Raw genomic sequence first — 56,596 nt, forward strand, 5'->3', positions numbered from 1 at the left:
GAGGCTGATTGATGCCCGGGTGCGGTCAAGGGATGGCTCCCTATTGCTCAACCACGTTATGTATGCTCACTCAGAAGAGGAATTGGACGCACTGCTGCTGAACCTAGAGCTTGCCACTAAGACGTGGGGCCTTACCAGCAGCCCCACCAAAACTAAGCACCTGCCTGGGTATTTTGTACCATCGGAAAATCCACCCCCACAACTCACAATTGCTGATGGCCAAGTTGTGGAGAGAGTGCAGAGTTTCTCATACCTGCCCAGTGTGCTCATGACCGGCTCCAGTTTAACACCAGAGGTCTCACTCCGAATCAGTCGAGCGGCATAATCTTTTCATCCGCTGCGTAACACTGTGTGTAAGCTACCTGGTCTCTCGCTCAGCACGAAGCTCCACGTCTTCTCGCCCACGATCATTCCCTCCCTTCTCTACGCTTGCGAAACTTGAATCCCCCTAATGCAACATATTTACCGGTTAGAAACATTTAGGCTGGCCTGCTAACAATCCATCTTGGGTTTAACCATATCTGTGTGTGTGCGTCTAAGTCCATGTGTTTCTATGTGTGTGGGTCGATGTCTGTGTGTAAGTCCATGTGTGTGTTTGCTTTTTTCACCCGGGCAATGCCGGGTACTAACCGCTGGTATTTTATATATATGCGCGCTCCATACACACACACTGATTGGAGTCACCCACACGCCGCAGTGTGCGCTAACCGCTGTCCCACCGCCCTTGCCACTCTTCACACACACACACGCTTACCACGCGTCAACCAACAAGCTGGCACCGAGGTTTTTACGGTCGATGACGTCACGTCGCGGGAGTTTTGAAAATGACGTCACGCGTGTAAATTATGTGAGATGACGTCACCGCGTTTTGTGTGTAGGGAGGGGACGGGTCTCGTGATTGGGGGAGGGGCAGTCACGTGCCCACGGGTGAGGTGGGGGAGGGGCAGTCACGTGCCCACGGGTGGGGGAGGGGGAGTTTGGTGGTGGTGAGGAGCAGAGAAGCAGCGAGTTGAGGTGCGGAGTGAGGAGAGCGAGAAGAGGTGAGGAGAGAAGAGGTGAGGAGAGGCGAGAAGAGGTGAGGAGAGAAGAGGTGAGGAGAGGCGAGAAGAGGTGAGGAGAGAAGAGGTGAGGAGAGCAGAGAAGAGGTGAGGAGAGCAGAGAAGAGGTGAGGAGGAGGAAGACGACACGCGAGGTGAGGAGTGAGGGAGTTGCTGAGGGAGTTGTTGTTATTATTGTTGTATTGTTATTGTTGTATTGTTATTGTTGTTCTTGTTGTTTTGTTGTTATTGTTGTTTTGTTGTTGTTATTGTTGTTTTGGTGTTGTTATTGTTGTTATTATTGTTGTTATTATTGTTATTGTTGTTGTATTGTTGTATTGTTATTGTTGTATTGTTATTGTTGTTTTGTTGTTATTGTTGTTTTGTTGTTATTGTTGTTTTGGTGTTGTTATTGTTGTTATTATTGTTGTTATTGTTGTTATTGTTGTATTGTTATTGTTGTATTGTTATTGTTGTTTTGTTGTTATTGTTGTTTTGTTGTTATTGTTGTTTTGGTGTTGTTATTGTTGTTATTATTGTTGTTATTGTTGTTGTTGTATTGTTATTGTTGTATTGTTATTGTTGTTTTGTTGTTGTTATTGTTGTTTTGGTGTTGTTATTGTTGTTATTATTGTTGTTATTATTGTTGTATTGTTGTATTGTTATTGTTGTATTGTTATTGTTGTTTTGTTGTTATTGTTGTTTTGTTGTTGTTATTGTTGTTTTGGTGTTGTTATTGTTGTTATTGTTGTTGTTATTATTGTTGTTGTATTGTTGTTATTGTTATTGTTGTTGTATTGTTGTTATTGTTGTTGTATTGTTATTGTTGTTATTGTTGTTGTTTTGTTGTTATTGTTGTTGTTATTGTTGTTGTTATTGTTATTATTGTTGTTGTATTGTTGTTATTGTTGTGTTGTTATTGTTGTTTTGTTGTTATTGTTGTTTTGGTGTTGTTATTGTTGTTGTTATTATTGTTGTTATTGTTATTATTGTTGTTGTATTGTTGTTGTATTGTTGTTATTGTTGTTGTATTGTTGTTATTGTTGTATTGTTATTGTTGTTGTTTTGTTGTTGTTATTGTTGTTATTGTTCTTGTTATTATTGTTGTTGTATTGTTGTTATTATTGTTGTTGTATTGTTGTATTGTTATTGTTGTATTGTTATTGTTGTTTTGTTGTTATTGTTGTTTTGTTGTTATTGTTGTTTTGGTGTTGTTATTGTTGTTGTATTGTTGTATTGTTATTGTTTTATTGTTATTGTTGTTTTGTTGTTATTGTTGTTTTGGTGTTGTTATTGTTGTTATTATTGTTGTTATTGTTGTTATTATTATTGTTGTATTGTTGTATTGTTATTGTTGTGTTGTTATTGTTGTTATTGTTGTTTTGTTGTTATTGTTGTTTTGTTTTGTTGTTGTTATTGTTGTTTTGGTGTTGTTATTGTTGTTATTATTGTTGTTATTGTTGTTATTATTGTTGTTGTATTGTTGTATTGTTATTGTTGTATTGTTATTGTTGTTTTGTTTTGTTGTTGTTTTGGTGTTATTGTTATTGTTGTTGTTGTTATTATTGTTGTTGTATTGTTATTGTTGTATTGTTATTGTTGTTATTGTTGTTTTGTTGTTATTGTTGTTTTGTTGTTGTTATTGTTGTTTTGGTGTTGTTATTGTTGTTATTATTGTTGTTATTGTTGTTATTATTGTTGTTGTATTGTTGTTATTGTTATTGTTGTATTGTTGTTGTTATTGTTGTTGTATTGTTATTGTTGTTGTTTTGTTGTTATTGTTGTTATTGTTGTTGTTATTGTTATTATTGTTGTTGTTATTGTTGTGTTGTTATTGTTGTTTTGTTGTTGTTTTGTTGTTGTTATTGTTGTTTTGGTGTTGTTATTGTTGTTGTTATTATTGTTGTTATTGTTATTATTGTTGTATTGTTGTTGTTGTATTGTTGTTATTGTTGTTGTATTGTTGTTATTGTTGTTGTATTGTTATTGTTTTGTTGTTGTTATTGTTGTTGTTTTGTTGTATTGTTATTGTTGTTGTATTGTTATTGTTGTTGTATTGTTATTGTTGTTATTGTTGTTGTTTTGTTGTTATTGTTGTTGTTTTGTTGTTGTTGTTATTGTTGTTATTGTTGTTGTTTTGTTGTTGTTATTGCTGTTGTTATTATTGTTGTTGTTGTTATTGTTGTTGTATTGTTATTGTTGTTGTTATTGTTGTTATTATTGTTGTTATTGTTGTTATTATTGTTGTATTGTTGTTGCTGTTTGTTGTTATTGTTGTTGTTATTGTTGTTGTTGTTTTGTTGTTGTTATTGTTGTTTTGTTGTTGTTATTGTTGTTGTTTGTTGTTATTGTTGTTATTGTTGTTGTTTTGTTGTTGTTATTGTGTGTTGTTATTGTTGTTATTGTTGTTGTTGTTTCCCCCCCGCCGCGTGTGACTGAGCGACGTCTTCACGTTGAGGTGAAGCCGCTCCACGCCGCCACGGCCGCAATGACGCAGAGAGGAGGCGACCTCCTCCTCCTCCTCATCCTCCTCATCCTCATCCTCCTCATCATCCTCATCCTCCTGCTCCTCCTCCTCCATGCGTCTGCTGGCAAACACCACGGCGACATCGTTTGACGATCACGACGACGACGATGACGACACCATCAGCCATGATCAACCCACTGCTGGATGAAAGTCTCCCCCCACCCCACCCCAACCCCACCCCAAGCAGCCGCCACCTCGCACCACCACGACACAGCAGCAGCAGCCACGGTTAACATCGCTTACGTCGCCTAGGTAAAATAATTAATAAATGAATGAAAACTTTAAATTAAATAACGACATATTCTTAGCTCTTTCGGTAAAGTCACGTTGAAGGGAAACAATAAAATATATAACAATTAAATATTTTATTGTTTCCCTTCAACGTGGTGACTTTACCAAAAGAGCTAAGAATATGAATTACTGCAGTAACGAAAGCTTTAAATCAAAATTTAAATAACGACGTTTCGGGCGCAACCCCAAGCGTCCTCCTTCAGGTGGCGGGGGGGGGAGGGACACAACCACAGCAAGAGGCAGCTTACCGCCCACTTCAGCGACTGTTTCCTGCTGCGGTTGACCCCCTACCTGATGGCGATTGGCCGCTTGTTTGCGTGCATGCCCGGAACGTTGTGGACTTATTTTCTGCCTCCCAGGGAGTTTCTCGCCGACGACGAAGATCTGCGCAGAGCGGCGTGGAGAGCGCTCGGAATTAGAGACGAGGGGGGGAATCGGGGAGCACGCGCAAGTTCAGAGCCATCGTATTGATCGATAAGCAATAGACAAGTAATCGATATGATTATAGATTTGAAAGATTTCGTGTCGGCAGGGATTAACACTCTTTAGTTTGTTTTTTCTTCCGGTGAAGTCACGTAGGTAACAAAAATAAAGAAAATAAAAGAAAACTAAAATTAAATCACGACGTTTCGGGCGCAACCCAAAGCGACCTTCAGGTGGGGGAGGGGGGGGGACAACGTGAAGGACCCTTGTTGTGGTTGTGCCCGAAACGTCGTGGTAGAATTTAGTTTTAATTTACTCTTTGGTTCTATTGGGTAAAGTCACCACGTAGGTGAAAATAAAATAACAAAAAAATCACGACGTTTCGCCCACAACACAAGCGGCCTTCATCAGGTGAAGGGACGAGACTGTCTGGAGGACAGTGCTGGAGTGAAAAAGCCACGCTCAGATCACGACTTTTAAGCTGTGTGAGAAGAAACAAAGCGCCTTGACAAAGGAATTAGCATAGAATTTAGTATTTAAATGGCTCATTGAAATAGCTAAGTTAAAGTATACACATCCGCAGATGCTAAATTATATGCTAATTCCTTTGTCAAGGCGCTTTGTTTTCTAATAGAACCAAAGAGTATGGATCCTTGCAGTCACGAAAGCTTTAAATCTAGAATTTAGTTTTAATTTATTTAATTTATTTTATTTTAAACCTACTACCTGACTTTAGCGGAAAAAAACACAGCCTGCGAATCCCTGCAGTCACGTTGGCTTCAGATCTAGACTGAAGTGATCTTATAACCGACGTGACCTGAACCTTTGGGGGGCCAAGTGCCGTCGGCGAGCTGCTGCTGCTGCTGTGAAGGTCGCCCCGGGGCACGTGAGAGGCAGGCGGTGGGTGGCCAGCACCACGCTCAGCTGCTACATCTCTCTCCTCTCTCCTCTCTCTCTCTCTCGCCCCGCGTCGATGTCTACACACCGCACCAGGTACTCGTTTTAAGGCTGAGTCGACCTAGGGGAGGCGCTCGTATTCGTCGTGAGTCAGGTTCGTAGCGCCGTGCGATAACCACTCGCGACAGCAGTTGACGCCCAACAATTGTTTAAATGTTATACGGTGGGGCGGGTGGTGGTGGTTGGTGGTGCTCTTTACGTGCACACGATGGCAACGATATATTCCGTAGAGCATTAACGGACTGTCGGGGCAAGTGCTGTTAGCGAGCACCTGTGAAGGCCGGCACGGAAGACGAGGGGGGTGGGTGTCAATGTTTACGCATTGCAACAGGTAACTCATTTGAGGCTGAGTCGATCTAGGGGGAGGCCAAGGATCGGTTCAGATAATCGTCACTGATGTTGGCCAGGAGCGGGAGTCGAACACGGGTCGACAGGTTGTTGGTAGCGCAGCGCGCTAGGAGGACCATCCGTTGAGTACGTACGCAAAAACCTGTCAAATAAGTATTATAAAAAAACGCGCTTTAATGAAATGCACCGTACTAATGTGGCCCCAGAAGCTCGCCACGACGTAAGGGGACCGTGGTCATTTACAGCCAACGTCAGTTGAGCGTGGACAATTAGAGCCGAGCCGAAACATAACATATAAAAAATTATGTTTAAAAAAATGTTTTTATTTTATTTTTAATGATAGAATATGGTATTGTCATCAGTATGACATAAGTTTACCAAGTTTGATACCACATTGGGAAGTGGGTTTAAATTGAGTTGTCTTGCTTCTGGCTTCAATTTGCTTCATTTTGCTGTACTCTTACGTTATTCTTTTTGTCATTGCCATGACCCAGGTCACTCTTGCAAATCAGTTATCCTGGTCTGTTGAGGTCTCACCCCGGTCACACAAAATCAACTTGACACTTGAACTCTGTACACCCGTTTGCATCCACACGCTGCCACCCAAAACGCCCCATCAACCCCTACACCCCATTACGCCCCAGCGCACACCCCAACATCCCTACAGACAGACGTTTGAGCGTCTACTTACCCACCTGTGTTGCCACGCTGGCTTCGACTTCGTGACCCTTCCCACGGCGGGCGGCGCAGCACCCCGCGGCGGTCAAGGAGGGGCTGCGTCTCCTCAATGATCCTCCTCACATTCACCGTTCTCCCACGGGCCCAGCGCAGGTCACTTCATGGAGAGTTCCGACTTCACCCCCGACGAGGCCCTGGGCCCGTGCCGCCGCTCGCGCGCCGTCGGAACTCGGACCGCGGGCCCAAGACTCCGAGGCCCTCACAGCTCGACGCCACTGAGCACAGCCTCTTGGAGGACGATGGCTTCCTCCTTGACGATCGTGGGCACTCACCCCCCAGGCCCTGGTTCGGGGTTGAGGACCCGTGGCAGCAGCAGCAGCAGTTGGGATTAAGTCCCATGCAGTGGGGGCCTGGCAGGCCTCCGCACGGGCCCCCCCAGGAGTATGGCCCAGCGGACACGGAGCCGGCCCCGGGCTTCGCCTCGCGACATCGGAGCCCCAGGAGCGGCCCCGGCTCGGCGCTTGACGGCAAAACGGCGCCGTCCGCTCGCGGCATCGGCGATTCGCCCTGCTTTCGGACGAGCACGGTCCCGGCGCCTGTGGAGCGAGAAGGAGGTGATTACTGGGAAATGGCGGGCGGTGCATTTTAATTGCGGCTCGATCGGCGCCACCGTAACGACAGCGGCCATCCGGCTTCCCCGTCGTTGCCGGCTCCGCTCAAAACGAGCGGCGTGCTCGCGAAACCGTGTTGGGGGGGGGTGGGGGTCTCTCTCTCTCTCTCTCCCTCCCGTCTCCTTCTCTCTCCCTCGCAGCAGCAGCACGAGGGAGGAGTCACAGCCAGGGGGGGCGCTCCAATAGTGCCCGGGGGGCATCCCCGTGCCGCGAAGGGAACCCGCCGTGCCAACGAAAGCTGCTGTGTAAGCGACACCACCGCCCCCCTCCCGGCACACCAACCCTCCCCACTACCCCCAAACTTATCCACCGTGGCCCCATTGCTCAGGATCCAGCGCACGGCGCGTGCCTCCATGTTGCGTGGGGAGCGTTCGCGCGGTGGTTCGCACGAACGCTCACGGCCAACGTCGGTAGCGCAAATCTGCGCTGGTCCGGGGCCGCCCCTCCCTTTAGGTCGGCACAGCCTCAAACGAGCATCCGGCGCAACGTCCGCGCGTCGCCGCTACGGAGACAAAGGCGGCCGGACGCGGCGTTGGCCGCCCGCCTCCTCACGAGCGCCGTCGCTGCCTTCTTAGGCCGTCGTTAACGGCACATGCCCCAGCGGCCCGTTGAGGCTACACGGTGGGGGGGGCCTTTGTCTCGTGTGCATCGTCTCTGTGTCTGCGCTGTACAGGGACGGTGCCTGGGTGCAGTTCGCCCTCCACGGAGTCCGGGAGCGGCCGAGCCTCGTCAGGAACGGTGAGACGCGATGATTCATATTCGCCGTCTCCTGCCGGTTACGGATCTCGCCTCTGTTGTCTCTTCGCGCTCGGGGACACGGGGACATCGCGAGACGCGGGGCAGTGGCCTCACCCGGGATTAACCCCCCCACGCAGCGTACACGCAAAGCGCCAGGAGGTCACGGGTTCGATCCTGACCTGGACGCCCACATATTTGGAGTTTGCGTGTTCTCTCTCTCTCCCTGTGGGCATGGATGTTCTTCTACGGGTCCTCCGGGTTTTTTTCCCCTCCGCATTTATGAACACGCGTTCAGAGTATTTGGCCGCTGTACATTTCCACTTGAAAAGCCACTTCACCGGGCTATCGTTTGTGGCCAGGTCGCGTCTGAAATAAGAGCCGTATGGCTCGGTGGCCCTTACCTGGTAAAATAATAAATAGCACAAAGTAAATCACAGCAGCCCACACACACACTCACACACAGTGCACGGCAAGTGAGCGGTGATGTCGCATCCGTGATGTCACCGGCATGCGGCAGCGTCACGCAGAGTGCCTGCTGACGTCACGCATCCCCCTCCTCCCCCCAACCCTCCGCGTAGGCCATGCATCCCGAGCAAAAGCTGTCTCGATGTTCTAAGTCGACGCGACTATTTTCAGCTCGCGCTTAAATATAAAGCGGAAGATCCATCCGTTTGTGTGAAGCGGCAAAACCTCTCCAACGCTGACTCTCTGACGTCGTGAAATTTGCACGGCTTACGCCGTCTGGAATTTCTAAGGGAACGCGACGATTTTCAGCTCGCCACCTCACAGTCCCTTCCCGAGTCGCCTGGTTAAGGTTGAACTTCCTCGAGTGAAAGACGTCCGATTTATCTTGTTGGTTCTTTCGGTAAAGTCACCACGTAGAATGGAAATAAAGTAATAAAAATAAAACAAAATGAAATTCTCACGACGTTTCGGCCACAACACAAGTAGCCTTCTTCTACTTGTGTTGTGGCCGAAACGTCGTGAGAATTCTATTTTATTATGTTTTATTTTTATTATTTTATTTCCATTCCAAGTGGTGACTTTACCGAAAGAACCAATAAGATGAATCCCTGCAGTTACGAAAGCTTTAAATCGAAATTTTTATTCCGATTTAGTTAAATTTATTTGTCTCGGCTTTTTTTATTTCTTGCGAGCATCAAATTTTTTGTCAGGTTTTGTCAGTGAAATAAAAGGGAATATTAAATTAATCCCAAGGCAAGACTCCACAACTCCCGGGTGAAGCCTGTAGTAGTAAAGCTCGTGCCATTTTAAAATACTCTGTGTGAGGCCTACATTGGGTGGCCCATAAGTCTGGAATCGTAGGGAAAACTAACTTATTCATATTTGTTTGTTGTTGTTGCTGCTGCTGCTTGTATAATAGGCGGACACAGACGGGGACCCTGAAACCTCCGCACCGTCGGGGGTGTCAGCCGATCGGCCGAGCGGCCAGCTGGTCCCCACGTGCGCGTCAGGTGGTCCCCGCGTCCAGCGCACGAGACCCCGGAATAAAAAAAAAGAGCAGCGGGTGGAAGAAGAAGAAGAAGAGCAGGGAGATGAACATGAGATGGAGGAGGAGCATGAGGAGGAGGAGCGCAAAGCAGAGGAAGATGCGGAAGCGGCGGCCGATCCTTTCGCGTCATTCGAGGACCCCGCGAGTCACCAGACGCCCGAGTCGCAGGCCACGGTGTACCGGCGGCTCCTGCAGGTCACGTACCGGCTCCAGAAACTCCAGCAGGAGCAGCAGCAGGAGCAGCAGGAGCAGCAGCAGCAGGAGGAGCAGCAGCAGCAGGAGGAGCAGCAGCAGCAGGAGGGGTTAGCAGAGGCAGAGCCGTTGTTCAGCGCAGGGCTCGTTGGTGTGGCGGATCGATCCCGTGTGGCCCGCGATGGATCCCGGGTGGCAAGCGATGGATGATGAGGATGAGGCCTGGGGCTACCCAAGCGCGGCCACCTCAGGCGCGGCTCCTAGAGGGCTGGGCGCCCTGAATCACCGCCTCTCTGCTTCCCTCCCTCCGCTCCCCCTGGCCCTGCTCTACTGACCCCCCACCACCACCACCACCCCTCCTAACTTTACTCACCGCGACTTCCTGAAGACTTAAAACTTCCGCGGCCGCGGGAAGTTCCTGCTGTTTGGTTCTTTCGGTTAAACTCACGCGGATAGAGAAATAACAAATGGAGCGAATAAAAATAATGAGAACAAGAACGACGACGTTCCGAACGCAACGCGATCGGTCGATGTCACCCCCCCCCCCTCCCCCTTCCTGATGACAACCGCTCGTGTTGCGATGGGTACATCGCGGTTTTTATTCTCATTATATTTGTATTCACTTTATTTTGATTTCTCTATCTACGTTACTTTACCGATGGAACCAAAGAATATGAACTTCCTGAAGCTTCTGTGGGGGGCCCCCCACCCCCCCCAACCACCGCTCAAGACGTCTCTCTCACGAGATCTCGGCTGGCTGCGTCAGAACTGCCGCACGATGGGAAACGCCGCAAACGGCTCGAGGAAACCGAAACGCAAGGCACGGTCGGAGCGATTTGCTTCTCGAGCGAGCGTTGAGGCGTGTGTTGTTCGTAGCCCTGCAGAGCCACGGAGCGTCGGAATTCCACGTTACCGCTACGAGGACGAGTCCGTCCACAGGGCAAGCACTGTCGATCTTCCCCGCAGAGTGGCGCTCATTTTGTCAACCCCCGGAGGGATATCGGGCTCGGTCGACCGCCGAAACGAGGATTCGAACTTAAGACCTTTACCACCTTTGCCGAATCCGGCACGCAAACGTCCGGTAAACTTCTCGCGTTGTCCACGACCTTTAACAAGTCGCGCAGGGCATTCCACCTCTTCCAGTCTTAGCGCAGCATCCAGGAACACACAGCGTGAGCGACGACGCCCCGACGTCGGGTCGGCTCTACCCAGGCCCACGACGACGAGGGGGGCTCCCGAGGAGAAGCGGTCCGGGGGGGGGGGAGAGGCTTGCGGCCCACGAAGAAGGGGGATCGGACGGAGCGGAGAGGATCGGGTTTCCTCGCCGGTCGCGTTTTCGTTTCCTGCCTTTTGAGCGGAGACCCGCGCGGTGCCCACGACGCGTGGGCGGCCGCTTGATGCGCGACGATCGTCTCCGCTTGGTGGTCCTTGTGCCGCCTTCGAGGCGGAGTGGACACGCGGCGGCCATCGTTTGACACGTGACTCTCAAGACGCCGAGTTAATTCGTCGAAGTCGCGCGAATCCGTTGAGAAGGTTTCCACCTCGCCGCCCGATCGCCGCCACGTGTCTCTGCCCTATCCAGGGGCCCGGGAACCCCAATCCCCATTGCCCCCCCACTCGGTCCCGGTGCCGCTTTGTAAAGAGTTGTTTGTGTAAACGTCGCCGCCGTGATGTAAACAAACACTCGGGGTGTAGGCAACTTGGCGGTGCAAATAAATATACCCTGGGGGGGGGGGGGTGTACATCCCCATCGCGCGTGGCACGGGGCGGGAAAGGATCCGGTGGGCGCGGTGAACATTGAGCTGAGCTGAAGGGGGTCGCTCTCTCACCTCTTCCACCTCTTCCACCTCAACCCAAGGCACTCACCCCCCCCCCCCGTAAATAGAGGTAATAATGATGTGGACTTGTTACTCAACGCCTCCGCTCAGCGTCCGCGCGCTCTCTCGTCGTGGAGAGAGGCAAGGAGGGAGGAGGGAGCTCAACGATACCGACAATTGCCCAAGCTCTCCAGGCCTCTATACATTGAGGTGTTATCGGGCAGCCAACGCGTGTTTGCAGGTGGGAGGAACCCGGAGCACCCGGTAGAAGTCTCTTCCAATCATATGGAACAAGTTTTCAAGTTTAAAGTTTCATTTATTTAGGTATAGCCCTGTGAGCCATGCGGCTCTTAAGTCGGGTGCAACCGCAACAAACAATTTGAACACAGAACATCTTAAAGCGACGACGCGCAACAGAAACATCCTGGAATAAACCAGGAAATATTCCACACACAAAAAAAACTTATTAAAACGCTGTGTGCAAAAATCACAATGTGGTGCAAGCCAACAACAACAACAACTATAAGACAATTTAGATTAACCATATGTTTTTGAATCACCAAAATAAAGCTATAAAAAACAATGTAACAACAGTAATCATAGGAACTGTAATTTTAAATTTAACAATAAACGATATACATAACACGTACGACAAAAACCTGCAGCCATAGCTGGCAGCACGAACAGACGGGAGTCCGCATTTGGCCGTCCTGAACTTCTGCCGAGGCGAGCCCAAAGGCACGGCGCGCCTCGACGTCCACGTGAAGGGAGTTTCACGACACGTGCACGGCGATCCAACAAGCCCTCGTCGCTGCCTCCACACGGTGCTGGATGATGTCCGGGCCACGTGCGTATAGCCCCCGCTCGGCCGAGGGCGAGCATTCAAATGCGGCTAGTCGGCGGCGTACGCGACGGCAACGGACGGCCGCGTTCGCAAACCATCGTCAGCCGGCGAGCACCAATCCCCACGCTGGCCCCCTAACCTTAATCAACCGGCCAAGCAGCCACGACGGCTGTCCCTTCGCTAACCCCGTCTTGATTAACGAGCCGAGCAACGGGCGGCGCCGTATCAACGTTCGTCTCGCAAGTGTTCGCGCCCGGGCTGATTGTGCGCGGCGCGGCTCCTCTCGCGCGGTCGCGTCGTCGTCGCCGCGCTCGGCGGTCTGCGACGTGTAGCGACGGAGGCGCCCCGCCGCCGCGACAACGCCGAGGGGCGAGCCGCGCGACGTGCAGATCTGCCGCGAATCCCCGAACGCCACGGCTCTCGGCTTAACGCGAATGAGAAAAACGCGTAACGCAAGTGAAGGTGTTGTGGCCGAAACGTCGTGATTTTATTTTATTTTTTTACCTACGTGACTTTTACCGAACGGAACCAAAGAGTACAATTTATAACATTTTTGACATGCGTTTTTCTGGATTCTGTCTCTCACTGTTCAAATAAACCTACCATTCAAATTTTAGACTGATCATTTCTTTGTCAGTGGGCAAACGTACAAAGTCAGCAGGGGATCAAATACTTTTTTCCCTCGCTGTTTAACTACGTAGAGTTGTGGCTCAGTGGTTAACGCACTTCGATATGAACCCAGCAGCAACCTGAATTCAGTTCCAAGCCATGCCCAACATGAGCGGTGAGTGATGTATCAAATCAAGAGTGAGATATCTTTAACTGCCCCGTCCACCCCTTCCCCCGCCTAACCAACCGTGCACTGGCTAGCGTGGTGAAGTATGCTCATATAACCCTCACGGTGTGGGGAGGCCCTCTTCCAGCAGTGGATTGACAAGATGGCCTGTACAATATGCGATCTGGTAACTACCTTACCTGGTATGCAGGAGGTCGTGGGTGCGACCCTGACCCTGACACACGTGTATTTGGAGTTTGCGTGATCTCCCCGTGGTCGCGTGGATTATTCTACGGGTCCTCCCGTTTTGACCCTCGATATCCGAACGCTCGGACATTCAGGAAGTCCAATTAGCTGATCGAATGGACGAGTGCAGAATTCCCGACAGTGTCCATGTGTGTTTCGCCTGTTGTGGAATTGTTTTAGTCACCCCCTGCCACCCACCACACACACACACACGGTACTTGGCTGCTGACCGGTAGGGCAAATCTCATTGCCTTGTAATCCACCACCCCCCAGCGAACAGATTCACAGAGTTACTGACCGAGCGCATTGCTCAATCCACACGCTCGTCCCGCCCGGCCCGCCTGGCTTCCACCCAACACAAATGAGCACACACACACACGCACACACACACATACACACGCACACACACACACGCGCGCACACACGCACACGCGCGCACACACGCGCACGCACACACGCGCACACACGCACACACGCGCGCACACACGCACGCGCGCACACACACACGCACGCACACACATGCCCCGACAATAAACGTAATCCAATTATGAACAGGATTGTGGATTTTTGTTTTCGGGTCCCGATTGCGCACGCAAAAGGGGTCGTTCAGTCGGAAACATTTCAAGATTTATTGCAGGCATAAAATACTGCTTGGTGCTGTAAGTCAATTTTTATATATATAAACAGTACTGTATACACAAACCCACACAGAGAGCCATAGACTCACCACACAGAGACCCATAGACTCACCACACAGAGACCCACAGACTCATCACACAGTGACCCATAGACTCACCACACAGAGACCCATAGACTCATCACACAGAAACAGACTCACCACACAGAGACCCATAGACTCACCACACAGAAACCCATAGACTCACCACACAGAGACCCATAGACTCACCACACAGGGACCCATAGACTCACCACACAGACACCCATAGACTCACTCACACAGAGACCCATAGACTCACCACACAGAAACAGACTCACCACACAGAGACCCACAGACTCACCACACAGAGACCCCTAGACTCACCACACAGAAACCCATAGACTCACCCCACAGAGACCCATAGACTCACCACACAGGGACCCATAGACTCACCACACAGAGACCCCTAGACTCACCACACAGGGACCCATAGACTCACCACACATACACTCATAGACTCACTCACACAGAGACCCATAGACTCACCACACAGAAACAGACTCACCACACAGAGACCTATAGACTCACCACGCAGAGACACAGACTCACCACACAGAGACCCATAGACTCACCACACAGAGACCCATAGACTCACCACACAGGGACCCATAGACTCACCACACAGACACCAATAGACTCACTCAAACAGAGACCCATAGACTCACCACACAGAGACAGACTCACCACACAGAGACCTATAGACTCACCACGCAGAGACACAAAGACTCACCACACAGAGACCCATAGACTCACCACACAGGAACCCATAGAATAACCACACAGAGACCCATAGACTCACCACACAGAGACCCATAGACTCACCACACAGGGATCCATAGACTCATCACACAGAGACCCATAGACTCATCACACAGAGACCCACAGACTCATCACACAGAGACCCATAGACTCACCACACAGAGACCCATAGACTCACCACACAGAGACCCATAGACTCACCACACAGGGACCCATAGACTTACCACACAGAGACCCATAGACTCATCACACAGAGACCCATAGACTCACCACACAGAGACACATAGACTCACCACACAGAGACCCATAGACTCACCACAAAGACAGACACCCATAGACTCACCACACAGAGACCCATAGACTCACCACACAGGGACCCATAGACTCACCACACAGAGACCCATAGACTCACCACACAGAGACAGACTCACCACACAGACTCATAGACTCACCACACAGAGACCCATAGACTCACCACACAGGGACCCACAGACTCACCACACAGAGACCCATAGAGTCACCACACAGGGACCCATAGGCTCACCACACAGAGACAGACTCACCACACAGACTCATAGACTCACCACACAGAGACCCATAGACTCACCACACAGGGACCCACAGACTCACCACACAGAGACCCATAGACTCACCACACAGGGACCCATAGACTCACCACACAGAGACCCATAGACTCACCACACAGAGACCCATAGACTCACCACACAGAGACCCATAGACTCACCACACAGAGACCCATAGACTCACCACACAGAGACAGACTCACCACACAGAGACTCATAGACTCACCACACAGAGACCCATAGACTCACCACACAGGGACCCACAGACTCACCACACAGAGACCCATAGAGTCACCACACAGGGACCCATAGGCTCACCACACAGAGACAGACTCACCACACAGACTCATAGACTCACCACACAGAGACCCATAGACTCACCACACAGGGACCCACAGACTCACCACACAGAGACCCATAGACTCACCACACAGGGACCCATAGACTCACCACACAGAGACCCATAGACTCACCACACAGAGACCCATAGACTCACCACACAGAGACCCATAGACTCACCACACAGAGACCCATAGACTCACCACACAGAGACAGACTCACCACACAGAGGCTCATAGACTCACCACACAGAGACCCATAGACTCACCACACAGGGACCCACAGACTCACCACACAGAGACCCACAGACTCATCACACAGTGACCCATAGACTCACCACACAGAGACCCATAGACTCACCACACAGAAACCCATAGACTCACCACACAGAGACCCATAGACTCACCACACAGGGACCCATAGACTCACCACACAGACACCCATAGACTCACTCACACAGAGACCCATAGACTCACCACACAGAAACAGACTCACCACACAGAGACCCATAGACTCATCACACAGAGACCCACAGACTCACCACACAGAGACCCCTAGACTCACCACACAGAAACCCATAGACTCACCCCACAGAGACCCATAGACTCACCACACAGGGACCCATAGACTCACCACACAGAGACCCCTAGACTCACCACACAGGGACCCATAGACTCACCATACAGACACTCATAGACTCACTCACACAGAGACCCATAGACTCACCACACAGAAACAGACTCACCACACAGAGACCTATAGACTCACCACGCAGAGACACAGACTCACCACACAGAGACCCATAGACTCACCACACAGAGACCCATAGACTCACCACACAGGGACCCATAGACTCACCACACAGACACCCATAGACTCACTCAAACAGAGACCCATAGACTCACCACACAGAGACAGACTCACCACACAGAGCCCTATAGACTCACCACGCAGAGACACAAAGACTCACCACACAGAGACCCATAGACTCACCACACAGGAACCCATAGAATAACCACACAGAGACCCATAGACTCACCACACAGAGACCCATAGACTCACCACACAGGGATCCATAGACTCATCACACAGAGACCCATAGACTCATCACACAGAGACCCACAGACTCATCACACAGAGACCCATAGACTCACCACACAGAGACCCATAGACTCACCACACAGAGACCCATAGACTCACCACACAGGGACCCATAGACTTACCACACAGAGACCCATAGACTCATCACACAGAGACCCATAGACTCACCACACAGAGACCCATAGACTCACCACACAGGGACCCATAGACTCACCACACAGAGACCCATAGACTCACCACACAGAGACCCATAGACTCACCACACAAGAGACCCACAGACTCATCACACAGAGACCCATAGAGTCACCACACAGGGACCCATAGACTCACCACACAGAGACCCATAGACTCACCACACAGAGACCCATAGACTCACCACACAGAGACCCATAGACTCACCACACAGGGACCCATAGACTTACCACACAGAGACCCATAGACTCATCACACAGAGACCCATAGACTCACCACACAGAGACCCATAGACTCACCACACAGGGACCCACAGACTCACCACACAGAGACCCATAGACTCACCACACAGGGACCCATAGACTCACCACACAGAGACCCATAGACTCACCACACAGAGACCCATATACCCACCACACAGGGACCCATAGACTCACCACACAGAGACCCATAGACTCACCACACAGAGACCCATAGACTCACCACACAGAGACCCATAGACTCACCACACAGGGACCCATAGACTCACCACACAGAGACCCATAAACTCACCACACAGGGACCCACAGACTCACCACACAGAGACCCATAGACTCACCACACAGAGACCCATAGACTCACCACACAGAGACCCATAGACTCACCACACAGGGACCCATAGACTCACCACACAGAGACCCATAGACTCACCACACAGAGACCCATAGACTCACCACACAGAAACCCATAGACTCACCACACAGAGACCCATAGACTCACCACACACAGAGACCCACAGACTCTGAGTGCTTGTGGGAATGTTAAACAAAAATGCGACAACTTGTAACGTGTTTCTGCCTACGAGTTTTTGTGCATCGCTTTGAACACAACGCACACAAACACAGCGTGTCGCAGACACCCCGTGTCACTGGCATGCTCCTGAAGGGACGTCAAACCTCACACGTGACAACTGTAATCACCGACTGGCAATAAACGATAAACAACAACAACCAACAACAACAAACGAGCAGCTGACTGCCGCCCCCTCTCTACAATTCGGGATCCCCGCCCACGTGAACGGGGAACTTCCGGCTCTCGCGGCCGCCAGCGGGGGCGCTCGCCGCTCGCTCCAGCAGGACACGGCGACGACGAGACTCCTCATCGGCCCGAGCGGGGGCCGCCCGGGGGACGGGCGACGTCCCTCCGGCCCGTGGCCGGCGACGGCGGCGGCGGCGGCGCGTCGACCGCCCCCGCCCTCCCGCGCTCTCCGCCACCGAAGGGAATCGCCAGGCCCACGTCGCCTACGCCCCTCCTGACCCGCCGCAGACTCTCCCTGAGCCGGGCCCACCACGCCGACCGCTCTCTCGCCCCCCCCCCTCCCGTCTCCGCCCCCCCCGATCCTCCCCCCGCGCCCCCCCCCCTCTCTCCCTCCCCTCCCGTCTCAGACCGCCATGTTGGCGCGGCCTCTCCGCCTGGAGGTTCCCGGCGTTCTCGCTCCGGCGCCTGCCCCCGGCCTCGAACCTCCCGCCTCTCCCACGGCGCTCGCTCTCCCGCGTCCCACCGCTGCCGCCCCAAGTCCGCCGCTCTCCCTCTCCCGCCCTCCGCCCATCTCCCCGCCGCTCCCCCCCCAACTCGCGCCGCTGAGCCCTCTCCGCCGCGTCCGCCGCTCTGCGGGGGGGCTCCCGCGGGCGACCTCGCGTGACCCCCTACGCCCGCGGGCTGTGCGAGCGCGCCGCTGTTCCTCCGTTCCTCCGCCCTCCTCCCTCCGCTGCCGCCGCCGCCGCCGGCACCGCCGGCTCTCTCCATGGCAGCTCGCTGCTGATTCTTGTCGCTGTTGTTGTTGTTGTCGCTGTTGTTGTTGTTGCTGTTGTTGTCGCTGTTGTTGTTGTTGCTGTTGTTGCTGTTGTTGTTGTCGCTGTTGTTGTTGTTGTTGCTGTTGTTGTTGCTGTTGTCGCTGTTGTTGTTGTTGCTGTTGTTGTTGTTGTCGCTGTTGCTGTTGTTGTTGTCGCTGTTGTTGTTGTTGTCGCTGTTGTTGTTGCTGCTGTTGTTGTTGTTGTCGCTGTTGTTGTTGCTGTTGTTGTTGTTGCTGTTGTTGTCGCTGTTGTTGTTGTTGTCGCTGTTGTTGTCGCTGTTGTTGCTGCTGTTGTTGTTGTTGTCGCTGTTGTTGTTGCTGTTGTTGTTGTTGCTGTTGTTGTTGCTGTTGTTGTTGTCGCTGTTCTTGTTGTTGTCGCTGTTGTTGTTGTTGCTGTTGTTGTTGTTGTTTTGTTGCTGTTGTTGTTGTCGCTGTTGTTGTTGTCGCTGTTGTTGTTGCTGTTGTTGTCGCTGTTGTTGTTGCTGTTGTTGTTGTCGCTGTTGCTGTTGTTGTTGTTGTCGCTGTTGTTGTTGTTGTCGCTGTTGTTTTTGCTGCTGTTGTTGTTTTTGTCGCTGTTGTTGTTGCTGTTGTTGCTGTTGTTGTTGCTGTTGTTGTCGCTGTTGTTGTTGTCGCTGTTGTTGTTGTCGCTGTTGTTGCTGTTGTTGTTGTTGCTGTTGTTGTTGTCGCTGTTGTTGTTGCTGTTGTTGTCGCTGTTGTTGTCGCTGTTGTCGCTGTTGTTGTTGCTGTTGTTGTTGTCGCTGTTGTTGTCGCTGTTGTTGTTGTTGCTGCTGTTGTTGTTGTCGCTGTTGTTGTTGTTGCTGTTGTTGTTGCTGTTGTTGTTGTCACTGTTATTGTCGCTGTTGTTGCTGTTGTTGTTGTTGTCGCTGTTGTTGTTGTTGCTGTTGTCGCTGTTGTTGTCGCTGTTGTTGTCGCTGCTGTTGTTGTTGTTGTCGCTGTTGTTGTTTCTGTTGTTGTTGTCGCTGTTGTTGTTGTCGCTGTTGTTTTTGCTGCTGTTGTTGTTTACGCTGTTGTTGTTGCTGTTGTTGTTGCTGTTGTTGTTGTCGCTGTTGTTGTTGTCGCTGTTGTTGTTGTCGCTGTTGTCGCTGTTGTTGTTGTTGTTGTCGCTGTTGTTGTTGCTGTTGTTGTTGTTGCTGTTGTTGTTGCTGTTGTTGTTGTCGCTGTTCTTGTTGTTGTCGCTGTTGTTGTTGTTGCTGTTGTTGTTGTTGTTTTGTTGCTGTTGTTGTTGTCGCTGTTGTTGTTGTCGCTGTTGTTGTTGCTGTTGTTGTCGCTGTTGTTGTTGCTGTTGTTGTTGTCGCTGTTGCTGTTGTTGTTGTTGTCGCTGTTGTTGTTGTTGTCGCTGTTGTTTTTGCTGCTGTTGTTGTTTTTGTTGTCGCTGTTGTTGTTGTTGCTGTTGTTGTCGCTGTTGTTGCTGTTGTTGTTGTCGCTGTTGTTGTCGCTGTTGTTGTCGCTGTTGTTGTTGCTGTTGTTGTTGTCGCTGTTGTTGTTGTTGTTGTCGCTGTTGTTGCTGTTGTTGTTGCTGTTGCTGTTGTTGTTGTTGTCGCTGTTGTTGTTGTTGCTGTTGTTGTCGCTGTTGTTGTTGTTGTTGCTGTTGTTGTTGTCGCTGCTGTTGTTGCTGTTGTTGTTGTCGCTGTTGTTGTTGTCGCTGTTGTTGTTGTTGCTGTTGTTGTCGCTGTTGTTGTTGATGTTGTTGTTGTCGCTGTTGTTGTTGTCGCTGTTGTCGCTGTTGTTGTTGTTGCTGTTGTTGTTGTCGCTGTTGTTGTCGCTGTTGTTGTTGCTGCTGTTGTTGTTGTCGCTGTTGTTGTTGTTGCTGTTGTTGTTGTCACTGTTATTGTCGCTGTTGTTGCTGTTGTTGCCGCTGTTGTTGTTGTTGTTGCTGTTGTCGCTGTTGTTGTCGCTGTTGTTGTCGCTGTTGTTGTTGCTGCTGTTGTTGTTGTTGTCGCTGTTGTTGTTGTTGCTGTTGTTGTTGTTGTCACTATTATTGTCGCTGTTGTTGCTGTTGTTGTTGTCGCTGTTGTTGTCGCTGTTGTTGTTGTCGCTGTTGTTGTTGCTGTTGTTGTCGCTGTTGTTGTTGTCGCTGTTGTTGTTGCTGTTGTTGTTGCTGTTGTTGTCGCTGTTGTTGTTGCTGTTGTTGTCGCTGTTGTTGTTGCTGTTGTTGTTGTCGCTGTTGCTGTTGTTGTTGTCGCTGTTGTTGTTGTTGTTGTCGCTGTTGTTTTTGCTGCTGTTGTTGTTTACGCTGTTGTTGTTGCTGTTGTTGTTGCTGTTGTTGTTGCTGTTGTTGTTGTCGCTGTTGTTGTTGTCGCTGTTGTTGTTGTTGTTGCTGTTGTTGTTGCTGTTGTTATTGTTGTCGCTGTTGTTGTTGTTGTTGCTGTTGTTGTCGCTGTTGTTGTTGCTGTTGTTGTTGTCGCTGTTGTTGTTGTCGCTGTTGTTGTCGCTGTTGTTGTTGCTGTTGTTGTTGTCGCTGTTGTTGTTGTCGCTGTTGTTGCTGTTGTTGTTACTGTTGCTGTTGTTGTCGCTGTTGTTGTTGTTGCTGTTGTTGTTGTCGCTGTTGTTGTTGCTGTTGTTGTTGCTGTTCTTGTTGTTGTCGCTGCTGTTGTTGCTGTTGTTGTTGTCGCTGTTGTTGTTGTCGCTGTTGTTGTTGCTGTTGTTGTTGCTGTTGTTGTCGCTGTTGTTGTTGCTGTTGTTGTTGTCGCTGTTGTTGTTGTCGCTGTTGTCGCTGTTGTTGTTGTCGCTGTTGTTGTCGCTGTTGTTGTTGCTGCTGTTGTTGTTGTTGTCGCTGTTGTTGTTGTTGCTGTTGTTGTTGTCACTGTTATTGTCGCTGTTGTTGCTGTTGTTGTTGTTGTCGCTGTTGTTTTTGCTGCTGTTGTTGTTTACGCTGTTGTTGTTGCTGTTGTTGTTGTCGCTGTTGCTGTTGTTGTTGTAGCTGTTGTTGTTGTTGTCGCTGTTGTTTTTGCTGCTGTTGTTGTTTTTGTCGCTGTTGTTGTTGCTGTTGTTGTTGTTGCTGTTGTTGTTGCTGTTGTTGTTGCTGTTGTTGTTGTTGCTGTTGTTGTTGCTGTTGTTGTTGTCGCTGTTGTTGTTGCTGTTGTTGTTGCTGTTGTTGTTGTCGCTGTTGTTGTTGCTGTTGTTGTTGTCGCTGTTGTTGTCGCTGTTGTCGCTGTTGTTGTTGTTGCTGTTGTTGTTGTCGCTGTTGTTGTCGCTGTTGTTGTTGTTGTTGTTGCTGCTGTTGTTGTTGTTGTCGCTGTTGTTGTTGTTGTTGTTGCTGTTGTTGTTGCTGTTGTTGTTGTCACTGTTATTGTCGCTGTTGTTGCTGTTGTTGTTGTCGCTGTTGTTGTTGCTGTTGTCGCTGTTGTTGTCGCTGTTGTTGTTGTTTCTGTTGTTGTTGTTGCTGTTGTTGTTGTCGCTGTTGTTTTTGCTGCTGTTGTTGTTTACGCTGTTGTTGTTGCTGTTGTTGTTGCTGTTGTTGTTGCTGTTGTTGTCGCTGTTGTTGTTGTCGCTGTTGTTGTTGTCGCTGTTGTTGTCGCTGTTGTTGTTGTTGCTGTTGTTGTTGTCGCTGTTGTTGTTGTCGCTGTTGTTGTTGCTGTTGTTGTTGTTGCTGTTGTTGTTGTCGCTGTTGTTGTTGCTGTTGTTGTCGCTGTTGTTGTTGCTGTTGTTGTTGTCGCTGTTGCTGTTGCTGTTGTTGTTGTTGTCGCTGTTGTTGTTGTTGTCGATGTTGTTTTTGCTGCTGTTGTTGTTTACGCTGTTGTTGTTGCTGTTGTTGTTGCTGTTGTTGTTGCTGTTGTTGTTGTCGCTGTTGTTGTTGTCGCTGTTGTTGTTGTTGCTGTTGTTGTTGTTGTTGTTGCTGTTGTTGTCGCTGTTGTTGTTGCTGTTGTTGTTGTCGCTGTTGTTGTCGCTGTTGTTGTCGCTGTTGTTGTTGCTGTTGTTGTTGTCGCTGTTGTTGTTGTTGTCGCTGTTGTTGCTGTTGTTGTTGCTGTTGCTGTTGTTGTTGTCGCTGTTGTTGTTGTTGCTGTTGTTGTCGCTGTTGTTGTTGTTGTTGCTGTTGTTGTTGTCGCTGCTGTTGTTGCTGTTGTTGTTGTCGCTGTTGTTGTTGTTGTCGTCGCTGTTGTTGTTGCTGTTGTTGTTGTTGCTGTTGTTGTCGCTGTTGTTGTTGCTGTTGTTGTTGTCGCTGTTGTTGTTGTCGCTGTTGGCGCTGTTGTTGTTGCTGCTGTTGTTGTTGTTGTCGCTGTTGTTGTTGTTGCTGTTGTTGTTGTTGTCACTGTTATTGTCGCTGTTGTTGCTGTTGTTGTTGCCGCTGTTGTTGTTGTTGCTGTTGTCGCTGTTGTTGTCGCTGTTGTTGTCGCTGTTGTTGTTGCTGCTGTTGTTGTTGTTGTCGCTGTTGTTGTTGTTGTTGCTGTTGTTGTTGTTGTCACTGTTATTGTCGCTGTTGTTGCTGTTGTTGTTGTCGCTGTTGTTGTTGCTGTTGTTGTTGTCGCTGTTGTTGTCGCTGTTGTTGTTGTTGTTGCTGTTGTTGTTGTCGCTGTTGTTGTTGTTGTTGTCGCTGTTGTTGTTGCTGTTGTTGCTGTTGTTGTTGTCGCTGTTGTTGTTGCTGTTGTTGTCGCTGTTGTTGCTGTTGTTGTTGTCGCTGTTGCTGTTGCTGTTGTTGTTGTCGCTGTTGTTGTTGTTGTTGTCGCTGTTGTTTTTGCTGCTGTTGTTGTTTACGCTGTTGTTGTTGCTGTTGTTGTTGCTGTTGTTGTTGCTGTTGTTGTTGTCGCTGTTGTTGTTGTCGCTGTTGTTGTTGTTGCTGTTGTTGTTGCTGTTGTTATTGTTGTCGCTGTTGTTGTTGTTGCTGTTGTTGTCGCTGTTGTTGTTCCTGTTGTTGTTGTCGCTGTTGTTGTTGTCGCTGTTATTGTCGCTGTTGTTGTTGCTGTTGTTGTTGTCGCTGTTGTTGTTGTCGCTGTTGTTGCTGTTGTTGTTGCTGTTGTCGCTGTTGTTCTTGTTGCTGTTGTTGTTGTCGCTGTTGTCGCTGTTGTTGTTGTCGCTGTTGTTGTCGCTGTTGTTGTTGCTGCTGTTGTTGTTGTTGTCGCTGTTGTTGTTGTTGCTGTTGTTGTTGTCACTGTTATTGTCGCTGTTGTTGCTGTTGTTGTTGTTGTCGCTGTTGTTTTTGCTGCTGTTGTTGTTTACGCTGTTGTTGTTGCTGTTGTTGTTGTCGCTGTTGCTGTTGTTGTTGTCGCTGTTGTTGTTGTTGTCGCTGTTGTTTTTGCTGCTGTTGTTGTTTTTGTCGCTGTTGTTGTTGCTGTTGTTGTTGTTGCTGTTGTTGTTGCTGTTGTTGTTGTCGCTGTTGTTGTTGCTGTTGTTGTTGCTGTTGTTGTTGTCGCTGTTGTTGTTGCTGTTGTTGTTGTCGCTGTTGTTGTCGCTGTTGTCGCTGTTGTTGTTGTTGCTGTTGTTGTTGTCGCTGTTGTTGTCGCTGTTGTTGTTGTTGTTGCTGCTGTTGTTGTTGTTGTCGCTGTTGTTGTTGTTGCTGTTGTTGTTGCTGTTGTTGTTGTCACTGTTATTGTCGCTGTTGTTGCTGTTGTTGTTGTCGCTGTTGTTGTTGCTGTTGTCGCTGTTGTTGTCGCTGTTGTTGTTGTTTCTGTTGTTGTTGTTGCTGTTGTTGTTGTCGCTGTTGTTTTTGCTGCTGTTGTTGTTTACGCTGTTGTTGTTGCTGTTGTTGTTGCTGTTGTTGTTGCTGTTGTTGTCGCTGTTGTTGTTGTCGCTGTTGTTGTTGTCGCTGTTGTTGTCGCTGTTGTTGTTGTTGCTGTTGTTGTTGTCGCTGTTGTTGTTGTCGCTGTTGTTGTTGCTGTTGTTGTTGTTGCTGTTGTTGTTGTCGCTGTTGTTGTTGCTGTTGTTGTCGCTGTTGTTGTTGCTGTTGTTGTTGTCGCTGTTGCTGTTGCTGTTGTTGTTGTTGTCGCTGTTGTTGTTGTTGTTGTCGATGTTGTTTTTGCTGCTGTTGTTGTTTACGCTGTTGTTGTTGCTGTTGTTGTTGCTGTTGTTGTTGCTGTTGTTGTTGTCGCTGTTGTTGTTGTCGCTGTTGTTGTTGTTGTTGCTGTTGTTGTTGTTGTTGCTGTTGTTGTCGCTGTTGTTGTTGCTGTTGTTGTTGTCGCTGTTGTTGTCGCTGTTGTTGTCGCTGTTGTTGTTGCTGTTGTTGTTGTCGCTGTTGTTGTTGTTGTCGCTGTTGTTGCTGTTGTTGTTGCTGTTGCTGTTGTTGTTGTCGCTGTTGTTGTTGTTGCTGTTGTTGTCGCTGTTGTTGTTGTTGTTGCTGTTGTTGTTGTCGCTGCTGTTGTTGCTGTTGTTGTTGTCGCTGTTGTTGTTGTTGTCGTCGCTGTTGTTGTTGCTGTTGTTGTTGTTGCTGTTGTTGTCGCTGTTGTTGTTGCTGTTGTTGTTGTCGCTGTTGTTGTTGTCGCTGTTGGCGCTGTTGTTGTTGCTGCTGTTGTTGTTGTTGTTGTCGCTGTTGTTGTTGTTGCTGTTGTTGTTGTTGTCACTGTTATTGTCGCTGTTGTTGCTGTTGTTGTTGCCGCTGTTGTTGTTGTTGCTGTTGTCGCTGTTGTTGTCGCTGTTGTTGTCGCTGTTGTTGTTGCTGCTGTTGTTGTTGTTGTCGCTGTTGTTGTTGTTGTTGCTGTTGTTGTTGTCACTGTTATTGTCGCTGTTGTTGCTGTTGTTGTTGTCGCTGTTGTTGTTGCTGTTGTTGTTGTCGCTGTTGTTGTCGCTGTTGTTGTTGTTGTTGCTGTTGTTGTTGTCGCTGTTGTTGTTGTTGTTGTCGCTGTTGTTGTTGCTGTTGTTGCTGTTGTTGTTGTCGCTGTTGTTGTTGCTGTTGTTGTCGCTGTTGTTGCTGTTGTTGTTGTCGCTGTTGCTGTTGCTGTTGTTGTTGTCGCTGTTGTTGTTGTTGTTGTCGCTGTTGTTTTTGCTGCTGTTGTTGTTTACGCTGTTGTTGTTGCTGTTGTTGTTGCTGTTGTTGTTGCTGTTGTTGTTGTCGCTGTTGTTGTTGTCGCTGTTGTTGTTGTTGCTGTTGTTGTTGCTGTTGTTATTGTTGTCGCTGTTGTTGTTGTTGCTGTTGTTGTCGCTGTTGTTGTTCCTGTTGTTGTTGTCGCTGTTGTTGTTGTCGCTGTTATTGTCGCTGTTGTTGTTGCTGTTGTTGTTGTTGCTGTTGTTGTTGTCGCTGTTGTTGCTGTTGTTGTTGCTGTTGCTGTTGTTGTTGTCGCTGTTGTTGTTGTTGCTGTTGTTGTTGTCGCTGTTGTTGTTGCTGTTGTTGTTGTTGCTGTTCTTGTTGTTGTCGCTGCTGTTGTTGCTGTTGTTGTTGTCGCTGTTGTTGTTGTTGTCGCTGTTGTTGTTGCTGTTGTTGCTGTTGTTGTCGCTGTTGTTGTTGCTGTTGTTGTTGTCGCTGTTGTTGTTGTCGCTGTTGTCGCTGTTGTTGTTGTCGCTGTTGTTGTCGCTGTTGTTGTTGCTGCTGTTGTTGTTGTTGTCGCTGTTGTTGTTGTTGCTGTTGTTGTTGTCACTGTTATTGTCGCTGTTGTTGTTGTTGTCGCTGTTGTTGTTGTTGCTGTTGTCGCTGTTGTTGTCGCTGTTGTTGTCGCTGCTGTTGTTGTTGTTGTCGCTGTTGTTGTTGTTTCTGTTGTTGTTGTCGCTGTTGTTGTTGTCGCTGTTGTTGTCGCTGTTGTTGTTGTTGCTGTTGTCGCTGTTGTTGTTGTCGCTGTTGTTGCTGTTGTTGTTGCTGTTGTCGCTGTTGTTCTTGTTGCTGTTGTTGTTGTCGCTGTTGTTGTTGCTGTTGTTGTTGCTGTTGTTGTTGTCGCTGCTGTTGTTGTTGTCGCTGTTGTTGTCGCTGTTGTTGTTGCTGTTGTTGTTGTTGCTGTTGCTGTTGTCGCTGTTGTTGTTGCTGTTGTTGTTGTCGCTGTTGTTGTTGTTGTCGCTGTTGTCGCTGTTGTTGCTGTTGTTGTTGTCGCTGTTGTTGTCGCTGTTGTTGTTGTTGCTGCTGTTGTTGTTGTCGCTGTTGTTGTTGTTGCTGTTGTTGTTGCTGTTGTTGTTGTTGTCACTGTTATTGTCGCTGTTGTTGCTGTTGTTGTTGTCGCTGTTGTTGTTGCTGTTGTCGCTGTTGTTGTCGCTGTTGTTGCCGCTGCTGTTGTTGTTGTTGCTGTTGTTGTTGTTGTTGTCGCTGTTGTTGTTGTTTCTGCTCCTCCGGTCGCAGCTTGGCCCTCCGCAGCGTTGTGCCGAGTGAGGGTGGCGATGTAGCGGGCACAGCTCCCTGTACGGTCACAACCATCGACACCATCACCACCATCACTGTCACCACCATCACCGTCACCACCATCACCGTCACCACCGTCACCGTCACCACCGTCACCGTCACCACCGTCACCGTCACCACCGTCACCGTCACCACCATCACCGTCACCACCATCACCTACACGGGGGACACCTTTGTCTGTGTATAGGTGCTGCTGACAGCACTTGCCCCTACAACCTGATAGAGGCTACATGGGGGACCTTTGTCTGTGTATGGGTGCTGCTAACAGCACTTGCCCCTACAACCTGCTAGAGGCTACATGGGGGACCTTTGTCTGTGTATAGGTGCTGCTCACAGCACTTGCCCCTACAGCCTGCTAGAGGCTACACGGGGGACCTTTGTCTGTGTATAGGTGCTGCTAACAGCACTTGCCCCTACAACCTGCTAGAGGCTACACGGGGGACCTTTGTCTGTGTATAGGTGCTGCTGACAGCACTTGCCCCTACAACCTGCTAGAGGCTACATGGGGGACCTTTGTCTGTGTATAGGTGCTACTAACAGCACTTGCCCCTACAGCCTGCTAGAGGCTACATGGGGGACCTTTGTCTGTGTATAGGTGCTGCTGATAGCACTTGCCCCTACAACCTGCTAGAGGCTACACGGGGGACCTTTGTCTATGTATAGGTGCTGCTGACAGCACTTGCCCCTACAGCCTGCTAGAGGCTACATGGGGGACCTTTGTCTGTGTATAGGTGCTACTAACAGCACTTGCCCCTACAGCCTGCTAGAGGCTACATGGGGGACCTTTGTCTGTTTATAGGTGCTGCTGACAGCACTTGCCCCTACAGCCTGCTAGAGGCTACACGGGGGACCTTTGTCTGTGTATAGGTGCTGCTGACAGCACTGGCCCCTACAACCTGCTATAGGCTACTTGGGGGACCTTTGTCCGTATATAGGTGCTACTAACATCACTTGCCCATACAACCTGCTAGAGGCTACATGGGGGACCTTTGTCTGTGTATAGGTGCTGCTGACACCACTTGTGTGGTGCCACAACAGTGAAGCCGCTCCGTCGACACCGGGCCCGTCGCTGTGCTGCTGCGACCGAGAAGCCACCCGGCTCCCGTCACAGCTCTCTCCCCCCCCCCCCCCCCCCCACATAAACACACAACACTCACGTAGGGCCTCGTGGGGAGGGGGGGGGGCACCTGCCCTGAGTTGTTACCCGAGAGGCCCCACGGTTTCTCAGGGTCAGGGAATTGGCAGGCGCCCCCCTCCCCCCCCCTAGGCCAAATGGCACTGCGGCGCCGTGGCTTAACTTAGAATTAAATTACCACGGAGAGAACTCGCTGAGAACCGCAGTGAGGAGATGCCCAAGACACACACGGACCAGCAGACAGGTGGGGAGCGGGGCAGCGTGGGTTAAGCGTCTCTACCCATGATGCACCGCGGATTAACGGCCCTACCCATGATGCACTGCGGATTAACGGCCCTACCCATGATGCACCGCGGATTAACGGCCCTACCCATGATGCACCGCGGATTAACGGCCCTACCCATGATGCACCACGGATTAACGGCCCTACCCATGATGCACCGCGGATTAACGGCCCTACCCATGATGCACCGCGGATTAACGGCCCTACCCATGATGCACCGCGGATGGGCGGTGCGAGGGCTTTGAATGGAGGATAAAAAGGGACGCTTTGGGGAAGCAGGGGGCCATTTTTTTTATTTGACTGGAGATCAACAGGAGGGAGGGATCGAGGAGCCGTCACCTGACTGTTACTCGCACGTCCGTGAGACGGGGCAGAGAACAGCCAGATTCTGTTTACAGCATCATCTATCCGCGACCTCCATCGCTGCGAGGTCGGACCGTAAGTACGAGGGAGAGAGGTAAGACAAAGGGACGAAATTCGGAGAGAAAATATAGGGCAGACAGGTCGATTAGGTATCAGGCAGTAGCGAGATAGGTTATACCTGTCCTGCTGGTCCGTACTGACACGCACAGTCTAGTTCGTTTATTCGTGGGGAATAAACCGTCCGTAGGGTATAAACCGTGTCGTGTTGTCTCTGTGAATACGGAGGGGCGGTGCGTGGTGTGGCGAGCCTGCCCGCGGTGATTCTTTTGTTTGCGCGTGAGTGAGTAATTTTACCCACGTGTTTACGCTCGCACGGGTGGGTCCATGCCGGGGCAGCAGTAACGTGCTATCACCCTGGGAATTAAAGCAAGGGTCCTTCGATCATTAAATGCACTAGTGCGTGATGTGGTGAGCCTCTGCATCGTGTGACGCTGGTTGCACTTCGCCCGCGCCAGTACGGGGGCGTGCAGGAGCAGCGGCGCTCACGGCACGCGCCGCGCATGTAGCGCGTAGAGATCAATTGGTGAGCGGGAATTCCGCAGCGCGGCCTAATTAGTTGCTTCCGACCGGCTGCGAAGGTAAATGAAACAAGATTACACAATTCAAGCACGCGATGCTGCTGGCGGTGGTTACCGCGTGAGTAGAGCTGCGCCGTGAGGTACACGGGTACCCACGGGCATAATCATACCCCGGGTGTTGCAGTTGTGGTATGAATTTAATGGGGGAGTCGGGGGCCAACGGCCCCGACAATTCGGTGATGGCGGGGGACGGTAGCCCCCACAAATGCATTTTTCTGTCTCCACCACCATAACCACAACCTTAGTAATGTGTGAACAACAGATCAATGTTGGTGAACCGATATACATGGGTTATCTTCACTGTAATGAAGGTGAGTGGTGCTGTTCAACAAAGCTGTAAGTATATTTGTACAGCCACTATACTGCAGTCTTTTTTCGGGAAGACTGGTTCCCATTAAGTGAAAAATGGATCTCCCCTTCTCACGCATCAAATTAGAGCAGAAATGTAAATATATACACACACAGCAGATTGAGCAGTTGCTAACATTCATCATCCATATTTCATTAGAATATTTACCCAGGAAAGCACCACCGAGACTGAAGACTACGTGCATAGATAAAAATGAATGCTCTTACAGACACCACAGTGCTGCCCTGCAAGTCGGGCGTGCAGAGTTTTACGATCTCTGCGTGATCCATAACTCAAAGAGTTGCTGTGTAAGAGGAGTGTGGGCACCGTACTCCGCTGATGAAAAAAGAGCTCCATCCTCTGCTTTCACAGATACCATTAAAACATTAACCTTGTTTATATAAAGTGTTTTAGAAATGCTTGACAAGTTTCTTCACTTCCTGGGAAAACTGTTAGAAAGTTCACAGACCTTCAATAATGCACACCATACATTTCATCAATGTGGTATACTTTCATAAAACATATATTTGAGCTTATTTCCATTCACATTAATGAATGGCATCTCGGCTTAAATAAAATTAACGTTATGCACACTTGAAGGTCAGAAGCTGTATTCCTGTATAAGCATCTGTTTGAATGCAAAATGCAACCTATATGTTAACCTTATCCAGAAACACAAATCAAAGTGTCACCATTGTCAAATATACATTTGACGGCTCTCATCTGAGCCTGAGGGTGGAAATTATACATTTATTGGCAGGCACCGGCCTCTGCATAGGATGACTCTTCTATTTAGGATGTATAGCAAGGTTTGCTACGTACTGTGCGAAAGAAGTTCAACATACACACATGAGGATTACAATAATAATAAGAATAACGCGAATGAATTTGTCCAGAATAGCCTCCTTGAGTCTCGAGATATTCGTGTCGAGAATACTGCCATTGGGATGCTGTGATGACGGTGATAGGCGCCTGCAAACGTGGGAGGAGGAGCACCCGGAGAAGATTCCTGACCTTCACGCTTCAGGGTCGCCCCTTCTTCATATTTCACCGTCACTCGTGGCCACGTAGCGAAGCGTTTTTCTGGATTTTGTTGTTATTCTGTCTCTCACTGTTCAAATAAACCTACAATTAAAATTATAGACTGATCATTTCTTTGTCATGGGGCTAACGTATAAAATCAGCAGGGGATCAAATACTTTTTTCCCTCACTGTAGACTCAACACTACCATAGATACAACACTACCACCCATAGACTCAACACTACCATAGACTCAACACTACCATAGACTCAACACTACCATAGACTCAACACTACCACCCATAGACTCAACACTACCATAGACACAACACTACCATAGACTCAACACTACCACCCATAGACTCAACACTACCACCCACAGACTCAACACTACCATAGACTCAACACTACCATAGACTCAACACTGCCCATAGACTCAATACTGCCCATAGATTCAGCACTACCCATGGACTCAACACTGCCATAGACTCAACACAGCCCATAGACTTATGGACCACAACGCCTGTCACCAGACTTATGGACCACAACGCCTCTGTGTCACCAGACTTATGGACCTCAACGCCTCTGTCACCAGACTTATGGACCACAACGCCTCTGTGTCATCAGACTTACGGACCACAACGCCTCTGTCACCAGACTTATGGACCACAACGCCTCTGTGTCACCAGACTTATGAACCACAACGCCTCTGTGTCACCAGACTTATGGACCGTTACAACGCCTCTGTGTCACCAGACTTATTGACCACAACGCCTCTGTGTCACCAGACTTATGGACCACAACGCCTCTGTGTCACCAGACTTATGGACCACAACGCCTATACGTGTACAAATACAATTTTTTTTTTTACCAATTCCACTTTACAATAAAATTGTAGACACGGCACAATATATATTTCTGAATCTTTATTTTTACCAACATTTTAAAAAATATTCTCCGTTAAGGCAAAATTCTGAAATATTGGATTTTTAACAAAGTCTTGAGAACCTTGTATCTGAACAAGTTCAATTTGTGCAAATATTTTTTTTAAAACGTATAAAAATCATTGCTTACAAATATCAGCTCTATGTTTTCAAGTAAATACATTTTGGGTAGTGAATAAATTATAGTCTAAATAAGCTACACATGACGAATTGTAGGCAATTATAGTTATAATCAAAGACATTTTTAAACAATCACGTGGTCCCTGTAGCCGCCGTTAGAGACACAAAATCTGCTTGAAAACAGTTCATCAACATATATGAATACATTGATTCGAATAAGCAGAGTTAATTTCCTATTTATGGCATGCCGGTTATGTGTCAGTTTTCAATATCAACATCACCTTATAAAAGAATTACATTTAAAATATAAGCGCACAACTTTATCAGTGATGAATGCTGCACTTTGTCGTTTTCATGCAGGGGGCGCTGTAAACCTACACGCGCCCCCTGCATGCGAACGACGGAGGTGCAGGGACAGACGTTCGATTACGTTGGAATCGATCTGCAGACGGCCAGCAGCTCCGTGTCGCCTTATCTCGATCCCGCAATCCCAAACAGGTGAAAGTCCGCATCGAACCGGACCCCCGGCAAGGCCGTCTACTTAACGACGAGAGAAAATTCACGCGAAATGTCCTTCTCAACGAAGTCTTCCAGATGTAAAATTAACTTTTAATGAAGAAATAAAATCATCTAAATCAAAACACAACACAATGCAAAGATGTTTCATTTTAAAACTTCAAAACGGAGCATGGGGTACTTGCGTGAATGCGTCCTTCGTGTGCAAATGTTGTGACTTTCCTGGCCTGAAGGCCGTCAATGTGTTGAACCCTTATTGGTGCACAGCGTCTCAACAACAGCAGTGGGGTTTGCTTCAACCGATAGGTAACGAACATCCAGACGTGAATCAGCAAGGAGCATTTCTAGTCCCAGCTAGACAAAATCTACGTCAACACGTAAGACAAAACTACAATTCGTGTTGTAGAGAATGTACCTCCTCCTATACGTGTAACTTTTAAGTGGTATGCCTTGTAACTGATGAATGATCCGAGCGTGCTCCCTATTTCAAAGACAATGAGTTGCTCCAGAGGCAGATGCTTCGTGAAAGACAAAAAACACCATTTGACCTGTATCACAAGAACAACGGGTCTCACCCGAGTTCTCTGTACAGGTTACTTACAAAACACACACACACTTTGTCCTACCATCACTTATTCAATGTTTGACCCTCACAGACAAAATGTTACATGTACGCGCACAATCAGACAAGTATTCATTCTAAATCATTGACGGGAATATTAACATTGAATTACTGCAGCAAAATTGACTGCATCACGTTACATCGTATTAACAAGAAGCTATTTTAAAAATACGCACCGTCTGCTTCATAGTGTATGTACAACGTACTATTGTTGCGTCATTCAAAACGAGTAGGCCGTTGCATGTTGGCGTCTGGGTCAAAATGTAGCAAATTCTAAACATTACGCTACAAATAATAGATCACGGCGTTTCGATGGCAACACAAGCAATCGTCATCAGGTGGGACAAGCACAGCAGCAATAAGAGGAAACTGCTGGAGTAGGCGCCTACTACTTCAGCAGTTTCTCTTGCTGTGGTTGTCCCACCTGATGACGATTGCTTGTGTTGTGATCTAAACGCCGTGATTTTATGTTTCTACCTACGTGGTGACTTTACCGAAAGAACTCAAGAGTGTGGATTCCTGCAGTCACGAAAGCTTCGAATCAAGATTGCCTACAAACTACACAACTGAGATAACGCATCAATCATCGCCCCCTACTGACAGGCTCTTGTCCACATGCAGGCTGGTGCAGGGCCACCACCCTGTGCCACACAGGGGCAGCTGCTACTTGGGGTTGCTCTTCGAGTGTTTCAGAAGAGACACTAAACTCCGAGTTGCTGAGGCGGTTAAGCAAGCACCGTGTAAATGCAATTATTATGATAACATAGTGAATGCTTGGGCGCTTATTGTCTCTCGCTCCTGGTTAAAGATCTACCCAACCCACAGGTCCACAAAGATTGGCCGCCCTTACTCTGCAGGTTGAACCTAGCAACTGAGTGTCCAACTTCATGTTCTTGTCATTAAAGGCCTGTGACAAAGGTGCATCCATTGTAGCGACATCATCTCAAGCTTACACATCTAACGGGTCTCCACTTGACTTTGTATTGTCTCGGAGGAAGTCCACCCACACCTCGACTTCCACAAACTGCTGGGAGTTGCCTCGCTCTGCCTCACAGTCAGAATTCTCCTCCTGCTTCACGTTGCCTCCATCGATGTGAAGGTCCCATTTTGGAGTTGAATATTCATCTTCACATTTCACCTTCACTTCTTCCCTCTTCACCATCACTTCTTCACATTTCACCATCACCACTTCATATTTCACCTTCACTTCTTCACTCTTCACCGTCACTTCTTCCCTCTTCATCTTCACTTCTTCCCTCTTCACCATCACTTCTTCATATTTCACCTCGATACCTTTAAAAGTGTCCAAGCTAGGATTTTCTTCCGGTTCGTGTTTCATGAGGGATGGGCTCATGGTGGCACTTTGACTTTCACATGCTGATTTCAGACTCCGCTCCTTGTGGATCTTCTGATGCTTCTGTGTTCTCTGTGCAAACGCCTTCCCGCACGGAGTGAACCTGAAGGGTTTCTCTCCTGTGTGTGTTCTCTGGTGTACTTGAAGATTTGATGAATCTGCAAACGCCTTCCCACACAAACTGCACTTGAAGGGTTTCTCTCCCGTGTGTGTTCTCTGGTGTACTACAAGAAGAGATGAACGTGCAAACGCCTTCACGCACAGAGTGCACTTGAAGGGTTTCTCTCCTGTGTGTGTCCTCTGGTGTACTACAAGAGTAGATGACCGTGCAAACGCCTTCACGCACACACTGCACTTGAAGGGTTTCTCTCCTGTGTGTGTTCTCTGGTGTGTTACAAGAAAATATGAACGTGCAAACGCCTTCCCACACACACTGCAATTGAAGGGTTTCTCTCCCGTGTGTGTTCTCTGGTGTGCTACAAGAGTAGATGAATGTGCAAACGCCTTCCCACACACACTGCACTTGAAGGGTTTCTCTCCCGTGTGTGTTCTCTGGTGCCGTGTCAAATTTCCAGTCCGATCCGTGCTGTATGCACACCGGTCGCATTGTTGCCTTGTCGTACCGAGCTGCGCTGAGTGCATTTGCTCCATCAGTCCAATTCTGCAGAGGAAGCGTCAGAGGAAGCGTCAGCTGCAGACAGAAAAAAATAATATCCACACCATCTACACGTCAGTATCGATGCACAGAGGAAAGCATATATGCACAGTAACACGTGACTTACACGTCTATACTTATTCATATATTCATGATATAGTGGAAAAGTGTCCCAAATTCATCACAGGGCTGTTATGGCACACAATGAGAGGGCAAATGGTTATAAACATGCCTGGAAGCCCTCGTATCTTCAAAATGAATGTTCACCAAAAACTCCGAGCACACAATTTCGGCTGTCTGGCTACAAAAGGAATATTTATGAGCGCTAAATTCAGCTGACATAGCAAAGGGTGTTGAAAACAATACTATTTGTGTTAGGCAGAAATGCATAAATTAACGTTCAATCGCAACTTAGAGGTGTGAATCCAGGCTCAGATGTCCTTAAACGCTGGGATGAACAGTTCCGACTTCAGCTGCATGTGTGTGCTGTGTTAACCTCCTGTTTCCATTCTTATGAAGAGTTCCAGAGGAAAACAAAAGTAAACTATTGTTACGCTATAACCTTCGTGTTCAACAGAGTTAATAGACTTTACTGCAAACACAAACTGTACACTGTCACTGGGTAAACAGGCGGTGGCATGTCTACAATCATGCCGGGCCACCTTCATCTGCTTGGCATGAATGCTTCCTCACTCCACCAAGTAATTAATTGAGGATCAACGAACATATCCGAGGCTAACTGGAGTTTGCGTGTCTCTCTCCGTGGTGAGATGTTAACTACCTCACCTGGTATACAGGAAATCGTGGGTTCGATCCCGACCCTGACGCCTGCTGCATATTTGGAGTTTGCGCATCTCTCCGCTGAGTGTCTTTGACCGATAGACATTGCCACACGTATTCTTGTTTCTTTCGGTAAAGTTACGTAGATAGAAAATAACAATAACAGATAATACAATTACATTAAATAAAGACTACTTGTGTTGCGATCAAAACGACGTGAGTTTTTTTGCTTTATTTACAATATTTTATTTATTTGTATTGTTATTTTTTTTACTTTCTATCTACGTGACTTTACCGCAAGAACCAAGAATATTAATTCCTGCAGTCACCAAAGTTTTAAGTCAAAACATTCACACACGTTGACAAAGCCTCACCTTGTGTTGTTGTGGGCAGGTCGCTTCTGATAACAAGAGCGGTATAGCAGCTCAAGCGGGCTTGGCCTGCTAACAAAAGAAAATAAAAACTGCGTGAATATTTACAATAAAACAAAGTTACAAAGTGGCGAGCCGGGTGAAGACAAATTAAACTTAAGAGAGATCATTAAAGTGAATGCAATCAGTCGAGGGCAGGAGGCAAGGCCCCGCTTGGCTAGGCCCCGCGTTGTAAAGTTCCAACCTGGACATCGATTCCCATGCTCGCTGCTACTCAATTGACATCCCTACGAGAGAGAGGCTCTACCTTGGTAAACAACAACAACCACCACCACCACAACAACGACCACCACCACCACAACGATGAGAATTTCTCACCTCGGATTTCAGTGCAAGAGCGCTGGCGGAAGCAGGAAGTAGTATGACGTCACTTCTTCAACGTGACTTTACCGAAAAAACTAAGAATATGAATTACTGCAGTCACGAAAGCTTTAAATAAAAAAAATTGAATAACTTATGTTAATGAAGCAGGCCCATATGTCGAGGGATGGGGGCGTGGGCGCTGAACCCGTCGCAATAAACTCGCGACGGCTTTAACGGACACATTATGTTAATGAGCCACCAGTCACTGGGCGTAGTTTTGCCCAAATAAGGATTGCCACTGGAACGACATCGGCAGCGACCCAAGCGGAGGTGACGTCACGCTCAAGAGCACGTTGGACGGATGAATACCTTGGTGACATGACGTCACTAGCGAGGTACACCTCACGCTGGCGTTTCACACCAATGAGGTAATGCAGAGTGGTGACGTCACAGAATTGGAGTTTAAGTTGTTTTAGATTCATTTTCCATTGCTCCCTCCCTTGGGTGTGTGAGCTCAGCAACAACGTGGACATTATTGTGTATACACTGTGTGTGTGTACACTATGTGTATACACTGGGTGTGTGTACACTGTATGTATACACTGTGTCACTGTGTGTGTACACTGTGTGTGTGTACACTAAGTGTATGTGTACACTGTGTAAATACACTGTGTGTATGTACACTGTGTGTATACACTGTGTGTGTGTACACTGTATGTATACACTGTGTCACTGTGTGTGTACACTGTGTGTGTGTACACTAAGTGTATACACTGTGTGTGTGTACACTGTGTGTGTACACTGTGTGTGTGTACACTGTGTGTACAGTGTGTGTGCACACTGTGTATACTGTGTGTGTGTACACTGTGTGTGTTTACACTGTGTGTGTGTACACTGTGTGTCCGCATTGAACCGAACCCCCGGCAAGGCCATCTACTTAATGACGAGAGAAAATTCACACGAAATGTCCTTTTCAATGAAGTCTTCCAGATTTAAATTGATACAAGCTTTTAATGAAGAACTAAAATCATCTAATTCAAAACACAACACAATTCAAAGATGTTTCATTTTAAAACTTCAAAACAGAGCATGGGGTACTTGCGTGAATGCGTCCTTCGTGTGCAAATGTTGACTTTCCTGGCCTGAAGGCCGTCAATGTGTTGGACTATTAAATGGTGCACAGCGTCTCAACAGCAGTGGGGTTTGCTTCAACCGATGGTTACGAACATCCAGACGTGAATCAGCAAGGAGCATTTCTAGTCCCAGTTAGACAAAATCTACGTCAACACGTAAGACAAAACTACAATTCGTGTTGTAGAGAATGTACCTCCTCCTATACGTGTAACTTTTAAGTGGTATGCCTTGTAACTGATGAATGATCCGAGCGTGCTCCCTATTTCAAAGACGATGAGTTGCTCCAGAGGCAGACGCTTCGTGAAACACAAAAGTACCCTTTGACCTGTATCACAAGAACAACGGGTCTCACCTGAGTTCTCTGTACAGGTTACTTCCAAACACACACACACACACTTTGTCCTAACATCACTTATTCAATGTTTGACCCTCAGACAAAATATTACATGTACGCGCACAATCAGACAAGTATTAATTCTAAATTATTGACGGGCATATTAACATTGAATTACTGCAGCGAAATTGACTGCATCACGTTACATCGTATTAACAAGAAGTTATTTTACAAATACGCACCGTCTGCTTAACAGTGTATGTACACCGTACTATTGTTGCATCATTCAAAACGAGTAGGCCATTGCATGCTGGCGTCTGGGTCAAAATGTAGCAAATTCTAAACATTACGCTACAAATAATAGATCACGGCACTTCGATGGCAACACAAGCAATCGTCATCAGGTGGGACAAGCACAGCAGCAATAAGAAGAAACTGCTGGAGTAGGCGCCTACTACTTCAGCAGTTTCTCTTGCTGTGGTTGTCCCACCTGATGACGATTGCTTGTGTTGTGATCTAAACGCCGTGATCTGTTATGTTTCTACCCACGTGGTGACTTTACCGAAATAACTCAACAGTGTGGATTCCTGCAGTCACGAAAGCTTCGAATCAAGATTGCCTACAAACTACACAACTGAGATGACGCATCAATCATCGCCCCCTACTGATAGGCTCTTGTCCACATGCAGGCCGGTGCAGGGCCACCACCTTGTGCCACACAGGGGCAGCTGCTACTTGGGGATGCTCTTCGAGTGTTACAGACGAGGTACGACATAAAACTCCGAGTTGCCGAGGCGATAAGGCAAGCACCGTGTAAATGCAATTATGATAACATAGTGAATGCTTGGGGGCTTATTGTCTCTCGCTCCTGGTAAAAGATCTACCCAACCCACAGGTCTACAAAGACTGGCCGCTCTTACTCTGCAGGTTGAACATAGCCATTGAGTGTCCAACTTCACGTTCTTGTCATTAAAGGCCTGTGACAAAGGTGCATCTATTGGAGCGACATCGTCTGAAGCTTACACATCTACCGGGTCTCCACTTGACTTTGTATTGTCTCGGAGGAAGTCCACCCACACCTCCACTTCCACAAACTGCTGGGAGTTGCCTCGCTCTGCCTCACAGTCAGAATTCTCCTCCTGCTTTACGTTGCCTCCATCGATGTGAAGGTCCCATTTTGGAGTTGAATCTTCATCTTCACATTTTACCTTCACTTCTTCCCTCTTCACCATCACTTCTTCACATTTCACCTCGATACCTTTAAAAGTGTCCAAGCTGGGATTTTTTTCCGGTTCGTGTTTCATGAGGGATGGGCTCATTGCGGCACTTTGACTTTCACAAGCTGATTTCAGACTGCACTCCTTGTGGATCTTCTGATGCTTCTGTGTACTCTGGTGTGTTTTAAGAGCAGATGACTGTACAAATGCCTTCCCACATACAGTGCACTTGAAGGGTTTCTCTCCCGTGAGTGTTCTCTGTTGTGTTTAAAGAGCAGATGAATCTGAAAATGTCTTCCCACACACAGTGCACTTGAAGGGTTTCTCTCCCGTGTGTGTTCTTTGGTGTTTTTTTAAGAGCAGATGACTGTGCAAATGCCTTCCCACACACAGTGCACTTGAAGGGTTTCTCTCCCGTGTGTTCTCTGGTGTGTTTTAAGAGCAGATGAATCTGAAAATGCCTTTCCACACACACTGCACTTGAAGGGTTTCTCTCCTGTGTGTGTTCTCTGGTGTGTTTTAAGAGCAAATGAATCTGAAAATGTCTTCCCACACACACTGCACCTGAAGGGCTTCTCTCCCGTGTGTGTTCTCTGGTGCTTTTTAAGAGTAGATGAATGTGAAAATGTCTTCCCACACACTGCACCTGAAGGGTTTCTCTCCCGTGTGTGTTCTCTGGTGCTTTTTAAGAGTAGATGAATGTGAAAATGTCTTCCCAGACACACTGCACAAGGGTTTCTCTCCCGTGTGTGTTCTCTGGTGTGATTTAAGAGTAGATGAATCTGAAAATGTCTTCCCACACACAGTGCAATTGAAGGGTTTCTCTCCTCTGTGTGTTCTCTGGTGTGTTACAAGAGTAGATGACTGTGCAAACGCCATCCCGCACATCGTGCACCTGAAGGGTTTCTCTCCTGTGTGTGTTCTCTGGTGTGTTACAAGATCAGATGACTGTGCAAATGCCTTCACGCACACACTGCACTTGAAGGGTTTCTCTCCTGTGTGTGTTCTCTGGTGTTTTTTTAAGAGTAGATAAATCTGAAAATGTCTTCCCACACACACTGCACTTGAAGGGTTTCTCTCCCGTGTGTGTTCTCTGGTGTTTTTTTAAGAGTAGATGAATGTGAAAATGCCTTCCCACACACTGCACTTGAAGGGGTTCTCTCCCGTATGTGTTCTCTGGTGTGTTTTAAGAGCAAATGAATCTGCAAATGTCTTCCCACATACACTGCACTTGAAGGGTTTATCTCCCGTGTGTGTTCTCTGGTGTCTTTGAAGATGAGATGAATCTGAAAATGCCTTCCCACACACAGTGCAATTGAAGGGTTTCTCTCCTGTGTGTGTTCTCTGGTGTGTTACAAGATTACATGACTGTGCAAACGCCATCCCGCACATCGTGCACCTGAAGGGTTTCTCTCCTGTGTGTGTTCTCTGGTGTTTTACAAGATCAGATGACTGTGCAAATGCCTTCACGCACACACTGCACTTGAAGGGTTTCTCTCCTGTGTGTGTTCTCTGGTGTTTTTTAAGAGTAGATAAATCTGAAAATGTCTTCCAACACACACTGCACTTGAAGGGTTTCTCTCCTGTTTGTGTTCTCTGGTGATTTTTAAGAGTAGATAAATGTGAAAATGCCTTCCCACACACTGCACCTGAAGGGTTTCTCTCCCGTGTGTGTTCTCTGGTGCTTTTTAAGAGTAGATGAATGTGAAAATGTCTTCCCAGACACACTGCACAAGGGTTTCTCTCCCGTGTGTGTTCTCTGGTGTGATTTAAGAGTAGATGAATCTGAAAATGTCTTCCCACACACAGTGCAATTGAAGGGTTTCTCTCCTCTGTGTGTTCTCTGGTGTGTTACAAGAGTAGATGACTGTGCAAACGCCATCCCGCACATCGTGCACCTGAAGGGTTTCTCTCCTGTGTGTGTTCTCTGGTGTGTTACAAGATCAGATGACTGTGCAAATGCCTTCACGCACACACTGCACTTGAAGGGTTTCTCTCCTGTGTGTGTTCTCTGGTGTTTTTTAAGAGTAGATAAATCTGAAAATGTCTTCCCACACACACTGCACTTGAAGGGTTTCTCTCCCGTGTGTGTTCTCTGGTGTTTTTTTAAGAGTAGATGAATGTGAAAATGCCTTCCCACACACTGCACTTGAAGGGGTTCTCTCCCGTATGTGTTCTCTGGTGTGTTTTAAGAGCAAATGAATCTGCAAATGTCTTCCCACATACACTGCACTTGAAGGGTTTATCTCCCGTGTGTGTTCTCTGGTGTCTTTGAAGATGAGATGAATCTGAAAATGCCTTCCCACACACAGTGCAATTGAAGGGTTTCTCTCCTGTGTGTGTTCTCTGGTGTGTTACAAGATTACATGACTGTGCAAACGCCATCCCGCACATCGTGCACCTGAAGGGTTTCTCTCCTGTGTGTGTTCTCTGGTGTTTTACAAGATCAGATGACTGTGCAAATGCCTTCACGCACACACTGCACTTGAAGGGTTTCTCTCCTGTGTGTGTTCTCTGGTGTTTTTTAAGAGTAGATAAATCTGAAAATGTCTTCCAACACACACTGCACTTGAAGGGTTTCTCTCCTGTTTGTGTTCTCTGGTGATTTTTAAGAGTAGATAAATGTGAAAATGCCTTCCCACACACACTGCACTTGAAGGGTTTCTCTCCCGTGTGTGTTCTCTGGTGTGTTTTAAGAGCAAATGAATCTGCAAATGTCTTCCCACACACACTGCACTTGAAGGGTTTCTCTCCCGTGTGTGTTCTCTGGTGTCTTTGAAGATGAGATGAATATGAAAATGTCTTCCCACACACAGTGCAATTGAAGGGTTTCTCTCCTGTGTGTGTTCTCTGGTGTGTTACAAGATTACATGACTGTGCAAACGCCATCCCGCACATCGTGCACCTGAAGGGTTTCTCTCCCGTGTGTGTTCTCTGGTGTTTTACAAGATCAGATGACTGTGCAAATGCCTTCACGCACACACTGCACTTGAAGGGTTTCTCTCCTGTGTGTGTTCTCTGGTGTTTTTTAAGAGTAGATAAATCTGAAAATGTCTTCCCACACACACTGCACTTGAAGGGTTTCTCTCCTGTGTGTGTTCTCTGGTGTTTTTTAAGAGTAGATAAATCTGAAAATGCCTTCCTACACACACTGCACTTGAAGGGTTTCTCTCCCGTGTGTGTTCTCTGGTGATTTTTAAGAGCAGATGACCATGAAAATGCCTTCCCACACACAGTACATTTGAAGGGTTTCTCTCCTGTGTGACTTCTCTGGTGCCGTGTCAGATTTCCAGTTCGGTCCGTGCCGTATGCACGCTGGTCGCATTGTTGACTTGTCGTAACGAGCTGCGCTGAGTGCCTTTGCTCCATCAGACCAAATCTGCAGAGGAAGCGTCAGCTGCAGACATAAAAAAAGAATATCCACACCATCTACACGTCAGGCACAGAGGAATGCACACGTGACTTACACGTCTATACTTATTAATATATTCATGATGTAGTGAAAAAGTTTCCCAAATTAATCAGATTTGATGAACGTGCAAACGCCTTCCCACACAGAGTGCACCTGAAGGGTTTCTCTCCACGGGTTGTTATGGCACACAATGAGAGGGAAAATGTCATTAATATGCCTGTAAGCCTTCATATCATCAAGATGAATGGTAACCCAAAACTCTAAGCACACAATTTCGGCTGTCTGACTACAAAATGAATATTTATGAACGCTAAATTCAGCTGACATAGCAAAGGGTGTTGAAAACAATACTATTTGTGTTTTGCAGAAATGCATGAATTAATGTTCAATCGCAACTTAGAGGTGTGAATCCAGGCTCAGATGTCCTTGAATGCTGGGGATGAACAGTTCTGACTTCAGCTGAAGGTGTGTGCTGTGTTCACCTCCTGTTTTCATTCTTATAAAGAGTTCCAGAGGAAAACAAAAATAAACTATTGTTTTGATATAACCTCCACGTTCAACAGAGTTGATAGACTTTACTGCAAACACAAACTTGACACTATCACACACTGCCATGAGTAAACAGGTGGTGGTGGTGGGACCAGAACCATGCCTGGCCACCTTCATCTGCTCAGCATTAATTCTTCCTCACTCCACCAAGTAATGAATCGAGGATCAATCAACATAGCCGAGGCTATCCGTGTCTCTGTCTCTCTCTCCCCGTGGTGAAGGTGTTCCCCTCCACACATTCAGAGTCAACAGCGGCACGCGCTTAGCGTCTTTGACCGATAGCTACATTGATACACGTATTGTTGGTTCTTTCAGTAAAGTCACGTAGATAGAAAATAAAAATAACAGATTAAATTCAATAAGATAAAGACCACTTGTGTTGCGATCGAAACGTCGTGGGTTTATTGTTTTATTTTTATTTTTTTTCATGTATTTTTATTATTTTATTTTCTATCTACGTGACTTTTCCGAAAGAACCAAGAATATTAATTCCTGCAGTCACCAAAGTTTTAAGTCAAAACATTCACACACGTTGACAAAGCCTCACCTTGTGTTGTTGTGGGCAGGTCGCTTCTGATAACAAGAGCGGTATAGCAGCTCAAGCGGGCTTGGCCTGCTAACAAAAGAACGAAAATAAAAACTGCGTGAATATTTACAATAAAACAAAGTTACAAAGTGGCGAGCCGGGTGAAGACAAATTAAACTTAAGCGAGATAATTAAAGTGAATGCAATCAGGCGAGGGCAGGAGGCAAGGCCCCGCGTGGCTAGGCCCCGCGTTGTAAAGTTCCAACCTGGACATCGATTCCCATGCTCGCTGCTACTCAACTGACATCCCTACGAGAGAGAGCGAGGCTCTACCTTGGTAAACAACAACCACCACCATGAGAATTTCTTACCTCGGATTTCAGTGCAAGCGCGGATCGGCAGCCTCCTCTTACTTCGCGACGTCACGCGGGTAAACAGGTAACATGACGTCACTTCCAGGGTAAGAGACACGCCCTTCCCACGAGCGGCTCTGTAACAGAATTAATTATGTTAATGAGCCTAGCCCATATGTCGAGGGATGGGGCGTGGCTGCTGAACGCCTCGCAATCAACTCTCGACGGCTTCAACGGCTACATTATGTTAATGAACCGCCAGTCACTGGGCGAAGCTTTGCCCAAATAAGGATTGCCACTGGATTAATATCGGCAGTGACCCAAACGGAGGTGACGTCCCGCTCAAGAGCGCCGTGGACGGGGTTGGGGGAGTGTGAATACCTTGGTGACATGACGTCACTAGCGAGGTACACCTCCCGCTGGCACTTCATGCCGATGAGGTCATGGGGATGGAGTTTAAGTTGATTTAGATTAATTTTCCATTGCCCCCTCCCTTGAGTGCGTGAACTCAGCAACAACAACGTGGACATTATTGTGTATACGTACACACTGTGTACACTTTGAGGCCACGTGAAGCGTCAAAGGCTCGCTGGAAGGAGGAAGTCGCGTGACAGACTCAGCAGTTGCGATGGGTTAACCGACGGATGGCTATCGATTAGAAATCACATATCCCCGAGTCTCATCTGTGAGTGGCACCACCTGACGCTGTTGTGGATCCCCACGTGGCTCGGAGCCTCAAAAGCTCCGTGACTTCCGGGTGGTGATACAAAGACAAAGGTCCCCCGTGTAGCCTTAACAGACTGTTGGGGCAAGTGCTGTTAGCAAGTAGCAGCACCACCTATGAAGGCCGGAACGGTACACGAGGGGGTGGGTGGCCAGCACCGCGCCCGACCGCCTTTGTCTCCCCAGTAATGATGTTTGCACATCACACCGGGTATTCTCTTGAGGCTGAGTCGACCTAGGGGAGGCCCAGAACCGGTTCAAATAATCGTCACTGGGTGTTGGCTGTGAGCGGGAATCAAACTCGGGTCGTTATGTTGGTAGAGCAGCGCACTAACCACACACACACACAGACATACACACACACAGACACACACACAGACACACACACACAGACACACACAGACATACACACAGACACACACACAGACACATACATACACACAGACACATACGTACACACAGACACACACACAGACACACACACACACACAGACACACACACAGACACACATACACACACACACAGACACACATACACACACACAGACACACACAGACACACACACATACATACACACAGACACACACACACAGACACACACACACACAGACACACACACACAGACACACACACACATACAAACACACACACATACATACACACAGACACACACTCATACATACACACAGACACACACAGACACACACAGACACACATACACACACACAGACACACACAGACACACACACATACATACACACTGACACACACACAAACACAGACACACAGAGACACAGACACACACACACATACAAACACACACATACATACACACAGACACACACTCATACATACACACAGACACACACAGACACACACAGACACATACACACACACAGACACACACAGACACACACACATACATACACACATACACACATACATACACACACACATACACACAGACACACACACACAGACACACAGACACACACACATACATACACACAGACACACACACATACATACACACAGACACACACACACAGACACACACACACACACAGACACACACACATACACACAGACACACACACATACACACACACATACACACAGACACACACACATACACACACATACACACATACACACAGACACATACGTACACACAGACACACACACACCCAGACACACACACACAGACACACACACACAGACACACATACACACATACACACAACAACAACAACAACCGCCATTCGCCACTAAGTGGCGGTGACGTCACCACGACGCTTGTGCCAGGCTATGTGCACCCTGAGGCCACGTGAAGTGTCGACCGCCCGCTGGCAGGTCACGGGGCAGACCCAGGTGCCACGGGTCGACTGACTGAGATGACTGGCTGATGCACCACCTGTGCCCCCTACTGTGCCAATCTGCTGTGCTTTAGCCACCCGGCGCTCCGCTCGTTGTTCTGAGCGTCGCTCCTCCGCCCTCCGTTGTTGTTGGAGGGCGACTACCTCTAACTGCCCCGTAGCATCCTTCACGAGCCTCCTCCACAGAGGCCGATCTTGGCACCGCTGGTACCAGTCATTGGCAAGTCCACTCAGCTCCACGTCCTCCTGTACCACATCACTCCATCTCTTCTCTAGCCTGTGCCGCGCCCGCTTAGCCCCCTCAATCCGTCCAAACAAAAGCTGTTTCGGCATGCGGTGGCTGGGCATGCGGGCTACATGACCCAGCCATCGCAGCCTTGCCTGCCGGAGGAGCTCACCGATGGGACCGCCTTCAATACTTCATCAGCAGCTGGCACCTCAGCCAGCCACTCACAGGGGGTGACTTCATCCAATATTTGAGGCACCGCAGCCTCAGCAGGGTCATCCTCACTTTGTGCCACGATGTTTTCCTGGCTGAGGGATTTTCCCTCCCCCAGGACCTCACAGAAATGCTCAGCAAATCTGCAAACCTGTTCCTGGGGGTCGGAAATTGGATCACCGTTTTTTCCCCTAATGATGGTAATAGGTGTGGCGCTGCAGGTTACTTTTTTGATGGAGTTAAATAGAGATTTGTGATCACGGGCCACTGAGGCAGACTCCATCTCCTCAGCAACCCGCGACCACCACCCATCCTTGCAGCGCCTCACGGCTCTCCGAACCTCCGAGCGAAGGCTGCGGTAAGCCTCCTCATTCTCTGACGTGGGATTCTGTAGCCGATGACAGTGGGCCTGTCGCTTTTTCTCAACCATCCTGAACAACTCCTCTGTCATCCAGGGTGTCTGGGGAGGTCTGGACCGCGTACCCAAAGCAGCCATTGCAGCTGCATGAGTCACAGTCCTAAACCTCGCCCATTTACCCTCGACATCTGGAGGAGTCGGGGACGATGCCAATCCCAGCCGCAAGCGATGATGAAATTCTCGCTTGCAACTTTCATCAGATAACTGAGACCAGGCCACTTTAGGTTGGAATGGGGTCCTGGGTGTACACCCACCACCGGAGTGGAAGAATGGCAGGCGCATCTTACAGATGACTAGTCGATGGTCAGAGGGCAGATCAGCTCCACGGTAGGTCCTGGTGTCAAGGACATGGGCTCGCATTCGCTGGTCCGTCACTATGTAGTCCAGCAGATGTTCTTGCTTGGACCCGGCATGCATCCATGATGTTGTGTGGATGCGCCGATGCCGGAACAGCGTGTTGGTAATTACAAGCCCATGGGCTGCACAAAAATCTAGCAGCCTCCTACCGTTGTTATTGAGCTGATCTGGCCCATGCCCTCCAATCACTCCAGAACAGGTGCCAGTATCATGACCAACTCGGGCATTGAAGTCACCCAACATGATGACTCTATCCCGAGGGGCCACTTTAGCCAGCACCTGTGACAGGAGGTCATAGAAGGCATCTGACTCATCGGCTTTGCCTGCATCCCTCCACGGATGTTCATCTTCGGTGGGGGCATAAGTAACCACGACCACCATTCCTCGCCTCCGGTTGATGGGAAGGCGAGCCCAAAGTAGCCTGGGGCTTACAGCTTCCCACACCTCACCGCCACGCTCCCACGTCCCCTTCATTCTTTTGTTCAAAAGAAGACCCACACCCTGTTGTTTGGCAGTCTGCTGCCCCGAGTAGAGGACTGTCCACCCCTCATGGTGGCAGGAGCCAGAGCCGGTCCACCGGACCTCCTGAATGCCGCATAGATCCAGGCGGTACCGGTCCAGCTCCCGACAGAGGAGTGGCAGCCTCTCCTCTGCAGTGAGCGTTCGAACATTCCACGTGGCCAACCGTAGTGGCTTTTCGTTGTTTCTGGAGTAGCCCCGAGGGTAGGTATTCAATCTCCTGGCTCCGCCAATTGGGGTTTGGCCAGGAGACGTCATAGACGCCTGGCCCCCCGGGGCCTCCGGCACAAGCTTAGTTGTTACATATTTCAGTTTAATTCGTAGTTTCGTGGTAATTAATTGAAGGTGGAGGGGTTACCAGCCCCTCGCACCCGTCCAGAGCCCCCGTTTAGCCCCTGTGGTGGACACATATGCCATGAGGGGAGGAGCCAATCAAAATTGGATCTCCCCCCACAGCGCTGTCCACGACAGAGTTGCCCGTCCGGCACCGCGAGGAGGTAGGGGGTTGTTTTGCCGGACACACACACATACACACACATACACACAGACACACACAGACACACACACAGACACACACAGACACACACCACACACATACATACACACAGACACACACACACAGACACACACACACACAGACACACACAGACACACACACACACAGACACACACAGACACACACCACACACACAGACACACACACATACACACACATACACACATACACACACATACATACACACAGACACACGCACACAGACACACACACATACACACACACACAGACATACAGACACACACACACATACACACACATACATACACACAGACACACGCACACACATACACACACAGACACACACACACAGACACACACACATACACACACACATACACACAGACACACACACAGACACACACACAGACACACACAGACACACATACACACACACAGACACACACAGACACACACACAGACACACACACAGACACACACACAGACACACACACACACACACAGACACACACACACAGACACACACAGACACACACACACAGACACACACAGACACACACACACAGACACACACACACAGACACACACACATACACACAGACACACACACAGACACACACACACAGACACACACACACACAGACACACACACACAGACACACACACACAGACACACAGACACACACAGACACACACACACACACAGACACACACACACAGACACACACACACAGACACACACACACAGACACACACACAGACACACACACACAGACACACACACAGACACACACAGACACACAGACACACACAGACACACACAGACACACAGACACACACACAGACACACACAGACACACACACACAGACACACACAGACACACACACACAGACACACACAGACACACACACATACACACACACAGACACACACAGACACACACAGACACACAGACACACACACAGACACACACAGACACACACACACAGACACACACACATACACACACACAGACACACACAGACACACACATACATACACACACATACACACACACACAGACACACACATACACACACACAGACACACATACACACATACATACACACAGACACACACATACATACACACAGACACACACACATCGAACGTGAACGCCACCGGTGACGTTCGCCTCAGTCGATGGCCCCCAAGCCGCTGCTGGAAAATCGTCGTTTCGATTTGCGATTATCGATTTGAAATCGATTACTTAACCACGTGATTTGGTGGCGCTGCGTTTGGCAGTGGGGCAACGGGCACACAACACAATTAGCCAAACCCGAACTCAACGGCGTCAGTCGTCGAGAACTCCGGCTTTAAAAAGGGGGGGAATAATATTTAACAGGCGACGTTTCGGGTAACGGACCTTTATCGCACGGTGCACGACCGGCGAGAATCGATATCCGGTGAGCGTCTGTGGCATCGATTAAACGGGAATAGGCCGATTCTAAAGGAATCTACAACCTTCGATTCCTTTACTCTCGATTTAAAGAGTCGATTCTTGGCGCGCGAGCGTCACTATTCTACTCACGCAGCGCGGCTTGGTGGTGGAGGTTTTTATTTTTAAAAGTTTTAACTTTCACGTCTCGTTAAGTTGCTTTAGGAGTCTGTAGTTGTACGAAGTATACCGCAAGGCGTACAGGCCGCAACAATCGAGGCGACTCCTGCGCCTACAATCGCCGGCGGATCAAAGCATCGCGAAGGTTGATTTGGGCCTAACTCTATCATCATCTGTGCCAGACGTCACGATCATCATCATCATTACAGAGAGATTGTTCACGATCATCATTACAGAGAGAGATTGTTCACGATCATCATCATTACAGAGAGAGATTGTTCACGATCATCATCATTACAGAGAGAGATTGTTCACGATCATCATCATCATTACAGAGAGAGATTGTTCACGATCATCATCATTACAGAGAGAGATTGTTCACGATCATCATTACAGAGAGAGAGATTGTTCACGATCATCATCATTATGGAGAGAGAGATTGTTCACGATCAGCATTATTACAGAGAGAGATTGTTCACGATCATCATCATTACAGAGAGACATTGTTCACGATCATCATCATCATTACAGAGAGAGATTGTTCACGATCATCATCATCATTACAGAGAGACATTGTTCACGATCATCATCATCATTACAGAGAGAGATTGTTGAGTGATTCACTTGGGGCCTTGACAATGTGTCTAGCTTAGTGGTCTAATCACCACACAGTGTTGTTGTTGAGTGATTCACTTGGGGCCTTGACAATGTGTCTAGCTTAGTGGTCTAATCACCACACCTTGTTGTTGAGTGATTCACTTGGGGCCTTGACAATGTGTCTAGCTTAGTGGTCTAATCACCACACCGTGGTGTTGTTGTTGTTGAGTGATTCACTTGGGGCCTTGACAATGCGTCTAGCTTAGTGGTCTAATCACCACACCGTGTTGGTGTTGTTGTTGAGTGATTCACTTGGGGCCTTGACAATGCGTCTAGCTTAGTGGTCTAATCACCACACCGTGTTGGTGTTGTTGTTGAGTGATTCACTTGGGGCCTTGACAATGTGTCTAGCTTAGTGGTCTAATCACCACACCTTGGTGTTGTTGTTGAGTGATTCACTTGGGGCCTTGACAATGTGTCTAGCTTAGTGGTCTAATCACCACACCTTGGTGTTGTTGTTGTTGAGTGATTCACTTGGGGCCTTGACAATGTGTCTAGCTTAGTGGTCTAATCACCACACCGTGTTGTTGTTGAGTGATTCACTTGGGGCCTTGACAATGTGTCTAGCTTAGTGTTCTAATCACCACACTGTGTTGTTGTTGTTGAGTGATTCACTTGGGGCCTTGACAATGTGTCTAGCTTAGTGGTCTAATCACCACACCTTGGTGTTGTTGTTGTTGAGTGATTCACTTGGGGCCTTGACAATGTGTCTAGCTTAGTGGTCTAATCACCACACCGTGGTGTTGTTGTTGTTGAGTGATTCACTTGGGGCCTTGACAATGCGTCTAGCTTAGTGGTCTAATCACCACACCGTGGTGTTGTTGTTGTTGAGTGATTCACTTGGGGCCTTGACAATGCGTCTAGCTTAATGGTCTAATCACCACACCTTGGTGTTGTTGTTGTTGTTGAGTGATTCACTTGGGGCCTTGACAATGCGTCTAGCTTAGTGGTCTAATCACCACACCTTGGTGTTGTTGTTGAGTGATTCACTTGGGGCCTTGACAATGTGTCTAGCTTAGTGGTCTAATCACCACACCTTGGTGTTGTTGTTGTTGAGTGATTCACTTGGGGCCTTGACAATGTGTCTAGCTTAGTGGTCTAATCACCACACCGTGTTGTTGTTGAGTGATTCACTTGGGGCCTTGACAATGTGTCTAGCTTAGTGGTCTAATCACCACACAGTGTTGTTGTTGAGTGATTCACTTGGGGCCTTGACAATGTGTCTAGCTTAGTGGTCTAATCACCACACCTTGTTGTTGAGTGATTCACTTGGGGCCTTGACAATGTGTCTAGCTTAGTGGTCTAATCACCACACCGTGGTGTTGTTGTTGTTGAGTGATTCACTTGGGGCCTTGACAATGCGTCTAGCTTAGTGGTCTAATCACCACACCGTGTTGGTGTTGTTGTTGAGTGATTCACTTGGGGCCTTGACAATGCGTCTAGCTTAGTGGTCTAATCACCACACCGTGTTGGTGTTGTTGTTGAGTGATTCACTTGGGGCCTTGACAATGTGTCTAGCTTAGTGGTCTAATCACCACACCTTGGTGTTGTTGTTGAGTGATTCACTTGGGGCCTTGACAATGTGTCTAGCTTAGTGGTCTAATCACCACACCTTGGTGTTGTTGTTGTTGAGTGATTCACTTGGGGCCTTGACAATGTGTCTAGCTTAGTGGTCTAATCACCACACCGTGTTGTTGTTGAGTGATTCACTTGGGGCCTTGACAATGTGTCTAGCTTAGTGTTCTAATCACCACACTGTGTTGTTGTTGTTGAGTGATTCACTTGGGGCCTTGACAATGTGTCTAGCTTAGTGGTCTAATCACCACACCTTGGTGTTGTTGTTGTTGAGTGATTCACTTGGGGCCTTGACAATGTGTCTAGCTTAGTGGTCTAATCACCACACCGTGGTGTTGTTGTTGTTGAGTGATTCACTTGGGGCCTTGACAATGCGTCTAGCTTAGTGGTCTAATCACCACACCGTGGTGTTGTTGTTGTTGAGTGATTCACTTGGGGCCTTGACAATGCGTCTAGCTTAATGGTCTAATCACCACACCTTGGTGTTGTTGTTGTTGTTGAGTGATTCACTTGGGGCCTTGACAATGCGTCTAGCTTAGTGGTCTAATCACCACACCTTGGTGTTGTTGTTGAGTGATTCACTTGGGGCCTTGACAATGTGTCTAGCTTAGTGGTCTAATCACCACACCTTGGTGTTGTTGTTGTTGAGTGATTCACTTGGGGCCTTGACAATGTGTCTAGCTTAGTGGTCTAATCACCACACCTTGGTGTTGTTGTTGTTGAGTGATTCACTTGGGGCCTTGACAATGTGTCTAGCTTAGTGGTCTAATCACCACACAGTGTTGTTGTTGTTGAGTGATTCACTTGGGGCCTTGACAATGTGTCTAGCTTAGTGGTCTAATCACCACACAGTGTTGTTGTTGTTGCTGAGTGATTCACTTGGGGCCTTGACAATGCGTCTAGCTTAGTGGTCTAATCACCACACCGTGGTGTTGTTGTTGTTGGTGAGTAATTCACTTGGGGCCTTGACAATGTGTCTAGCTTAGTGGTCTAATCACCACACCGTGTTGTTGAGTGATTCACTTGGGGCCTTGACAATGTGTCTAGCTTAGTGGCCTAATCACCACACAGTGTTGTTGTTGTTGAGTGATTCACTTGGGGCCTTGACAATGTGTCTAGCTTAGTGGTCTAATCACCACACCTTGTTGTTGTTGAGTGATTCACTTGGGGCCTTGACAATGTGTCTAGCTTAGTGGTCTAATCACCACACCGTGGTGTTGTTGTTGAGTGATTCACTTGGGGCCTTGACAATGTGTCTAGCTTAGTGGTCTAATCACCACACAGTGTTGTTGTTGTTGAGTGATCCACTTGGGGCCTTGACAATGTGTCTAGCTTAGTGGTCTAATCACCACACCGTGGTGTTGTTGTTGTTGAGTGATTCACTTGGGGCCTTGACAATGTGACTAGCTTAGTGGTCTAATCACCACACCGTGTAGTTGTTGTTGAGTGATTCACTTGGGGCCTTGACAATGTGTCTAGCTTAGTGGTCTAATCACCACACCATGTTGTTGTTGAGTGATTCACTTGGGGCCTTGACAATGTGTCTAGCTTAGTGGTCTAATCACCACACCGTGTTGTTGAGTGATTCACTTGGGGCCTTGACAATGTGTATAGCTTAGTGGTCTAATCACCACACAGTGTTGTTGTTGTTGAGTGATTCACTTGGGGCCTTGACAATGTGTCTAGCTTAGTGGTCTAATCACCACACCGTGTTGTTGTTGTTGTTGAGTGATTCACTTGGGGCCTTGACAATGTGTCTAGCTTAGTGGTCTAATCACCACACTGTGTAGTTGTTGTTGAGTGATTCACTTGGGGCCTTGACAATGTGTCTAGCTTAGTGGTCTAATCACCACACCTTGTTGTTGAGTGATTCACTTGGGGCCTTGACAATGTGTCTAGCTTAGTGGTCTAATCACCACACCGTGGTGTTGTTGTTGTTGAGTGATTCACTTGGGGCCTTGACAATGCGTCTAGCTTAGTGGTCTAATCACCACACCGTGTTGGTGTTGTTGTTGAGTGATTCACTTGGGGCCTTGACAATGCGTCTAGCTTAGTGGTCTAATCACCACACCGTGTTGGTGTTGTTGTTGAGTGATTCACTTGGGGCCTTGACAATGTGTCTAGCTTAGTGGTCTAATCACCACACCTTGGTGTTGTTGTTGAGTGATTCACTTGGGGCCTTGACAATGTGTCTAGCTTAGTGGTCTAATCACCACACCTTGGTGTTGTTGTTGTTGAGTGATTCACTTGGGGCCTTGACAATGTGTCTAGCTTAGTGGTCTAATCACCACACCGTGTTGTTGTTGAGTGATTCACTTGGGGCCTTGACAATGTGTCTAGCTTAGTGTTCTAATCACCACACTGTGTTGTTGTTGTTGAGTGATTCACTTGGGGCCTTGACAATGTGTCTAGCTTAGTGGTCTAATCACCACACCTTGGTGTTGTTGTTGTTGAGTGATTCACTTGGGGCCTTGACAATGTGTCTAGCTTAGTGGTCTAATCACCACACCGTGGTGTTGTTGTTGTTGAGTGATTCACTTGGGGCCTTGACAATGCGTCTAGCTTAGTGGTCTAATCACCACACCGTGGTGTTGTTGTTGTTGAGTGATTCACTTGGGGCCTTGACAATGCGTCTAGCTTAATGGTCTAATCACCACACCTTGGTGTTGTTGTTGTTGTTGAGTGATTCACTTGGGGCCTTGACAATGCGTCTAGCTTAGTGGTCTAATCACCACACCTTGGTGTTGTTGTTGAGTGATTCACTTGGGGCCTTGACAATGTGTCTAGCTTAGTGGTCTAATCACCACACCTTGGTGTTGTTGTTGTTGAGTGATTCACTTGGGGCCTTGACAATGTGTCTAGCTTAGTGGTCTAATCACCACACCTTGGTGTTGTTGTTGTTGAGTGATTCACTTGGGGCCTTGACAATGTGTCTAGCTTAGTGGTCTAATCACCACACAGTGTTGTTGTTGTTGAGTGATTCACTTGGGGCCTTGACAATGTGTCTAGCTTAGTGGTCTAATCACCACACAGTGTTGTTGTTGTTGCTGAGTGATTCACTTGGGGCCTTGACAATGCGTCTAGCTTAGTGGTCTAATCACCACACCGTGGTGTTGTTGTTGTTGGTGAGTAATTCACTTGGGGCCTTGACAATGTGTCTAGCTTAGTGGTCTAATCACCACACCGTGTTGTTGAGTGATTCACTTGGGGCCTTGACAATGTGTCTAGCTTAGTGGCCTAATCACCACACAGTGTTGTTGTTGTTGAGTGATTCACTTGGGGCCTTGACAATGTGTCTAGCTTAGTGGTCTAATCACCACACCTTGTTGTTGTTGAGTGATTCACTTGGGGCCTTGACAATGTGTCTAGCTTAGTGGTCTAATCACCACACCGTGGTGTTGTTGTTGAGTGATTCACTTGGGGCCTTGACAATGTGTCTAGCTTAGTGGTCTAATCACCACACAGTGTTGTTGTTGTTGAGTGATCCACTTGGGGCCTTGACAATGTGTCTAGCTTAGTGGTCTAATCACCACACCGTGGTGTTGTTGTTGTTGAGTGATTCACTTGGGGCCTTGACAATGTGACTAGCTTAGTGGTCTAATCACCACACCGTGTAGTTGTTGTTGAGTGATTCACTTGGGGCCTTGACAATGTGTCTAGCTTAGTGGTCTAATCACCACACCATGTTGTTGTTGAGTGATTCACTTGGGGCCTTGACAATGTGTCTAGCTTAGTGGTCTAATCACCACACCGTGTTGTTGAGTGATTCACTTGGGGCCTTGACAATGTGTATAGCTTAGTGGTCTAATCACCACACAGTGTTGTTGTTGTTGAGTGATTCACTTGGGGCCTTGACAATGTGTCTAGCTTAGTGGTCTAATCACCACACCGTGTTGTTGTTGTTGTTGAGTGATTCACTTGGGGCCTTGACAATGTGTCTAGCTTAGTGGTCTAATCACCACACTGTGTAGTTGTTGTTGAGTGATTCACTTGGGGCCTTGACAATGTGTCTAGCTTAGTGGTCTAATCACCACACCATGTTGTTGTTGAGTGATTCACTTGTGGCCTTGACAATGTGTCTAGCTTAGTGGTCTAATCACCACACTGTGTTGTTGTTGTTGAGTGATTCACTTGGGACCTTGACAATGTGTCTAGCTTAGTGGTCTAATCACCACACCATGGTGTTGTTGTTGTTGAGTGATTCACTTGGGGCCTTGACAATGTGTCTAGCTTAGTGGTCTAATCACCACACCGTGTTGTTTTGTTGTTGTTGAGTGATTCACTTGGGGCCTTGACAATGTGTCTAGCTTAGTGGTCTAATCACCACACCGTGGTGTTGTTGTTGTTGTTGAGTGATTCACTTGGGGCCTTGACAATGTGTCTAGCTTAGTGGTCTAATCACCAGACCGTGTTGTTGTTGTTGATTGATTCACTTGGGGCCTTGACAATGTGTCTAGCTTAGTGGTCTAATCACCACACCGTGGTGTTCTTGTTGTTGTTGAGTGATTCACTTGGGGCCTTGACAAT

General features: G+C 48.1%; 2 protein-coding genes across 4 annotated transcripts; one reads left to right on the forward strand and one right to left on the reverse strand.

The window, feature by feature from the left end:
• Positions 1-987: 987 nt before the first annotated feature.
• On the forward strand, positions 988-12,652 carry LOC142913268 (uncharacterized). 3 transcript variants are annotated; one of them, XM_076060800.1, is made up of 5 exons: positions 988-1,192; positions 6,410-6,875; positions 7,073-7,177; positions 7,606-7,670; positions 9,055-12,652. In XM_076060800.1, exons 2-5 carry the CDS (start codon positions 6,659-6,661, stop codon positions 9,583-9,585), a joined length of 918 nt encoding a protein of 305 aa, XP_075916915.1. In that variant the 5' UTR covers positions 988-1,192; positions 6,410-6,658; the 3' UTR covers positions 9,586-12,652. The 3 variants fall into 3 exon arrangements, with proteins under 3 accessions (XP_075916915.1, XP_075916914.1, XP_075916916.1); XM_076060799.1 differs by having other exon boundaries at positions 6,415-6,875; XM_076060801.1 differs by lacking the exon at positions 7,073-7,177 and having other exon boundaries at positions 6,415-6,875.
• A 25,671-nt stretch (positions 12,653-38,323) lies between these two features.
• On the reverse strand, positions 38,324-42,442 carry LOC142913269 (uncharacterized). The gene has a single exon (XM_076060803.1). It carries the CDS (start codon positions 42,416-42,418, stop codon positions 41,156-41,158), a length of 1,263 nt encoding a protein of 420 aa, XP_075916918.1. The 5' UTR covers positions 42,419-42,442; the 3' UTR covers positions 38,324-41,155.
• Between the last annotated feature and the right edge of the window lie 14,154 nt (positions 42,443-56,596).

This window comes from Petromyzon marinus, unplaced genomic scaffold, assembly GCF_048934315.1.
Source record: "Petromyzon marinus isolate PM22_M1 ecotype Great Lakes invasive population unplaced genomic scaffold, UKy_Petmar_22M1.pri1.0 PM_G_Scaffold_24, whole genome shotgun sequence".
NCBI lineage: Eukaryota > Metazoa > Chordata > Hyperoartia > Petromyzontiformes > Petromyzontidae > Petromyzon > Petromyzon marinus.

Excerpts from the sequence above, each read along its gene's own strand:
- LOC142913268 (XM_076060800.1), top strand. The coding sequence starts at position 6,659 with ATGCAGTGGGGGCCTGGCAGGCCTCCGCACGGGCCCCCCCAGGAGTAT. Across the intron at positions 6,876-7,072 it reads GCCTGTGGAGCGAGAAGGAG|CAGCAGCACGAGGGAGGAGT; the intron begins GTGATTACTGGG and ends TCTCCCTCGCAG. Across the intron at positions 7,178-7,605 it reads GTGCCAACGAAAGCTGCTGT|GGACGGTGCCTGGGTGCAGT; the intron begins GTAAGCGACACC and ends TGCGCTGTACAG.
- LOC142913269 (XM_076060803.1), bottom strand. The coding sequence starts at position 42,418 with ATGGAGCAAAGGCACTCAGCGCAGCTCGTTACGACAAGTCAACAATGC.